The sequence below is a fragment of the Abramis brama genome (assembly GCF_963993115.1).
Source record: "Abramis brama genome assembly, chromosome: 11".
Classification (NCBI taxonomy): domain Eukaryota; kingdom Metazoa; phylum Chordata; class Actinopteri; order Cypriniformes; family Leuciscidae; genus Abramis; species Abramis brama.
The window spans coordinates 1665143-1737231 of NC_139973.1; the positions used below are offsets into that span (position 1 = coordinate 1665143).

Sequence of the window (72089 nt, forward strand, 5' to 3'; positions counted from 1 at the left end):
AGATGCATTTACTTAAGTATCAACTGTTATTCATGTCTGAAGTGTGCTTGAATCAGGTGATTTCTACTGTGAATGAAGTCAGACCTCATATATATTTGTGTGTGAGTATATATACATATATATATATATTGTTTTTGGAGAATATTTGTTCAAGTTTATTTTTCTCCCATAAAGTTAGAAAAATAAATGCAACGTCAAGATATTCTCTCAAAACAGATCTTCATATTTTAAACAATTGTGCTTCTCACGTAATGTCTTTCCTCCGTTTATCCACTCCTTTCTGCCTTCATCAGTGGTTTCTCTCTTTTTTCTTGCCATGTCTCGTCACACTCCCGCAAAACCACAGCTCTCCTCAGAGTCTTTTCCAAACCGGCCTGGCGTCTGTCTCCCCCTTATAACACCCTTCTCTCTCTCTCTATCTCTGTGTGTGTGTGTGATATCAAAATATAGACCTACAGTGGCCCCAAAAAGTATTTGGACATGACTGAAGTTTGTTGGGTTTGAAATGATAAATCAACAGATGTAGTGAAGATTATGATTCTCTTCTGTGTAAACTTGAGGAGAACTGACTTCATTCACAGTTAATCACCTGATTCAAACACACTTCAGACATGAAGAACAGCGACATTAGTGAAGGAAAAAAGCATTTGAGACAGACATAATCACATTCACAGATTTTTATTAATGACTTCAGTGTTCACATAAGAGTCAATTCAGGATGAATCCCTGGGGAAAAGTGTCCCAATACACCTGAATTCACCCCTTCATTTTGCAGCTACTGTATGTACTGTTGTGCAAATTAAGTAAAGAGCCGTACACTAAGCATAAACTATTAAATAAATTAGCGACACAGATACATCCTTATACATGTTAACAAAAAAAAGAAGAAAAAAACAGTGTAACGTTAAGGTTCTTCATCTATAACACATCAGAAAATTTTTGGACAAATGGTGAAAACTTGTTTACAAAATATTCAACAACATCTCAAATCAACAGAATCCAAATACATGTCATGTACACAGTTACTAATTGCCTTACGATTGGCTTTATATGCAAGTATAGCACCACTAAGTGGTCGAATTTTAACATTGCAAGTATATAGATAAAAGTCATAAAAAAAGTGCTAAAGTTGGTCAAATTAATCTGTTTCAAAGATACATGGACAAAAATCCCACTAACTCTGTTTTTTATATACAAAATTTGTATTTTTTAACAAATACAATGTGCTTTACAGTTCTCTTAAAACTTTACAAAAATCCTGGCATTAAAATGAATAGTTTAATACGATCAAATTATAACATAAATCAGACTAAAAATGTAAATATATTTAATACTTAAAAAATAAAAGATAATATATACTAAAGTGCCTTTCAAGATTGGTTATTTTATGATATTAATGTATAACAATAGCATAGATTAACACATCTGACGGATACAATGTTCCCTGATTTACCACGGTAATGCATAAATGAGTAGATGTACAGTAGAGTATATGAGTGCACATTACAAAAAGAAACTTCAGCTACACATCATCTTCTCGCAGTTCTCTTGGGTTTCTGAACCTGGATGTTCTGAGGATTCACTACACATCCTTTCTCCTGATAATGATCCAGAAATCTTCTCCACAAGACACTGCAGCGCAGCAAGTTCTCATTACCTGTCAAAATACCAGAATTAAGGCACTGCAATCCAGACATTATGCCTGTTGATAATTACAAACTGCATAATGAAGATAAATCAAAACGAGGTTTATTGTGTCATTAATGGTATTTGGCTTAATAACCCTTAAACTATTCACACAAACTGCACCAGATTAAGATAAATAATACCCATATTGCTTTGAAATTATTGTTAGGACTGAATAATACTCATTATGCGTAAGAGTAGGGTTGGGAATTAGGAATTGGAGACTTGTTATAAAATTAAAATGTTCATTCCTGTGAGTGTGAGCACATTTTAATGTGGTTTTAAACCATTTGAGCGCATGAAGACATGAAAGAGAACTCAATTCGGCACTCACATATAATGCATGAATAGTGAATGAGTTCTCTTTCACGTCTTCCAGCGCTTGGATGGGCAAATACACACAAAATTATGTCAAAATATCCCTGTAAACACCGTTGGTTTTGTCTTAAGTGAACGTAAACAGTTGAGAGAGAAAATGCATGTGCATTCGCTCTTAAAGTGACAGCAGCCTAATAAACCTGATGCTGTCATGAATCTTAATCAAAGAACAAGAAAAAGACTCTTGACTGAATAACTTCTGTAATTTTAGTAAGAATTAATCTGTATTTTATTTATATATATTTTTTTGTAGTGTTATTTTACAGTTCAATTTCTGAACTTTGTTCAGTTGTATTTATTTGTGCTTTAATTTGCTTATTTATATCTGTTATATAAATAAAGGTGACGACTTATTGTGTTACTGACTGTATACTTGTCTTTAATAATGTTTGTAATGAATATTAGTCTAGTTTATTAGTTATTATTAGTTGTTCTTTAGGCTGCTGATTTTTGTTCATGGTATTCAGCTGCAACAGAAAGTTTTGCAAAAAGACAGAACAAATGTTTGATATCAATGTCTGACTTTTTTTTTTTATCATATTGGAATCTTATAATAATAAGGAATTTTATAAGTAGAATCAGAATCGGAATCGCTAAATTTCAAACGATACCAGACCCCACATAAGAGACAAAAATGACTGTGATGTGTGCATTATTTTGCGTAATTCAAATAGCAGATGTAACAGATCAAAATTGTATTATATTCACACATTATTTGTTTCTTCATCAGTAAACTAACCAATGATGCACAGTCCCTCTTGTGCCCTGGTAATGCCCACGTTAACCTGGTGTGGGTCCATGATGAATCCAAGTCGTTTCATAATCCAGGATTTCGTTGGTTGTCTCTCTATGTCAGACTTTGGACAGGAGCGCACAGTTGACATGATGACATATTTCCACTCACTTCCTGTGGCCAAACAAACAAAAGAGAAAAGATCAGAAATAATATTGGCTATACAGTACCAGTCAAAAGTTTGGAAACATTACTATTTTTAATGTTTTTGAAAGAAGTCTCTTATGCTCATCAAGCCTGCAGTTAAAAAAACAAAAAACAAAAAAACCCCCCAGTAATATTATGAAATATTATTACAATTTAAAATAATGGTTCTCTTTTTTAATATATTTTAAAATGTAATTTATTTTTGTGATGCAAAGCTGAATTTTCATCAGCAAGTACTCCAGTCTTTGGTGTCTTATGATCCTTCAGAAATCATTCTAATATGATAATTTGATACTCAGTTATTATCAATGATGGAAACAGTTGTGCTGTTTAATATATTTTTTTGGATAACTTTTTTCAGGATTCATTGATGAGTAAAACGTTAACAGCATTTATTCATAAAAACAGCATTTATTCAAAATAAAAACATTTCTAACAATATAAATCGTTACCATCACCTTTTATCAATTTAACGCATCCTTGTTGAATTAAAGTACTAATTTCTTTAAAAAAAAATATTTATTGTTCCCAAACTTTTGAACGGTAGTGTATATTGTTACAAAAGATTTCTATTCTAAATAAATACAGTTCTTTTTAACTTTTTATTCATCAAATAATCCTGAAAAAAGTATCTCAGGTTATAAAAAAAATATTAAGCAGCACAACTGTTTCCAACATTGATCATAAATCATCATATTAGAATGATTTCTGAAGGATCATAAGACACCAAAGACTGGAGTACTTGCTGATGAAAATTCAGCTTTGCATCACAAAAATAAATTACATTTTAAAGTATATTAAAAAAGAGAACCATTATTTTAAATTGTAATAGTATTTCATAATATTACTGGTTTTTTTTTGTTGTTGTTTTTTTTAACTGCAGGCTTGATGAGCATAAGAGACTTCTTTCAAAAACATTAAAAATAGTAATGTTTCCAAACTTTTGACTGGTACTGTATATGCCTTAATACAGAAACAAACGATATCAAGTGTAAAAACATTTATAAACACAGCTTAGAAAGTATGAATGCCTTGCTCAATATTTACACAGTTAAAACAAGCTCTACTTAGTTGTGCCCTACACATTCATTCATTTGTGCATACATGCATATATTTATTTTAATGTTCTATCATGGGTCCAGAATGGTCCATTGATGTAAAATGGCATTTGTTAAAAAGGTTATTACCTTGACTCCTCATGATGGTGTTGACTGTGATGTCCCTTATACCATTATAGAAAAGGGATTCACTAATTTTCTTAACTTGAGCATTATATGGTGTGAGGATGGCGATGTCCTTCATCTGTATCCCAGCCTGAGTCAAAAGAATGGCGATCCGCACCTGTTGGAAAAATGATTATCAGTGTTACAGCAAAAAAAAAATTAATGAGTGAATGCACAAATAAATAAATACATTTGAATTTTAATTGGTGGAAAAAGTGGGATTTAAATTTTTGTTTTTGTTTTGTTTGTAGCAGAAATAGGAAGGGCTTAGACATTTAAATACTATTTTTTATATATCACATTATTTTACTTATCATTTCCCATGTGTCTCTTTGATATTGTAAGACGAGGTGGTCACGTGACGTCTTTTACTTTTTACAGCGCTGATCTAGATCAACAACAGATATCTGGATATACGTTTTATAAATAATTTTACAGAGATGTCTTTAGAATCAATATAGCTTTTTTAATTAAAGTTACGTTCTGTTATATAAATACATCCAATAACGTCCGTTTAGGATGAAAACGTCCTGAAATTTGAATGTGCGCGCGCTTTGAGGAGTCGTCGTCATGTCTCCTAGGAAACTTAACCGACGACAACACAGTTGCCGCCCAAAATCACGGACTGGGGAGAATCAGAAAGAAGAGTGTAAATCTAATGCTCTCTGTATCAGTTGGAGTTATTAGGTAAGTAAGTTTAATAATATAATTTTTTTTGTAAAAATAACTTAAGTACACATAATTTGTTCGTTTATTTGGAAACGGTTGTCATGTTTTGTAAGTTTTATTTTGATACATGCGTTAAAGATGGATGAAGCCGCCTGTTGATGTGTCAGCCGTCAGGTTATAATAGTGATTCTACTTTGAGACCCTTTTTTAGTCATAGTGACTATTTTGAATCGCAAGATGGCGCTAATTAACTATTCTAGCTCCTGTTATAGAAACCATGGAGTGAAATGAGAGACAATAGTAGCAACTACTATGTGAAATATCTAAATGAGTGATCATCATGAGCGGTTCTAGGATCAGTGGATATTCGAGGCTTAGCCCAGACCTTTGAATGTATATGAAACCATCTTTTGCTTAAATATCGTTATAATATGCTGTATTTTATGCTATGTAGGAGTAGCCTACTACATACAGAGGTTTTAGGTGTATGATCTTAGATAATAGTTCCTTCTTTTACTTTCTAAACAAACACACGTATTATACCTGTAGCAACCTACAAAATAAATGACCCCCCCCCCCCATATAAACTGCATCATGTGTGTAAATTAATAGGCAATAGAGTTTAGTTTGCACTATAGCCCAGATACACTATTTCAGCCTACTGCACTTCTAACTTACCACTTCTTCTGCCTCTTCCTCATTTGCCTTTGAATTTTCATTCCCCTGTTCAGTTCTGACCAGCAGACTTTTCTCCTTTCCTTCAACATGACCAAAGACTATGCATGTTTGCCTTGATTTAGCATGGAAGAGACTTGGTTTGGGTCGAGTTCCGGTTTTTAACTTTCCTGCATAGAACTCCTGAGATGGAAATGCACAGATGCCTTCTTGCTGTAAGAGACAAGATGTGTAAAATAAATTAGAATTTTAAGGTGAAACTATAACAATAGCACAGCTGATGTGTAATTGATTAGATCATTGTATCTTTAATGATCATCTTCTAGATCATTAATATCACTAGATAAAAAAATACTATTGTTAAATAAAAAACAACAGAACCGCCCTTTCTAGACACTTAAAGCAAATAAACAACAACTGAAAGAAATACCGGTATGTAGATACTATACAGTGTTAAAGCTATATTCTGATCATTTATTACCATTCTGTACTGAGTGTCAAGCATGAGTGCTTTCTCCATGTAACGTTCGAAAAGAGATTTGCTCATTCCCAATCGCTCCACCACATCACAGTGCACTACAGGTTGCAGCTGCATATGATCGCCAAGAAGAACAATCTACAACAAGAAAATAATAGTATAAGAACCCAGAAGTGGATCCAACTACAGTAATGCATGTTGTAGTCAATGCAAACATAGTGAAAATAGAATACTATCCGTTTTACCCATATTGATGTGAATGTTGATTGAGGTGAAGCCTCCAGTAACTTTTAATGTGTGTTATTCAACCAATCCATGCTGCTAATATCCAGGTTTTATTGTTTGTCTAAAAAGAACTTTGGTTTGCATTCATACCTGCTCTGGTTTATGAGCCACTAGAGGAATAAAGGCTTCAGGTTCAGTTGCCATGGCACATTCATCAATGATGATCTGTTTTAAGTCGAGGGCATCAGCTAAGGCAGAGTGTGAGGCGGCAGTGCAAGTGCACAAGATGACATCGTGCTGCAATAATTCGTGTTTTCGAGCCAATTTGAGAGTGTCTTTGTAGCTTTAAAACAAAAAAAGGTTTTGTTTTGCAACTTTAATACTTGTGTCCAAACAATTTCCAACAACAAGAAACAATAATTAGGAACCAAAAAGAGATGTTGAGCCATACATACAGTTTTTTTTCTTCAGGAGTGAGTTGATCTCCTCTTCCGATTTTCAAATCGAATGCTTGTATTTGAGTGGAATATCTGTTGCCAGCCTTTCGAATCAGGTGGTGTAATGCAATGGAACTAATAAAACAGCAACAATAAACGTGTTAATGGAAATCAAGGTTTAAACACACACACACATAAACACTGATAATTATTATATCCACCCAAATAAGTGATTGATGGACAATATTTGGGGAATACCTGAGTTCTGTGTTTGGTTTTTCCCCTCTTTTAGAATTGCGTGACAGCTTAAGATTGGAGTCTGGGTAAGGAAACTCCAACATCTCCATCTGACTACTGTAGATTCTGAGAGGTCGAACATCTGTTCTAAGTTTTAGGAGATGACCTGCAACACATTTGAATAACCAGTTAAATTTGCAGTGATCATAGGTCAGGTAATGTTCTTTAAAAGGGAATCATGTAACATCTGCCTCACTAGTGGCTTCAAATTGACCAAGGGCCAGATTTACTAACAGCTTACGCCAGCACACACCCTCTTTTGGTGTTAAAAACTACTGCCAGGATTTACTAAAGACACGCAATGAAAAATTTGCGCTGAAAAGGCGTGGACAGTGTTATTTTGGCGGCTGACCTTATTGCATATGTATTTGTAGGAGTTTTCCTCTTAGGTGCAAAATTCATGGGAGGAGAGTATTTAAATGAATTACGCAAGGTGATTTACTAAAGTTTGCTCTGGTCAATTTACCGGTGTTTGTGCCATTATTTACTGCCCAAAAAAAGCATGTCTTAAACCAGACGCTAACTGGTAGATTGCGTTGGTTATTATGGAAATGATCTGATTGCGTCTGTGTTCTTTAATTTGCGCATTGTCAGTAGATCACGCGCAGAACTTTACACTCCCATCTGCACTTTTTTGGAATTGCGATCTCACGCAAATTTGCCCTGTTTAGTAAATCTGGCCCCAAATGGAATAGCATTCTAGATATTACTATACTGCTTTTACTATTTCTGCAATATTTACAGTACATACTTGTGAATATTCAAAATTCTGAATATTTGAATGACCTACTACTTTGCCAATATGCAAAACAACCGTATTTTTTTTTTACACGATTTGTAAAATTTACCTGCTACAACATCAACAGATTTATTTGAAGGGCCACAGTACAGAATAGCTCTCTTCTTCTGTGAACTGGAGGTTGGAAGCTGTTGGATATTCTTGAGCATCCAGTACACAATATGGACACCAACAACAGTTTTTCCAGTCCCTGTGAAAATGCACAACAATAGTATAGCAGGAAAGGACTACAACTTACAATAGCCTTTGTGAAACCAAAGAAGGTCAGAAAACATCTCTCACCTGGTGGTCCTTGGATAAGAGTGAACGGGTTGGTCAGTGCTTCTCTTATAGCTTTACATTGACTGTTGTTTAGATGGGAAAACCCAGAAGGGAGATAATTGTCAATCTCAAATCTGGCTGGGTTCTGCTCCGGATTTGTACATCCTTTGAGGAGATGTATAGTGTTAAATAAAATTAAACTACATTTGAAGAGATTTTGAAAAGAAAATGGCTCGTACTGTAAGTCACTATAGTTTGAAAGTAATAAACTATTTATATTCTATGTAAGTAATATAAAATATAGATAGGCTATGCAAGATGTTACAAAGAGGCATTAAAAGAGAAACTGTAGTACCTCCAGAGTTGATTTTCCTGCCCATGGCAATCGTTTTCACAAGGTGGTTAGCTTTGGTAAGCCTGCTAATTGCATTCTCTTTACGCCTGCAAAGAAGCATAACAATTAATGAAGCTTACATATATTGTTTGAAGATGTGCTCATAATTGAAGGACACACATTAAACTATACCGTGTATAAATATACTCAAAAGAGTAGCTTTAAAATGAATCAGTCTGTATTTTTGAACATTTTAGTCAGCTATAGTATAAATGATTTGTAGTCTTACACATCTGGCAGAAGCTTTGTAATCAGCTCCAGAGTAAACCTTGTCTTCTCGCAGAATATCGCTTCTGGAATATTTGTCATGGGCATGTGGTTAATCAGAAAATCGATTCGTAAGTTCTTTGGTTCTTTGGAGTCTGTTTCTTCAACTTCTGTAATTATGCCATGGGCCACCCAAGTGATAGAAGGAACATCCATGAGAGCTTTGCACTGATTGTTTTCCAGAAAGGGACCACTCTGACTTTGGTGAATCCTAGTTCGAATGCAGAGAAAACTTTCCCTCAGGTCACATTCAATAGACCACTGAGATTTCTTGTCAAGAGGGAGGAGAAAAAAACCTTTAAGGTTTTTTTGAGGAGAGGTTTCCCATTTCAAGGCTACATCTTCAATAAGAATGCTCTCATTTTCGGCCACAGCACTGGAGGCTGACTCCATTTCACACAAAGGCTTCCATATTGCCTGATAATCCATGTACGAGTTGTATGAATTCCTTGATGAGAGTAACGCATATTTTGAAAAACAACTGATTGGATCTTTCACATGATCCAAACAAATCTCAAATTTTGGATGCACAATAAACAGCTGAATTGCTGGTGTCCATAATCCTCGAGCTGTGGCTGTACCTAGCTGCACCTCGACTGCCTCACCTTGCTTTATTCTCAGCGACAGTTCGGCATAATGCTCAGAGTGCGTGGAATCAGATTTTTCTGAACCTTTAGAGTTTCTCAGTCTTTCCGGGAATTGTCTTGTATGGATTGTTGAGCTAACATCAAGCTCCTCAATCAGGGGAAACATTATGTCCCAGTTTTCTTCTCTAACAGCAGCTGCTAGGCATTTCCAGGACTTTGTAGGGACATAGGCCATGACTGAGTTTGGATTTTGTTGTTTGACTTCTGCATGGATGTGAGGATTGGAGAATGAATATATCCTTCGCACCCATTTCAAGATCATGCATTTGTTTGTTTCATCAAATTCTGGTTGATCTGCCAGCTGAAGATCCCTGTACATAATGTCTAAGTTTTCTGATATAGAGGCCCTGTTAAGTGGGAAGGATACTCTGAAGTTTGACCCTGACTGATTTAGCTCCACAATGTACGCCACCTTCTTTTCACTTTGGGTCGACAGTTTTAATGCAAAATGTAGAGCATTGGCTTTCTTCTCATATGCTGACTGTTGATCATTTTTCCTGGAAAATTCCATGCAAGACATGTTAATGTCTTGAGCTGTGTACCTACTGTTTGTCTTGTCGATCACAGAATGAAGAAGGCGCTGCACGATAACATCTATGTATCTGCGGACTGGAGATGAAGCCCATGTATAGCTGTCAAGATCTAAATCATAGTGCCCAATTCTTGAGACATGTGTTGAGTTTGAGCGCAGAATACATGCTTTGTGAAACAGTCTCCTAAATGCAATAGCAAAAGGGAGAAGTTGGGGGTGAATGTCATCAGTTGCAACAAAGTCAATTATTTTGTACACATTTTTCTGCTCTGCTGCTGTCTTCAGGCATCTCAAAAGAGATTTTAATACAGGGAAGGTTTCAGAATCAAAAATGTCAGCCTGAGGGGTTGGCATGGCTGTGTACCGAATCAAACCTTGGTTATTCAGTTCACGAGACACTTGTTCACTCTCATGAGCTCGACTTGAGAAATGAACAGATAGTGGAATCAAGGATGCATTTTTGTCAAAGAGGTCAGTAATCTTTTCACTTTTTGGCCTGTCCTGACATCTCATTGGAGTTATGTTCCTTGTTGTTTCATCGAACAGAAGGCGTTCAGCAACTGTGTGGTTAAACATGACCATCAGCTCTTCCACCATTTGGTGAGATTGTCTTCTTCCAAGGGTTACGTCCTCATCTGGCTGTTTGTAGCACCAGCTTTCCTGTTTCCTGTATCTCCTGTGAACTTCAGCAAACTTCCATGCTTTCACAAGGCAGATTTCAAGTGGGTCAGAATGCTGAGGATTTTTTTCAAGGATGTCCTCAGCTTCATCATAGGAAAACTTCCTCTTGGAGTGAATGATAGACTTGCAAATGACTCTTCTCATTATGTGGTTTGTCTTTGTATCTACTTGTATTATCAAGGAGATTGCTCGTCTGTCATGGTTTGGGATTAAACTGAAGAAATTGGCACTCAATTCTTTAGGGAACATGTATATTGGCTCCTTCCCACGTGGATAGAAAGCAGTGCACAGCTGTCTTGCATATTTGTCCAGTTCACTGTCTTTAGCCACAAAGCTTGCAACATCAGAAATGTGAACTCCGATTTCATAGTACTCACCTAAATCCTGTACACTGATTGCATCATCAAGGTCTTGTGAATGAGCAGGATCAACAGTGAATGTTGGGAGCATGCGAAAATCTCTTCGTCCATCTTCAAATAAACTGAGACCTTGAAAGTCTTGCATCTGTTTTTTCAAAGATGAAGAAAGTGTCCTCCTCAACTGGAACTCGATTTCGAGTACATTCAATCCATCATCTATAGTTGTTATTTTTGGAAACACACTCACAACTATTCCCAAGGGAAAATTGCCTTTCTTTCTCCACTTAAGGACTTTGACAACAAAGAGGTATTTTCTACGTGCTTCCTCATTTATTTTAATGAAACTCTTTATATGGCAGTTGTCTGGATTTCGTACAGCAATGTGGTCTGGTTTGTCCTTTGAAAATGGTGTGTAGATTTTGGTTATGCATTTGTTGATAGGTGTCATCATTTGATTGTCATATCTTTCAAGGGTGCAGACAAATTCTTTGACAGTATCTGCACTTTCAAGGACGTTGATTACTTTTCCAATAGGGTGATCTGATTCCTCACTCAGGATCTCCACTGTTACTTTGTCTCCAGGGAATGCCTGTCCCATATTCTTTCTACCCTTGATAACGATTCTCAGAGTCGGCTCATCAAGTGGTACTGCATAACCACACACATGATTCTCTTTGACTAGCTCACAGTGTTTGTGGATTGTAGAGCTAGTAAACAATTGCTCTTCATCTGCTTCTGTAATCTCGTTGTTCACATTACTGACAAGATGCCCATTGGTAAAAATGGGAAATAAGCCTTCCTCTGTCAATGCAACATTGATGTCTTTGCTCTCATCAAGAAGCTCTTGAAGTATTGGGTCTTCTGTGTCTAGTATTTCAGATGTAGTTGATTCACTATCACTACTCTCTTCATCCTCACTTCTGCAGAGCTCAGATATCTCAAGGAGATCTTGTTTCAAAGAATCCAAGCTAAAGTCATGGGCACTTCCCTTGTTGATGCAGTACTCTATGTAAGATCTCCATAGTCTCCAGCACATACCGAACTGATGGCAAGAAATTGCAGCTGCATCTCCAACAACAATTATTTGGGATTGGGCTCTTGTCATAACAGTATTCAACACTCGCATGTCATTGAAAAACTCGAGACAGGTCCGGTCCGTCTCCAATAGGCTGTCCTTGGTGTGCACAGTTGAAATCACAATGACTCTGAATTGTTTTCCTACAAAATATGGGAAAAGGCAGTATGCTCTTACTGTCAATCATATCCATGAATACTAGAATGTTTGCACATAATCATGGCATAGCATTACATTTGAGTAATGCATCATCCTTACCTTGCACATTTTCGGCATTCTCCACAGTGAAACGGGGCAGTCTTAGCTGACGCAGTCTTTGCCGTATTTCCAACACCTGAAACACAAAAGAGGCAAAAGCATCTGGTAAAAACACACTGACAGGAATTAGATGAATTTGCAGCATAAATTGGTGAATGGCAATATGTTTGATACCTGTCTGCCTTGAGAAAGGACGCAGACTGATTCTGGATCTTTATCACCCCACTCCTGCGGCCATTCCTCCATTATTCCTTGCACAATGTCAACAACACTTAGAATTTGTTCCGGATTGAACCAGGACATGCTTGTTGAATCCAAAAAGCATTCTCCTCTTACATGATGGAACTGCAAGGCATGCTGGTGTGGATGAGGAGGCACATCTCCTTTAGCCCTGATCACATCGGTCTTTCCCACATAAAAATGTGTTGACACAAAATCCACAATGTCCTTTGTGGAACGGTAGTTTTCATTGAAAATGATTCGGCTTTGTTTGGCAGCACTGTTGTTTTCAGCTTGGTAGTAATAGAAGAGGCGATTGAGCAGGGTATGTTCTGAGCATTTGTCTTGTCTTACAGAGAAGAGCTTGGGTCCCATCTGCATGTGATCTCCTGCTAAAACAACACGTGTATTTTTACCAGCCAAGCCCAATGCCATAAGAGCCTCACACTCCAACATCTGAGAAGCTTCATCAATCAGAATGTGGCTGAAGTAGTTTTCAGGTAGCGTCATGTCATGGAAGAAACGAGCCAGCGCAGTTGTTGTTATGATGATTCTTGTGGAATCTAGAACAGCTTTATCAGGAAACTCAAATTGATTGCCGGCTTTGGATAAATGGCAGTACGGTAGAATGATAGGATCAGTGGATCTGATATTGCTTTCCATTGCCTTGATTCTCAAAGGTTTGGCTTCGTGATGAACAGTTGTTACATATTCATGGAAGTGACCTCTTATATAAAGATCAGCTGAACTGCATTGGGAAAAAATAGATAAATAATAGGCTGGTACAATTAAACATTTAGAACAATGCATTTGGCAGACATTTTTATGCAAAGGGCCATTGCCTTCAAGGTATTCATTTTATCAGCTTATGAATGCTCTACTGTTTGAGCTACAGGAATGCAAATGTATTTTAAACAAATGTAGGCCTGTATGACAGGTCACTTCCCTGTTGAAAAGACCAGCATATGTTGTGTTTTGGAAGCCCAGTGTCTCCACAAGGCTTTTTTAACAATGCTGGTCCACCAGCTATACCAGAACCAAACAAGCACTAACCAGCATAAATCAGCATGGAATTTAAAGTTATTCTGAGTATTCTGTGCCACAGAATTACGATGCCTTACCTGTTTGTGTGTGTGCAAATCAGGATTTTGTTCTGTGGTTGCTGCACAAGAGCCTGGGCCATCTTTGCAAGGGTTCGAGTTTTCCCTGTTCCAAAAGGTCCATAGATCAACAAAGGTGGGATACTGCTTCTGTTGTCCGTTACACCCAGGACAAAGTTCATTGCGGCTTGCTGCTTCTCATTTAACTCTTCGGGATCTGACTGGCAAGAAATACAGAAGTTGATGTTTTTCAGATCAGGCAAAACTTTGTCCAAGTCGGGGAGATCATCAATGGCCTTGTGCATCTCGCAGAACCATATACGATGTATTTGGTACTGGACTTCCATCTCACATTGCTCTCCATTCTGCAGATTTAGATCAGTGCAGCATTGTTTGGAAAGCTGTAGATGTACTTGTGTATCAGTGGTAGTGTCTTTCAGAAAGTTAGCCTCATAAATAGACCCAAGATAATTATCGTTTTTCAAGACACGAACAAGAGATCTGATAGCATGTCTTTTCACTATGAAACCTTGAGGGGCATCAGGGGTGAGAGGGTGAGACACAGGCACAGCCGCAAAAAGTTCCCCCGTATTAGCGAATTTCAATCCAAACCTGTAATCATACAGTTTATTTTCCAAATGCACAGTCCCTCGTAGATTCAGCCTGAAAATATTTTGGAACAAAGAGAGTACATTAGAGTTGTTATAAATTGCAATAGTCAAATATTGGATTTAGACCTAAACATATACTCTACCTGGCAAGCAGTTCACTTTCTTCCTTTTCCTCCTGGTACAAAAAGTTGTGCATGCTCTGTTTGTAATTCTCACGGTTAATCGAACTGATTGACTGGAGTTCCTTGATGAGTGGGTATCTGTTTAGCAGCTCTCTCTGTGCCTCATCTCTTTCAACAAAAGGAATGACTTCCAGGCTTTCCTCATTCCAGGGCTCAATATCCCTGGCAGTCTCTGGATTTTCTTGCAGAAACTGAGGTGCTTGGCTTGTTCCATTACACTCATCCTCTCCAACTCTGACCTTGAGTTTTTGCCGCAGTACGGGTCTCGTATTGAAGTCGAACACTACCCACTGCTCATACAGGCCTGGTTGGTCAGATTTGAAGGACACTGGAATTTCATACACTGCAGAAACAATTTACAGTCATTGTTATTGAATAATGAATTAATAAGTAAAGTTTCTTTCTGGGTTAAGTAAGAAACATTCAATCTTCACCTTCAGTATTCTTTTTAAACCAAGCACTAGTGGAATATGACAGTTCCTCATGGGGGTCTTTGCTGAGGCTGAATTTCGCCCCCTGTTCCCGTCTGAGTAAAGCGATCACTTCTAGAGGTTCCTGAAAGGAATTTAAATCAAATTGAGACTACAGATCAATGTCTACAGATGTGGCTATCCAACACTACTAACATTACATATTTTTACTTTACTTTAATCCTCAAAATAACCCAGGTGAAAAAGAAAAAAAATGCAAAATGTATTTGAAATACATTTATTTTATGCTAAGTATACTACAAATACATTTCCATATGTACTTAATATAAATACCCTGCTTTTCGTGTACTAAATTGGTATACTGGTCTTTACCAGTATCTGCTAATTTAGAACAACTAATTTTGTACTTAATGCACTTTAGTCCGGAAATAGTGGTGAGGTCCAACTAAAGATATACAGTACTTAAGTACATTTGATTGTGCTTAAGTGGAACTATTGCAACTATACTTTAGGCACACTTTAAATATCTTGCATTTAAAGATATTATACAGAGATCATACTATCCTTACTAAGAGTGATATTAAAACACATTTTTTTAAGTTGAAATTACTTATACATCTTAGTTGATTGTACTTATAATTTTTAGGCAGCAACTTTTTATTTTATTTTTTATTTTTTAACAGTTTTCAGTTTGGCAGATTACAGAGCTGTTTACATAATCCAAAAAAATTGGATTATGCATTATTACACATTTATCCCACCCAACATATAGACTTGGTAATAAAAACTAACAACTTTATCAAGAGCCTATTAACTTTTGCAAGAATGCCTTGAATCTTTTTCTTTTTTTTTTCATAATGATAAGGTATTTCTCAGGGTTTGTTGATCATTTAGCTGATCAATAGGCACAAAACATTGCTTTGAACCCCACAATTCCTAAAAAACCAAGAGAAAATATTGTAGTATCATTAGTTAATGCACAAACCTTAGAAATAATGGTAAAACTCCATGTACACTGTATTCCCTTTTTCCTTACATAGACACTGTCTAAATCTGGGTCGCAGGTGATAGAAACATCAGGAAGGGTGTCGCTGACCTGCAGGAATATTGATTCAATCATTGTTTATGATGTTGTAAAAAGCAAATATGTACAGTAATAATCAAGCTTTGGTTTTAAATATATGCTAAATAATTTAGCATCAGCCAATGAAATAAAATCGTTAGCATTGTGCCACTAATGACATTATACATTGTTCATAACTGTATGGCCCACTTACAATAATTTTCTTGTTGTCGCTGTGCCTGTATTCCTCCAAAAGAATGTCCTGATAGGACAGCAATCCCAGCTCGGCTGCATCCCTGGCTTTTTTCCGTGTAGCCTTGATTCTTTTTTGCCATTCATGAAGTTCCTCTCGACTGTGTGCCTTTGTGCAATTATCCCCATACTCGCATATCAGGGATCTATGGGAGGACATTTTATTGGCTTCTTTACGTATAGGCTGCAACGGAACTGACTATAATGACACTTTTTTCTTTATAGAGCTGCATTACAACTATGTTTGCACCATTGAATCATTATTTGCCTGTTGATCACTATAAACTGATGAATGTTTGCACTGTATTTTATCTCCTTTTTATTCTAAACTGAACTCAAATGGCACTGAGAATTGGGTAAGAGAGATGAAACCCTGCTGATGGCCTGGGTCTGTGGTGGAGTAGTGAGTTTGAAGTGATTAAAGGGACACTTCACCCATTTGCATTAAGCTTTGCATTGTTAGAAACCCAGTCATACTATTGAATGGTCGTGCAACACTCTCTCATTTTCCCCATATACGGGAGAAATCCGTTATTTACCTCTTACACTTCCTCCTACAATGACGCAAAAATCTTCATTTTGCGTCATTGTAGGAGGAAGTGTAAGAGGGGGGGATTTCTGTTGAGACTACAGACACGTTCCTCATCTTTCCCAGGGGGCGGGACCCGCTCACGCTACAGACCTATTACAGATCAGTGGGTGGGACTTTACTCTCTGAAACTGAAAGCAATATCCTCCATCTTGTTTGAAGCTAAGCTAACAGGCGCTGTGGAGACAGATGTACAGTTATGACAATAGCGGAGGAGAGTGCTCAATATGATATAGAGGAAGAGGATTTCGGAAGTCTGATGCTTGAATCAGGTGTTTGTGGCTACTTTTACAAGCCGCATTATAGCGAAGAGCAGCCGAGGCAGAAGACCTGTCTGCCGCGGACGAGGAGCCCGGACTGGCTCGAGTTAGGGCGGACCGGTGGCGCCGGTGATCTCACTATGCAACTACGAACCGCTACGAACACAGAGATAGAGTCCGTCTGCGGCAAAGAATTTCAACGATGACAATTTCTCCTGGACGAAATCTCTGAATCAGACGAGGACACGGACGTTTGTGTTGAGAACTATCCTAGTTTCGCACCGCATATGTTCTGACTGAACATCCAGGTACCATGCAATAATTCACCTTTTCGAAAGAAATACAAACGAGGAGTAATGCACTAATGAGTTCGCCAACTAACTAGACATTTTGTGTGAATGTGAAATTAATTTCAAGCTCTGGTGGTAGCTAGCCTTGTAGACGGAAGAGTGATTTCTCTTATAGGCAGATATGCGCTTTCTGGATTAGTGGGAGTGGCTTGCGGAGCTGTGCAATGTGGTGCATTGTGGGAGTTGTTGTCTTTCATACAAATGCGTCCTGAAGTTATTTTTTGTCTTTTCTCGGTCACAAAGGCACCAAATTCAAAATTTATTTTACATTTCGACTACATATATGACCCACTTTAAATAAAAAACAATGTTCAAATGGGTGAAATGCCCCTTTAAACCCGAGGTTCTGTGGGGTGCGGACTGGATCGACTTGGAGCTTCCGAACAAATTGGTTTTTGGGGTGCGGACTGATGAGGCAATGAACCCGAGGTTACCCTTTGAGTCAGTCCTAGAGCTCCCCCTGTCCAATTTTAGGGAAAAATTAGGTCTATTGGAGATGTCCGATAGATTTTTTGGGCGTGTTGAAAGAACACCACAGACACAGTACAATCCACATGGGATAATCTCACAGTATAGCAGCTGTGCAAAATATGATACACTGGTGTTTTGCCAGATGAGAAGTTTATTTATGTATAATCTTATTACTCTTTTAATTATTTTTATAACTGTATGTCCGACTAATTGCACTGTATTCTAAACTGAACTCAAATGGCACTGAAAATTGGGTAAGAATTACTTAATTGGGGAACTTAAGAGATGAAACCCTGCTGATGACCTGAGTCTGTGTTGGAGTAGTGAGTTTGAAGTGATTAAACCTGAGGTTCTGTGGGGTGCGGACTGGATCAACTCCATTCCTAGAGCTTCCAAACAAATTGGTTTTTGGGGTGCGGACTGATGAGGCGGTAAACCCGAGGTTACCCCATGAGTCCTAGAGCTCTGTTTTAACTGTTTTAATTTTCCTTGCTTTCATTTTTTGATTATTTAAATTTCTTTCTGTAAAGCACTTTGAATTTGAAACTTGCCTTGCCTAAACTGCTTTGAAACAATGTAAATAAAGGTGACTTGACTGCTTTGACTTGCTTCGAAACAAGCAAACATCTATTGGCATGTCATGCTTCATATAAATACCTTGCACACAATTTCAGGTCCTTGTATGTTGGTGGCGGATCACGGTACTTCCATTGCAGAGAAGTATCTTCAAAGATCAGTCTCCTGTGCTTTACCGTGAAACAGTGGTTCATGAATTCCTCGTCACCTCGGAAGTGTTCCTGACATAACATGCAGCTTCCTTTCTCTTGAGGCCTTGACTGCAGTGTCCTTTGGTTTTGTTTTATCAGATTCACAAGCTGAGGAATTGTCAGATTTAAATCCTTCATGACGTTCCACACCGATGCTTCCTCTGGGCACCTAGCAAAGGAACATCTACTTCCATGTGTTGAGCATCCACGTTCTTCAGTGTAGTGCCAGCAAGCAACATACTTATGAGGTCTGGGAAAGTCTGGCAGGGGAGCAACTGGCCTCCACACTGAATTGGGACATTTCCGCTGGACCAGTAAGATGTTTTCTGAGCACTTATGGAAGATCTGGTTAAGGGAGTATGAAATCGCACTGTGTTTTCTACAGCACTTCTTACATCTCACACACAGATTGAACGTCTCTTGTAATATTTGAAGGTTAAGATGATTTCCTACAGGAGCCATGACTCAGAAGGCATGAAATTCCTGTGAAAAGAAATCATTTGTAATTAGAATAAGATCCATTTACTATGGAAAGCGTTTTTCCGCCACAGAATAAAACATTTTAAAAGATAATTACGACTTTTTATCTCACAATTACAAGTTTATATCTCGCAATTCTGACTTTATTTCTCAGAGTTGGGAGATATAAACTTGCAATTGCGAGTTATAAAGTCCCAATTCTAAGGAAAAAAATACTTTTTTTTCACAATTCTGACTTTATAACATGCAATTGTAAAAAAAAAAAAATAATAAAATTAAGAATTGGGAGATGAAAAGTCGCAATTACCATTTATTTAAAAATTATTTTTATCCTGTGGTGGAAACAAGCCATAATTTTCACCTTTTTTTTTGTTTTAAACGCTGAAATATTACACATTCTAATTCTGATGAACTTTGACTTCCTTCTGACTACATTAACATCAGTTGTAAGGAGCATATCTTTACACACAGTAATTCACATCTATAAAAACGGTGTGGTAGTTAAAAATTATTAGCCTGCCAACACAAAGTTTATGATAAATGTAAAAACAAATACTGAATAAGTGCGGATATGACAATAATTTCTCCACAGAACAATTTCTTATTTGTATTTAAGGTTATAAGCTGCTGATTAAACTAAACACCTTATAACAGTAATTTACATTTAATCGTTTAGCAGCAGACGCTTTCAGGTCACCTTCTCTTAAAGGAACAGTTCAGTTCTGTAATGTTTTACTCACTCTCATGCTGAGTACGGCTTGCTTCCTTCCGTGTTTAGCAGAGTGAGAGACTCAGTCAGCATTCACTGTTGCTGTAAATGGTGACTGAAGCTGCCATTCGTTTGAGTGCCACAAATGATATTTTTCACAAAGCTTCATGAATTGTTTTCCACTAAATAATAGGCTAAACGGTTCACAAAAGAATCAGGTAACATGAACTAGTAATGCAAAGAATCATCTTACCTTCATATAAAGGGTTTTCTGATACGCCACAATCTTCCTGTAACACGGGTATCTTCTTGCTAGAGGCGTTTAAGCAATTTATATAGATGTTGCTGAGTGACGCTGGCTAAGCCACTCCCTTCTAGAATTACAGAATAAGTTTCCATTTCCAGGACAGTGTGTTTGTACGTAACAGTGCAAATTCAGCTCTAGCTTTCAGTTTCACTACTGATGAAAACAACAGGAAGCATTAGCTTTAGCTTAGGTTTTACAGAATCACAAACAAACAGCTCTCAATGTCAGTTGTAATGGGTATAAAATGTATGTAGATATTATAAATATGTTTTTTGCTGTTAAAAAATAATGTTTGTGTGTAATGTGCATTTTTAAACCATGAAGTAAGCACACATTAGACATGTTTTCCACATTGCACAAGCTTATTTGTTTCACAAAATATTTCCGAATGGAACTTACCTTGCAATATACTGACCATTCTTTTTCCCGTATTTAAAATGTGTCTTTTAACAGGGACCTTATGATGAAAGAAAATGAGGATTATATACACACTCTCATTAAATGAGAGCTTGTTATGTGGGGAACACTTTAAATGCAAAGCTAAATAACTGTGACATTTTCAGAACCAGTTAGTGCTGAAGTTGATAAGATCGAATTGAAATAAGGTTTCAAATGTCAAATTTAGAAAAAAAATAGATGACTGAAAAAGAAACTATCTTGGCTGATAAATTTGGTTGGAATTGAAACTAAGAACTTTGATCTGTGGTGATGTTTACCTGTGAAACATGCTTACATCTGTGAAAATTGAACAAAGTTAAACAGTTACCGACTAGAACACAAACTATTAAACAAAACAGCTGAATGAAACTGCTTCAATTGTCCCTTGAAGACTGACATCATATGCATATGGAGTGTTAATATTTATGTTTCTACCACCTGACCCTGACCACTCCCTTTTAAATGCCATATTAAATAAGGTTATGTAAATGTTTCCACAAACAAAACAGGTTAATGTGCTACGTGTCTGAATAACCCACTATTCTGCCTCTGATTAAGGGCCCAGGAATGTCATAATTGTGTTTACTTTTAAAAGTGCTTTCAGATCCACCTACCTCACAAGAAACCAGGAGACACAGAGACACACACACACACACACACACGCACACACACACACACACACACACACACACACACACACACACACACACACACACACACACACACGTTTACTTAGCTATCTAAATTGGGACATTCCATAATAGTTTTTATACTGTATAAACTGTATATTATCTCCCCTTACACTAACCCTACCCCTAAACCTACCCATCACACACACACACACACACACACACTAACCCTAATCCTAATCCTAAACCTACCCATCACAAAATTTTCTGCATTTTTACATAAAAAAAACAACAACCTTTAATTACTTTATTTTTATACCAGATTTACAAATGAGGTCGTCCCTAAATTGAGGTTTTTGGAGATTTTGGTCACTTCTGGGTAAATATAGTTAAGTAGGTACACACACAGTAATATATCTTCTAGGCCTGCTGCAGTGTGCACTAATATTAGCAAAAAAAGGAAGTATCTAAGCAAACAAAACAGCTTCAGTTTCAGTAATTTGCATCACACTTTGACCAGTGTTTGTCATAGATACTTGATGACGCGTATGCAAACACACCATTCTTTTACTGAGCTTTGATTATTGCTTCAGCAGCATTTACGAGCATATAATAAGTCTTATCAGCTGCTATATAAGTCCTTATGATTTAGAAACTACTGCGTCAGAAATTTCCATGTACAAAACCTGATCATAAACTTGTCATAGACTACTATAAAAAACACTAGAGAAACTTCACTGATACACAGGAGACACTAAATTGCTAACCATTTGTAAAAGATAATAACAGCAAATGCATGCTTGTATTATGTAAATGTAAAATGCAGGTCACAGGATGTCAGAAATAAATGACACTTTTACCCGAAAGTGATAAACATCAACAAAATAAGGTTAATCTCGGAAAGCTTGATGAGTTGCCATCATAGATAATCTGTTGTGTGCGTTTTTAGTTTCCTTGCGTTGCAAAAATGACAAAGACTTCTCATTACGAACATGTTATGCTTTAATCTTATTTTAAATGGTTTTCATTAATCAGTTAGCAGCATATAGCTTAGACATTTCTCTTTCAGATCAACAAATCAGTGACCCTTGAAATGCACCTAAACTACCAACGTGAATGAATCATATCCTATAAAGTGCAGTGTAAATGTGGACACAGAGTCATGTTTTTTGGTTTTGTGAGATTCAGCCCTGCTAAATTACAGTTTAGACCAGAATAAATGACCAGATCATACCGTTTGCTGGTGACATAAGGTATGTTTGAACACTTTCATGCTGGTTTAAGCTCATCTACTGGTCTACAATAAGCTTACACACCACTAATGGCAATCGAAAACAAGTTAATCTTGGAATTTAAGCTGGTCTAAGTTGTTTTTTTCCCAGCAGGCAGATGAACTTCATGGCCAAAAGTATGTGGGCACCCCTTTCTAATAAATGTGTTTGGCTAGTCTAATAATTTTAAATCTTAAACATTCTGGAAATGTTCAATAGTTTTGGAGGATGCTTGTCAATTGTTTTGCCAAGTAGCGCATGTTCCTGGATCAAGATCAGCCAATCAGATTTTAGGAATAGGTCAAATGATTTGTTTAGGGTTTGGCTCAACAACATTCTCATCAGCTTATAATTTCTATTTTGAGACATAATTTTTTAGTAAAGTTTGAGTTTAGGGATAGAGATATGACAGGATATGTTGGTACAGGTACACGTCTTAGTTCGAAAAATACACAAGGATCATCAAAAAATGTGGAAAAACTTGAATATCTTAGAACTGAAAACAATGATGGAAAGACAAACTTCATATTAATGCCCAGGGTTCTGAAATTAAACATTCAACAAGCACGTATATGTATGCAGTTTGGGTGCTCACATACTTGTGTCCATGTGGTGTATGTGGGATGTTGTTATATGCTCAGACATTTATTGATAAGGAAAACTGATAAGGTGAGTCTGATTTGACCTCATGTGGCCAAAGAAAGACATTTCCTCCAAATGCCGTCATGACTGGATGTCTCGTGGCTCTGGCGTCAAAGATTGTCCTTAGCCAGAGAGTTCAGTGTGAAGTTCCTTATTCTTACGGACTTCTGCAGCATGAATCTCCTGACGAGAGAGAGAGAGAGAGAGAGCGTGATCAATGCTCTATAAATAAGAACTGTTTTGCAGTAACCAGGGAGGAAACTTATTTATTGACAGTACATTTGTAAGCCTGTTACTCCAGAAAAACAACATGCAATAGGAAGTGTGGTAAAATTCAAGCCCATAGTTCATTTAGTTCATTATTTCCTAAAAGTCAAGATAAAATTGTATTCCCAGCCCATTTTTTCTAGACTTTATTTTTCTGTTGGATCCAGCGGTTGATATTAAAGGGGTCATCGGATGCCCATTTTCCACAAGTTGGGATGATTCTTTAGGGTGTTCATGTAAAGTTTGTAATATACTTTGGTTAAAATACTTCAATGGTTGTGTAAAACAACACCCTTTACCTCCTCAAAAACAGCTCTGTTCACAGCGACCCGTTTCGGTGCATGTCTCTTTAAATGATAATGAGCAACTGCTCACCCCACCCCTCTCTTCCATGGGGGGTGTCGAATGGCTGAGGGCAGAAATATGCTAAAACAGGAAATATGCTAATACGGGGTGCGTCAGTGGTTGTGGGTGGAGCATGAGCAATATGACATCATAGTGCTCAGAAAATCCAAACGGCTTGATTATTGAGAGTGTTTAGACTTTTTGAGGATTAAATAAAAGGAGTGAATGTATTTTTTTTCATTGTATGGTGGTTGTGTCCACACACTGCAAAGACACATTTATATGCAAACACCATATAAAAGTGAATTTTGCATCCGATGACCCCTTTAACTGTTTTTGCTCACCAGCCACCATGACTAGTGGTTTTCTAACGTTACTAGCCACTCAGGATTTTCACTGGCCACAATTTTGACATCGATGCCATAGGGAAAAACTGCCATATAGATATTTTGGTAACACTTTATTTTACAATGTCCTTGTTACACGTTACATGTACTTATAGTAATAACAGTAAATTATGCATAATTACATGCAACTAACCCTCAACCAAACCTAATCCTACCCTAACCCTATAGTAAGTACATGCAGTTGCTTAATATTACTCAGTACTTAAATATATAATTACACTGTAACAATGACACCTTTAAAATAAAGTGTAACCGATATTTTTAATATTATCTCATAATTTGGCAGCTGGTATATTAGGCTGCCATCGTTTTTTTCCCACGAACCCATTATACTGTTTAATATAGCCAATATACTTCTCTTTATGTGCTGCATTTTGAGTGTGAGCACAAAATCTGCAGAATTGAGTAAATTATGCTCAATACGCGCAATCCTTGCCGAAATTCAAGCCCTGTAACACCAACAATATTCATTCGGAGCAAATTAATCGAGTGAGTAAAGGGATGCGCAGCTGGTATTGTGGATCCTGCGAAAGAGTTTCAGATATTTTGATCTGTATCAAAAAATCATTATTTTTGACAACACTAGATGCCTTTTTAAAAGACTACAATTGAAAAATGTATATTATATAAAATTCAACCCGCCAAAGTGGCTAGTAGGAGTGACTGTGTTACACACCACTGCTCAAATTAATGTTAAGCCCTGGTTGCATCATAAAAAGGTTTGTTTTTCAAATAAATGCCATTCCGGTAGATCAAACTATAGAGCATGGCGCTAGCAACGCCAAGAATTGGTTCGATTCTCAGGGAATGCATGAGCTAACAAGATGTATACCTTGAATGCAATGTAAGTAACTTTGGATAAAAGTGTCTGCCAAATGTGTAAATGTAAAATAGATTGAGTTTGCATTGGATTTTATGGATCTACTCCCATCAGAAAACACAGGACCTCCAGAGCATCTACACACATTTTTTTTTATAGAACAACAAACAGTAAGACCAGAAATATGGATTAAGACAGAAAGACTAGTTCATGTCTCACCTTCTCTCTCAGACGCTGCTTGAGGGCGTTGAGACGGGCCATGCGGTTTTCTTTGATCAGCTCCATTTTGTGGTTGAGTTTCTCCTCGGTTATCTTGCTGTAGTTGTTGTTGACCTCCTGGGCCTTGTTGAGCACCTCCTTCTCACGCTCCCGCTTCTCCGCCAACTGCTTCAGGACCTGCTTCTCTTGGGACTACACAAAGAGGTGTAGAAAGAGTAGATGACACGGCTAATGTGAGACAGTGAGGAGAAGCTTCTCTGACATTTAAAAAGAGGCCAAATGTGGGACAAAGTCATGAAAACATCTCAGCGGCGATGGAGACGTACAAAAGAGGACTGTGTTGGTTTTCAGATGGCAATACAAGGATACTAACTGTTTTCCATTTTCATATCTATTCACTATAGAGGGTTTCCATGGATGTTAAGGCCAGGATAAAAAAATCTGTTCTAAGAACGTGTAGGTAATGTTCTCATTAAAGCCCTTTGGTGAAAATCCATCTTTTAATGTTGTTTATGTGTCTATGTGGTGTTTTTAATATGCTTTAAAGGAGCTGTATGTAAGAAATGTATTTCAATTAATCATAAAATGGCCCTGATATGTCACTAGACATTAAGAAATCATGTTCATTTCAAATACTTATATCACTGACAACAGTAGTACGGCCAGGATATTGTCATTTAAAAAGTGGACTTGCAGCCCTCAACTGATGTTGATGTTGTCATCTTGTGTTTTGGCCTGAAGCTCCACCCTCCACCTATCTACCAATCACGAAGCCAGTAGTGTTTCGGCAGCCGGGTTGCCAGCTCTGCTCTAGTTACCGTTACTCTGCAGCTACAAACGTTCGTGCTGGATTCTGCAGCATATCTGGCAACCTCGAGTCAGGGGGAGGGGGAGGGGATACACCGCTCTACAGTAATTTGAAAGTGATTGCAGTACCAGTTTTGGCCACAATCTTACATACGGCTCCTTTAAGACAAAGCATGTGTAAATTCATAAGTCGACTCCATTGCTGAGTATTTCCTCCTTAAAACTGCAGTGAACCAAAGACAGTCTCAAAAACACGCTTTGAAATCGCTGGTGTTTCTGACGTCACAAACTACCTTGTAACCAATCAGATCAACGTGTGATCGTCAACCAGTGGATCTCTGAGCTGAGTGAGTGAGTGGAGGCGGGGCTCATTTGCATATTCATAGAACCACGTATACTAAATGAGGCAAGGGTGTCGAGTTACATTCAACATATTTTAAGGCATGAATAAATGTTTTTCCAAGGAAAAAACGTTTAAACTAGGGCTGTCAAAAGATTAATCGCGATTAATCGCATCCAAAATAAAATTTTGTGTTTAAATAATATATGTGTGTGTACTGTGTATAATTATTTTGTATATATAAATACACACACATGCATGTATATATTTAAGAAATATTTGCATACATATACTGTATATATTTATATATAATTTATATTATATATAAATATAATTTTTTATATATAAATAACACATTTTTCTTAAATATATACATGCATGTGTGTGTATTTCTAGATACAAATTTAATTATACACAGTACACACACATATATTATTTAAACACAAACTTTTATTTTGGATGCGATTAATCGCGATTAATCTTTTGACAGCCCTAGTTTAAATATGTAATTTCGGTGATCAAAGATGAGTTTTAAGGGATAAAATGATTGACTACAGGGGGACTTTAAGTAAATGTTCTCTGAATGTTCTGTAGAGCGCTCCCTGATAGCTGGGATGTTTATCATTCAGTCATAGATGCCAATAAAGAACCTTTATTTTTAGGCTATGTCTTCATTAATCCGGATAGATTTTTGCTTCAAAACGCTCACTGAGATGATACAGACAGATCAAGACATGATCCGGTTATCACGCAATTCTTCTGGCAGGATCATTTTATTTAGCAAAATATCTCAGCATTCACTGATCGTCCAGATCGCTCTCACTCACCATTATATGTCTGGTCTAAATGCAATTGCTCTCATGTTTTACCGCAGGACAGCAAATGTGAGTAAATTCTGTCATCTTTGCAGGACTGTGATATGAAGAGTGTGCAAAGTAACATATTTTAGCAACAGTGTGAAAGTGAAAGCACATAACAGGCACAATACTGGTATAAACATGAATATCTATGGGTTCAATATGCGTCACATGACTAAACTTACATCATAGTTTTTAAATACCTTCGTTTTCACAGTCCATATACAACGCGAAAACGGCGTTTTCAAATGTATCCACTTTATAGAGCGTTTTCAAAAAGCTTAGTTTTCGTTGCTCAAAACGTTGGACAAAAGGTCAAAACGGAGAGAAAAATATGCATTTTCAAACGAAAACGTATTAGTGTGGACAGAGCCGGACAGTAACGGAGTACATTTACTTGAGTACAGTACTTAAGTACAATTTTGAGGGATCTGTACTTTACTCGAGTATCATTTTTGGGGAGTACTCATGACTTTACTCAAGTACATTTGAGAGGCAAATATTGTACTCTTTACTCCACTACATTTCTATCCATAACTGTGAGTACCCGTTACTTCTTCTAAAAAAAAAAAAAAAAAAGGAAAAAAGAAACATCTCGGAAACCCTCAATTTGTTGTTTCCCTCTCAAATGTGATTGGATTGTGCAGGTGCCACTGATTGGGACAGCCTATCAGCAATCACCTTCAGCTTTCCGCCAAAGTCAACTCCATGGTCAGATTTAGATAAGAGACGAAACCATGGACTAAACAATGGATGAAGACGCAGCAGGTCCATCCCGGGAGCGATATTTTTTTTTTTTTCAAGATGGTAGGGGAAGACTGATGAATATTCATTAGGGAAGTCATCCCTGATTGGTCTTAACCCCAGTGACGGGTAGGTTTAGGGGCGGGGTTAGGGAGGTCATAAGACCCCCAGTGACGGGTAGGTTTAGGGGTAGGTCATCAGACCAATCAGGGATGACTTCCCTAATGAATATTCATGAGTCTTCCCCTACCATCCTGGGAAAAAAAATATCACATCCCGGGAATGTGCCAACCCGTGCCCACCTCGCCAGACTATTTCAATTTTCTGAACAAGTTAATGATATTTTTCACTTTAAGTGTTTGCTGTGTTAGCACTGTGGCAGTAGTAATGCAATATTTAGAAAATGTACTCTTGTACTCTTGATACTCAAGTACTTTTAAAAACAAGTACTTTAGTACTTTTACTTAAGTAGACATCTGACTAGTACTTTTACTTGTACTTGAGTAAAATTTAGCAAGGGGTATCTGTACTTTTACTCAGGTAATGTAGCTGTGTACTCTGTCCGCCTCTGAGTGTGGATGAGGCCTGAGAGTGTGAAGATTCTCAGTTACGCATGTGCTCGTGCTTTTCATGAACGTGTCTCAATGGAAAAATGCATCTGCTAAATAATTCAGTGTCATTCTAACCAGCTGGATGTGTTACTCACGAAACATCCTGTTGATTAACTCTACTAGAACAAGTAAGTGTCCAAAAAACATGGTTCAATCTTGGTAGTTTAAACTTGCTGCGTCCCGATTCGCTTTCTATCCATTTAGAATAGTATTCGAAATCAGAATTAGTGCGTCCCAAATCGTAGTATGTTGAAATGAGCATTCCAGAGATACCCGGATGGTCTACTTTTTCCGGTTAGAATCCGAAGTGCAGATCCGTGCTAATGGCTAATATTGCCCACAACCCATTGCGCTGTGGACGAGGATTCGATTAGAACTACAAACACGAATAAAAAGTTGAAAAAACTACAAACATGGCGGATGTGTGTGACCGATGGTTAAGCAGAGCGGTTAAGATAAAGGGGAATGAGTGTTTAATAATCAGTAGCCTATCTAATCTGACAAAAATATATTTATTAAATGTTATCCACATTATATTTAATCTAAAACAGCATTGTGAACTTTTATAACGATGCGTTTGGTCATTAACTTTTATTAAATGCATCATTATGCAAACATGAGGAGAGTTCTCCGAATTAAAGACCCATGACTGGCAGATTAACGTGTGATTTCTCTCACATTTTTCTCTGAAACGGTAGGAAATTAAATTTTGTTGAATGTGGAGGATTTTAACTGTGACATGATGATTGACAGGGCAGTTTAAACTGTGACAGGATGCAAGTTACGAAGCGACAGAGCGCCCGTTAAAGACGCTGTTATGACGATGCATACTCTTCTGCTTCACACTCAAAAGTATGTACTTTTCTTCTCAAAAACAGTGCGTACTTTTAGGGCGTAGTATATGTAGACGAATTGGGACGCAGCATTTGTTTATGTGCAGTGTTCCACGGAAAACTGATGCAAGATCTTACCCTGCGTCTCTCCTCGGCCGCCTCCAGCCTCCTCTGCAGCTCCCCCAGCGAAGGCTCCTTCTTCTGGGCCGGCACCGCCAGGGTGTGGGGTCTCTCTGGAGGAGACGGGTCAGTCGGACTCTTCAGGATGACCTCAAACGCCTGGCCAGATGCTCGCTTATTCAGGGACTTCACCTCCATGTCTTTGGAGGGAAGATGAGGACAATGAATGTGTGATCATTGGTGCTCTTCGGGAAAACATTTTTTTTTTACTTCATCGGAATGGTACGAAACTTGGTAAAGGTTTTGGCACTTGCTATGTGGACACACAAAAAAATCATGGACATTATTCGAAAAGGTTAAATGGTCCTGTAAAATATAGTCACACTTGAGCTCCTCGCGGTCAGAAATGAGTGGGAGACGAATTTCCTCTAGTGGAAGCGTTTGGTACTGCAGCCGAACTAAATCTTACTAAAAGCTCATTGTTTGAGATATCAAGCTCAAATTTGGAACACAACTTGTTAAGATTAATGGCTTTGATTTTCTTGCAGTTTTAGAGTAAAACAGGGTTTTTGAAAATATAGATTTCATATCAAAATTGAAAATAGTATTTCTTTTGTTTTCATAACAATAAACATAAAATTCTGAAACTTTTTTTAAGTTCACTTTTTAAAACTTTTTTCAGTTCATCAATAATTTGCCAAGCGTCGTCTTTAAAAAGAGATCAAACTTAAGTCTGAGCTTTAAAGCATTCAAGATTTATGACAGTTTAAGTTGGAAATGTAATTTTCAGGTCTATGCTCAAAACATGAATAAATGGATTATAAATACAGCGTAAATATAATGTAGTACCATAAAATCCCCTAAAAGTACAAAATATTAAATAAAAAACATCAAAACAAAATATAGTACATTCCTTTCATTGAAAAAAACAACAACAGATCGGTCATTTTTGACCGACACGCGAAGATATTCAATATTCTTGTATTGAGGCCTCCAGTCATTGACTGTTGAAGCTCCCACCTTCAAACTGGCCGAAGGTGTTGGGATGAGGCTGGGAATACAAGCAGGAGCAGATGAGAGACAACACCGACATCTCTCTCAGCTTCTCAGAGTAGGCTGCGAAAGAAAGAAAGAAAACGGTGATATATATATGCATGTGGTGGGGAAAGAAAAGACATCTTTGCTACTACATACTACGATCCGGCACTAATTCTAACCTTGAATAGAATTTAGGACAGATAGTTACCGCTGTATAGACATAATCCATTTCTTTACATAAGAAATATTAACACTTCAATAAGGTTAAAGTCCCTCTGTGGTTGAAAATCCAGCTTTTAATGTTGTTTATATGTCTATGTGGTGTTTTTAATACGCTTTAAGACAAACCATGTGTGAATTCATAAGTCGACTCCATTGCTGAGTATTTCCTCCTTAAAACTGCAGTGAACCAAAGACAGTCTCAAAAACACGCTTTGAAATCGCTGGTGTTTCTGACGTCACAAACTACCTTGTAACCAATCAGATCAACGTGTGATCGTCAACCAGTGGATCTCTGAGCTGAGTGAGTGAGTGGAGGCGGGGCTCATTTGCATATTCATAGAACCGCGCATACTAAATGATGCAAGGGTGTCGAGTTACATTCAACATATTTTAAGGCAAGAAATAAACGCTTAGATAAATAATTTTGGTGATCAAAGATGAGCTTTAAGGGATAAAATGATTGACTACAGGGGGACTTAAACTACATTAGTTAACATGAATTAAGAATGAACACACAGCCTGCACCCTCAACCTGATTCATGCGTTATTGATTTGTTCACCACAGCACATGTCAGCAAAATAATTCACTGTGTGAGCTTGTGTGAAGGTGAACTGTGTGTCAGGATGGTCATGTGTGACACAGATCCGATTTGATTCATGCATGCAAAAGGGGCAGAACCTAAATAAGTAATACATTTTATTTGTAATGCACATTTCTCAAACTCAAAGCGGTACAGCATGTGCAGAACAAAATAAATCAAACAAGGAGCAAAAAAAAACAGTATAAAAAAAATACAGTCATAAATTAAAAGCTTGACTAAAAAGATGCGTTTTAAGAAGTTTTTTAAAAACAATCCACAGAAGCAGTATTTCTAATAGATGCAGACTTAATGTTAGTGTTTATGACTATAGCGAGTTCTTCAGGCGTGTGCATCCAAGCCGAGCGTGTGTGTGTGTGTGTGTGTTTATCACACATGAGCTCAAAAGAGAGGTGACTTTGTAAGAGAGCTGAGATAGCAAAGATGCTGCATCCGCCGGACATTAGAACGAGTCACATGATATACCGCGCTGTTATTTATATAACTATTTCACATCCAAAAACACAACCACTGGGGTTGCACTGGCTTCTTTACAAGGTCTCATCAAAGACAACACAAGATGATCAGACTATCTGTGACCCTGGATCACAAGTCTCGAGTCGCACGGGTTTATCTGTGGCAATAGCCAACAATACATAGTATGGGTCAAAATTATTGATTTCTCTTTTATGCCAAAAATCATTAGGATATTAAGTAAAGATATTTTGCAAATTTCCTTCCGTTAATATATATAAAATATATTTTTGTGAGTGGATGCAGCACAATCTCGGACTTAATTTGGACAAATTTAAAAGCGTTTTCTCAATATTTAGATTTTTTTAAGCCTCTGATTCCAGATTTTCAAATAGTTGTATCTCGGCCTATCCATCCTTATTCAGCTTTCAGATGATATATACAGTACATCTCAATTAAATTGACCCTTATGACTGGTTTTGTGGTCCAGGGTCACATATAGTGGATGAATGATTCCCGTGTGTGTCTGAATGTGATCTCGTCTTCAACATTGCGACACATTTTGCTGCACTGCTGCTACCCTCCAAATGAACCCGCTTTTTATTGCGCAACATCTGCAGCGTTGAGCATCAGCACATAATAAGTCTTGTTTAAACAGAAATGATCCATCTATTAATGATCTCTTAGATACTACAGACTCCAATAGCATCATGCTTGGCAAAGGACATGTTCACTAATACCAATGTCATGCAAAACATCACTGGCAAAAAAACAGATGAGTCGATTCTATGGTGGCTCATGCAATCTCATGCAAAACTCTCTTTATAGTGTCTTTTCTGGGTTCTGGCTCTTACCTGAAACTGTGCTGTCCATTGTGCTGCCGGATGGATGCTGAGCCGAGAGATGGAGGGAATGAAGCACTGAAGGAGTGACGCACAGCGATGGTCTGTATTATCAGGGGAGGAATGATGGATGAGAGGAGGAGGAGGAGGAGGAGAGGACAAGAGATGAAGAGAGGAATAAAGAGACGGGAGAGAGAAATGGCGAAATGATGTCGCAGACGAAGCTGGAATATTATCAGATCCAGAGATAAACTGAGAGAAAAAAAGACAATAATAAAGTGATGTAGAGCTGTTGTCTTGGAAACAAGAGCTATTTTTAGTCATTTTGGTTGAGAAAAGTTCTTGCAACATTTGATATGGTCTTAATATTTGATATGCATCTAACATTTTATAATCTACAGCGCAAAAAAAATAAATATATTTTTTAAATCAAGACACATTTACTGGAGAAGCAATGACTTGTTTTCTGACAAATGCATCAAAATTAAATGAGTTTGTGTTTAAAAGAAGAAAATGAGCCAATGATTCAGACAAAGTAAAAGATCACTTTCTGACACCACTGTTTTAAGCATACATTTGCATAATTATGATACTTTATATCTTCAGTCATTTTGCTCCTCCAGTAAATGTATCTTGATTTAAGAATGTTTAGATATTTGCACTGGAAAACTAGACAGAAATACAGTGTAAAATACAGTGTAATGCTGTATCTGGTAAATATTTCAAGATACTGTTGTCTTTTTAAACGGACTACTGTTGGTCCAATCGATGAGGCACTAACAAAATCAATAACTCACCGACAAGACAGAAGATGGATTGGGTTCAGTCGCGCGACAAACACTCAAGACGACATTTTATCCTTTCCAATCAGAGATTGATCTGAAACCGACACGTACGTGCATCAGACGGCTGCTTATTAATGTACAGGACCAAGCTTGTCATTTAAGATGGGAATAATAATAGAAGCACTGTTTCTTTTCGACAGGGTTATTAAGATAAAGCCCTAATAGCATTTTTTGTTATTACTGTGCTTTTACATTTTTCACATGTTCCTATGCAAGTTATTACTAGTTCAAATTAAGCACTGTTCAGTGTAAGTCTGGGATTTTCTATTTTATCTGGCAAACATTTTGTATAGAAATAGAAAATAGAAAAAGCTATTTGCTAAAAATGTTAATCCAAGATAAATTCTCTTAAATCAAGTCTGGGCTTTGCTAAAACTCTTGTATCATGTTGCAGGTCAATTTGACAAAACTACAATACAAAATTGAGTTGTTGGAAGAACTGAAATTGAAATTGTGGAATGAGTGCACAAGATTTCTTACGATTTTGATGTTCGCAGGTCAATTTGACCCGCAATTTCATGGTTAACCAAAATAAAAATAAAAATGATGCAATTTTTTGTCAGTTTCTAAACTACTACTCTGACGGTATTTAAATGTAAATGTATGCATTTGATAGACGCTCTTATCCAAAGAAATGCACACTGTGTTGAAGGCACACATTGTTTTCAGTTCAAGAATGTTCATTTCACTGGGAATCAAACACATGATTTTATTGTTGCATGATCTACTGTTCGAGCTTCAGACAAGCACACACAAATAAAACATTTAAAAAAAGTAAAAAAAAAGAAAAAGTTTATTATTTTCCTATTTTATTTTAAAACAATTTTTTTTGTAATGTGTGAGAAGTATTATTATTATTATTTTTTTTTTCATTTTCGTGAATTGTATTGAATCCAGTTAGGGTCAATTTGACTCCCAACATATTATCGTACCCAGAATTCGAACATAATACAAGGTTTTCCAGCAAAATATTAATATTTAAAACTCTTTTTTTTTTTGCAGCGTAACCAAAAGTGCCAGCTGTATTATTCAAGATCCCTTCCAGATTCCCGGATGCGCTGTTACAGAAGTCTTCATACACAATTCATGTCCGAACCCTCAGCTGAAGGCTTGCGTGCGAAGCCCGGCTCGATTTAGCCAGCTGTCCTGAAACGACCGCACACGGGAACAGCCGGATTCAAGGCACTTCAGATCCTCGTTCTCAAGCACTCGTACGCACTCAATGAACTTTAAGACTAAGTGTGAGATTTCTGAACAACTACATATGAACATTAGCACTTACGATGCTTACATCACTGATTAATCATATAACATCTGGGAATGTTGACAGATCAGGGGCTTTTAGAGCATGTTAAACATCATACTGACTCTTTCACACACACATATAGAGAGAGGTCACAGATGTGATGCGCACCGCTGTAATAACATTCATAGCATGAGCGGTGCTTATTGATTCACTGGTGCCTTCATGCAAAATACATTCAGCTTAGACAAGAGAAAAATCAATAAACTCAGTCCTGACAGAACAAGGCTTCTCCCGGATTTGTAAGGGTTGGGAAAACATCTGTTGTGCAAATTAAACCGAGACACAAGTGCTTTGTTTTCCATCTCTGCTGTTTATTATAGAATTGGTTAGTAATTAGAACTAAGGTTTGGAGTCTTAAAAACAACGCCTCTTGAAATTCTGTACTAGGAATGTCTTCATTATTTTACTAACTATTGATTAAAAAAAAAAAAAATTGAGCTTAAAACAGAAATCAAGACTGAAGGTGTCAGTTCAGCATATAAATATCTACAATGTCACAGCATAGATATCAAACTTAAGTCTGCAAGAGCATCCGCCAAATATAATATCATAACTTACATGTCCTCAGAACAACTGCATCCTCTATGCATTTACAGAAATCCCTACACACACGCACACACACACACGACACAGAGATGATGTTCTATGTGATGTCTTTTTGTCTGGGAGGGCGGTGAATGTTCCGGATCACACATTTGACCATCCATTCAATGCCGTCATTCACTCCCTGCCTGAAAAACACAACGGCACAGAAAACACACACGGTTTAAACATCCAGCAAAACCAGTCGAGCGCAAGCTTAGAGCAAAATGATCAACAATGATCTTTATCTATCTTTAACACAACAACAAAGCATTTACTAAGTTGCAACAGATGCAAAACTGGCTCGACCTCAAGGAAACATAGCGATGTCATTACAATCACTGCAACAGGGTTTAATGTGTATTTATATATACAAAATAATTATACACAGTACACATACATTTATTATGTAAACACAAACTTTTATTTCGGATGTGATTAATCATTGCACAGCACTTTTAGTAATCTGATTATGTAACTCAAGTTCCTTGTAATGCGTTTCCCCCAAAACTGCTTATTAGGGGTGGAACGGTACATGTATTCGTATTGAACCGAAGCGGTACGGGTGTCACGGTTCGGTGCATGAATTTACACGGAGAATACACGGATAAAGAATATGTAATGCGGAACTACTGTTAGATCTGTAAATGATCTTAGCTCTGAAGCAGGCTGCGATGTAAAGATTGCAATGCTGGAATATGTTGTGTGTGTGTGTGTGTGTGTGTGTGTGTGTGTGTGTGTGTGTGTGTGTGTGTGTGTGTGTGTGTGTGTGTGTGTGTGAGAGAGAGAGAGAGAGAGAGAGAGAGAGAGAGAGAGAGAGAGAGAGAGAGAGAGAGAGAGAGTGAGTGAGTGAGTGAGTGAGTGAGTGAGTGAGAGAGAGAGAGAGAGAGAGAGATGGTTCAATAAACACGCCAGTCACCAGAACACATCTTATTCTTCTATTTGGTTTAGAAACGTTCTCGTTGCCGAAATGGGGAGAGAGAGAGAGAGAGAGAGAGAGAGAGAGAGTGAGTGAGAGAGAGAGAGAGAGAAAGAGAGAGAGAGAGAGAGAGAGAGAGAGAGAGAGAAAGAGAGAGAGAAAGAGAGAGAGTAAGAGAGAGAGGGGCGCGATCGAAAAGTCGCAAAGTGTTATATTTGTGTGTGTGTGTGTGTGTGTGTGTGTGAGAGAGTGTGTGTGTGTGTGTGTGTGTGTGTGTGTGGCGCGGGCGCGATCGAACAGTGGAAACATAAAAACATACTCCGTCATTTTGTTTATGCAGGACATCATTCAAACTGCAGTGTTTAAGTTACTGTTAATTAAAATTTTAAGGAAAACAAATATATTAATCTGAAATGTAGCAAATTCATTTTCAATTCATTCAGGAACAATTACCAAACATATCTCAAGGTCTTTTTGTCTTTTTATTAAAAAATACAAGGCTTAAGTCATTTATTTTCATTCGGTGGTTCAGCCTGAGACGTGCACGAGCCTTCTGCATTTCTGTTTTGCTTTTCCCTCCATTGTACCGAACTCGTACCAAACTCGTACCGAACCGTGATGTCTGAACCGAACCGTGACTTCTGTGTACCGTTCCACCCCTACTGCTTATAGGTCATAAACAACACAGATTTTGATGTCTCCTCAGTTTTTTGGGTCTCCACTAAGTGCACTTGCACACAGCAGGGTTTCCACACACAACACTGAATAATAAACGAGACGTACCCTGATAACGCACAGCAGGGCTGCACCAGACAGTCTCTCTTCCCGATTTTGGGAGCGCAGTCACTGAAAGCCGTCTTTATGTCGGGGACAGACATACAGTTCTGAGGAACACAAGACAAATGAAATGAAGGAGCACAGCGCCACCTAGAGACGTGACCGTTCACACACATTTCTATCAGACGCAGAGCTCATACCTCGACGTCTTGCTTGTTTGCCAGAACGAGGAGAGGAACTCCTTCCAGAACTTCACTGCTGATCATTTTCTCTGGTCGACGGGAACATGAAGTCAGTTCACATTAGACAATGGTATAAACTTCCCTAAGTTCCACCCGATTAGAAAGTCAAGTGACCCTTATTTCTATAGGGCTTTATACAATAGAGAAACACAGAAATAAACAGGAAAATAACAGAATCAATGAGGCAAACCATCAAATATTAGGGCTGGGTAAAAAATATTGATTTCTTGATTTTAATCGATTCTCATTTTTACGAACCGATATCGATTCTTAAATCCCAAGAATTAATTAGTCATCCTGTTTTCAGTTGATGAATGAATGGAACATTGTAGCGCGCATCCCATCCAATAAATCACAATAATCTTTGTGCTTTGTTACTATTGATATCAAACAAAGTCTCAGATTTCAAATTACGTCCATTTTCTTACGAAATTCAAAAACATAAATGCCGTTTTGTTGCTGTGGCGTGAGATCGCTCTGGCTCAGCTCTAGAGAAGCACATGATCTTCTCTTCCGCATTAATAACACCAGTTACAGCGCGAGATAAACATGAATGAGCGTCTGAAAGTGTGTTAAAAGATGGAGAACAACTTATCGAAGTCCGTATCATGTCACATGGAATCGCTCAATCAGTGTTTCAACCGTGGAAAGACGTCAGTAAATCAGCTTGTAAACAATGTCATGTAACGTCACATTTACCTCAGAAAACCATATCCAGTGACCATAAACTCGTTAGTCAGCGAGAAGAATTAACTCTAGAGGAGCATTCTGCTAAATATATGCACCATATTACATATTCATTATAATTTGTAATGTTCTTCAATTTTTAATGCTTGTTTGAATAAATCTGGCAGGTTTTTATGACAGCCATTTCATATAACTTTATTATTATAAAAATAAATAAAAGTGTAATTTAAGTGTTTGTATACAAATCAGTTAGGTCTATATGATTTACTTTAATGTTATGTAAAAATGTCTAATATTTATTTATTTATAATATTATTGGTGACCCTTTACAATAAGGTTCCATTATTTAACATGAACTAATAATGAAAAATACAAATTAGTTAATGTTTATTTCAACACTTACTAATATATTATTAATATCAAAAGTTGTATCTGTTAATATTATTTAACGAACCTTGAATGAACAATGAACAGCTGGATTTTTATTATATAATGTTAACAATGATTAATAAATACTGTAGGAATACATTTGTTACAGTATTTATTAATCATTGTTAACATTATATAACAAAAAAATCCAACCATTCATTTTTCATTCAAGGTCCATTAAATAATTTTAACAGATACAACTTACTAATGATAACTAATTGGACTTTATTGTGAAGTGTAACCGGCATATATAATATAATATAACATAATATAAGTAAACCCACAAGCTTTCATGTCATATGAAGGACGACCTTTGAATATCTTTGAGTGCTTCATAACCATGTTTATATTCTTTATTCTTTACTCTCTGCCAGATTATGACTCTCCCTGTTTCTCTCCAACACACCCAAAAATTAAATAAAAATGCAATATCATGCATTTGATGGCATTTCTTCAAGCACTTAAAATTTCCTTTATTTTGGATGGAAAAATATGACTGAAATTTAAATAACTGTGATTTGACCAGATAACCACGATCAAACGATTAATCCACAATAATGACAGGCCTAAATCTGCGTCTGACGGCAGTTTCTGTGTTTACGTCAGAGTTTCCGCTAGAAAAAAATGGTGCCGGTCAAAGTAAGGTTTCGTTTTCCGGACATTTTGATGATATGCCGGTCAAATATCGCCTCTTAATTAGTCAAGTTGAGGAAAACTGGAGGCAGGCTATGTAACTTAAAAAATGACATAATCAGGCCGAATGCAACATGTTTATTAGCCTAACTTTCAAATAGACGGAAAAAAACATTTTCTACTATGGTTTTGTACGTTTCTTCATTCGGATCTATTTGCGATCCATTCCATTCTAAACAAACAACACAGCTTAGGCTACATGCTTTGTCCTTGTTACATTATTCATTAAGATAATAATTAATAAATGCGCGCATAATTATCAGTGAACTTGATAAATGTTGCAGATATGTTTTGCTATGCATGCACAAACAAATGCCTTTCAACTTATGTGTGCAAAATTCAGAATAAAATGAATGTGCAGCAATTTGTACAAATAGAGAGTCTAGGTCTACTATACGTGTTGTAGCCATTAAATAAGCTCACTTAGTTTAATATTTGTTAAAATATTATAATGTTATTTTTTAATTTATGTTGATTATGAAAAGTGACTGCACGAGTATGCGCAATATCGAGAGACATGGAGCGGGTCAGACATGATTTTGACCACTTAATTAAGTTTTGTTTTGTAGAAAGACTTTTTTGAAGTGAATTTCGTTTTGTATAAATTGTATCTTAATTTTAATATTTTTTTTTTATCAACCAATTGCCTGGATTTAGCAGACGATAGGCCTAATCATGCAGGCGCCCGCGCGGTCACTTGCATTGCTCGTGAACAGGAGCGCATCTCATCCTAATTTAACAAAACTCAGCGTAGGCCTCACAGACATGAAATATATCTTAAGAAAGCTTGAAATGTATTTTTAACAATTTAAAACGAAAAGAAATAGGCTACTCTCTGATTATGTAATCCATGATGTGCATTTCTCTCTATAGGCGCGTTCACTACTACGGAGATGGCGATCGTCAACTTCATCTTTACAGCTGTTGTTGCTGTTAATAAACTAAATAGGCCTATAATTTTATTAAACAATAAATTAAATGAAATTGTAATTGTATTAAAAAAGCAAAAAAAAAAAATCCTGTTTAAGGTTTTTTTTATTTTATTTTTTACCTATGCTAATTACGCATTCAATTCAGGTAGGCTACTGAGTCGCTGTCCTCAGTGCCCAGAAAAGCGCTGAAACGGAGATGAAGGGGAACCCGTTTTTATTTTATTTTTTGGCTTATTTTAACTGGCCCATCCAGTTTTCTGGAGGCCGACCTACAATCAAAATCCTGGCTCCGCTAGTGCTCCGCAGCATCTGATATCAAGAAATAACAGACCGCATTCCACATTGGAATTCAACCAAGCCATGTAATAATGTTTAATAACTTTCAAACGGTAGAGCCTGTTCCTTTATAACATAGCCAAAGGTCGGTGTATTTTTGCTTTATACATTTTAGGATTATTCTCAAATTCAGATTGTGTTAGGGGGGCGGGATTATTAGGCAATTTTAATCGGACAATTTGACCGGAGAGATTTAATTTTGTCTGACATTTCATTTTTTTTTCGGCCAATGTCCGGTAATTACCGGACAACGGAAACCCTGGTTTACGTACAATGAAACTATCTGAGCATCTCTTCTGCTGAAGTGAAACAGGTTTTGTGTGACGGTGATATGAAAAATGCTGATGACTGTTCATGTTCTGATTGATTCCTCATTTGAGTAAAACTCACCGAAAGCCTCCTTCGACTCGCCCAAGCGCTCCTCATCGGTGGAGTCAATGACGTAGATCACGCCGTGAGATTCTGCATAGTACTAAAACAAGGTAAATTTGACATTACAAACAGATTAGTTGCGCTCCTGTCTACTGTAGTGGATTTATATAATGCACTCAATATAAAATCTTCAACGACAGCATCAGGACACATTTAGTGAACGTGTGTCACCTTGTCCCACAAAGACTGTAGTTCTTCTTGTCCTCCAAGATCCCAAAACATCAGGCGAGCTTTTCCCACATCAATGGTGCCGACTGAAACAGACAGGAAAAACGAGTAAAACCACAGCTATGTTTGTATTAGTTTTGCATTACTCTCTCATGCATTACTCACTGTTGAGGCCGACTGTAGTTGTGATCTTCGAGAGGTTCATGCCCTTGTAGTTTTTACTGAATTTTGTTTTTGTTTGTTCCAGAAAGGTCTACAATATTCAAGAAAAGAACACAGATTTGTCTCAAAACTAATGAGCTGCCAACCTAAACTGCACTTTTGAGCATCATATTTATTCTAGGAACTAAATAAGCTGCATACTAATATAGAAACAGTGTCAAAACCTAGTGTGCAACCTAACTAGTGAGAATATTTACTGCAGTCTCAAATTCTGCATTATGGGGTATTGTAGTCTTAAAATTTGATGAGCACCCTACCTAGACACCACTTTCCAAGTTGCCTACCTGGGCAAGGTTATTGTACATCATAAGCCCAAAATGTTACTAAAGCATAACTGATTTTGTGGAACTGTTTTAGGCGTGAACTATATACTACTAGTCTTACCGTTTTCCCTGCATTGTCCAGACCGAGGATCAGGACGCAGTACTCGTCCTTTTGGAACACATATTTGTACAGACCAGATAATAAAGTGTACATCCTCAATAACAGACTTTACCAGCTCACATCACAAACACAGCTAGCTTAGCTTAGCTGCGGCGCTAAGTAAACAACGTAAACAGCCACGAGCTCTAGTGAAGATTACGATAGAGAACACGGTGTTTTTCTTCATATAAATGCAAATATGGATTCAGTGAATCAGATGTAATTCGTGAGACTCTGGTTTGCTGTTTATGTCCATGTTGGCAGCGGTCAGTAATAAACGCTTCCTGGGAAGTTGTTGGCGAATTTTAGTGCATTGTGGGAAATGTAGTTCATCATCTGTTCGGTGGCAAAGACTGAAAGATCGTTTAACTACACTTTTTATTTCACCATAGTAATTATACTACACCAATATATATATATATATTGTATATATATATATCCATGACACCCAAAAATAGCTTGCTGCACTGTAACACCTTCAGTTAAATCTCATGAATCGTGACCCTGGACCACAAAACCAGTCAGATGGGTCATTTTTTTTTTAATTGAGATTTATACATCATCTGAAAGCTGAATAAATAAGCTTTCCATTGATGTAGGCAATGGTTTGTTAGGATATGTAAATATTTGATCCGATATATTTGAAAATCTGGAATCTGAGGGTGCAAAAAATCGAAACATTGAGAAAATCACCTTTAAAGTTGTGCATTTATGTTCACGATTGTGTTGCATTCACTCACAAAAATAAATGTTTTATATATTTACGGTAGGAAATTTACAAAATATCTTCATGGAACATGATCTTTACTTAATATCCTAATGATTTTTGGCATTAAAGAAAAATCGATACAATACTTGTAATGTATTGTTGGCTATTCCCACAAATACCCGTGCTGCTTGTGACTGGTTTTGTGATCCATGGGGTCACAATTATAGTTTTCAGGTGTTTCATTTTATACAGAATATAATAAATCAATCATAAAATATGATTATGATTATGATACACTTTTAAACATATTAATAAAAGAAAAAGCCTAAACCTAAAATCACACACAGGAAGACATAAGACACAAGTGATGGTGTGACGCCCCCTTATGGAGTTTGATTGTCACTGCACAGCCTGTGAATCCAAGTGGTTCCAGGTGACATGATCCAGCTCGTCGTGGGCAGACCTTGACCTTCAGCTCCAGCTCTGTGGATCTGTTACATCAGGGTTAAACATTCTAGATCCCATTATACCTAAATTACATCCAGAGAGGAGGAGCAGGACTTCTCCACACATGGCTGTGCTTTCTCTCCAAGAATCATGTGTGGTTTCTTTCATCACCAACCCAGACAGCAACATAGTGTCTGCCCAAAGTGTTCTGTTCACTTACTTAAAAACATTGAGTTAACCCGTTGCCTTAAAATTATTAAGTAAATAAACTTAATGCTTAATTGAAAAAGATTAAGCATTAAGTTTATTTACTTAATAATTTTAAAGCACAGGTTTCCTCAATTTTAAGTTTTAAGTTAAGTCAAATGATCACTTTTTACAGTGTATAGCATAACGCTATAAAATCAGAAACAACAGTATAATATGTAATAGATAGATATAGAAGAATAGATAAATCTAATTTTAGAACAATTCATTTAGATTTTTTGCACATTTCTTAGAAACTAAGGCTAATTTTATAGGCCTATATGAAAATATGAATATGAAAACTCTAAGAAAAGCCTATATGAAGGGATTTTCTGTATTCATTTTTCACAAGTACTTTACCTATATTTTTTAATTACCCATTTTGCTGTGTTTATTGTTGTTTATTGGAAATGTTGTGAATTGAGTTGCATATATAAACATATATAATTTCCTTTTATTCTTTTGGATTTTGTTGTGAAATAAGACCCAGATATCATTATAAAGCATATGAGTTTTTATTTTATTTTATTCCCCCACATCTGGGCCGTGTGGAATCCACATTTAAGACAAAAACACGGTTTGGAAGATGGATACAAGATGGACTCGTTCATTGTATAAAATGTGTAATGAAAATTCACTGTGTAAAATGTCAGAGGAGCTTCACACTCTCCTCGATCTGTTTTGCACTGAAAACTTCCAAAAGCACTTTCTTTTCAGCTCAGCTTCTCCCTCGACACGTCAATCCATTAAAACCACGTCCATGAAGAAAGAAGCGTTTCTTCATAGTGAAGATCATGCATGATTCTCACCAGCTTTCATTTTGCTTTATCAGTTGCATTGCAAGAAATAGACATTTCTGTGGCAGAATCATCTCTTTCATTTGAGTTCAAACCTCTCGACTCTGAGTTCAAGCACACATTAAACATCATTCCCTGGAGAAAAGGGACTGGCTCTCTCTGAGACACTCAGCATCCATTCAGTGCATCTGTGGCTTGACCTCCAGAACCTTCCGGCAATATCCCACATCAGGAGTCTTTATCAATGCCACACTCACACACACACGCACGCGCACGCGCACACGCACACGCACACGCACACACACACACACACACACACACACACACACACACACACACTCACACACACACACTCAGACACACACTCAGACACACACACAGAGACACAGACACACACACACACACACAGACACACACACACACACACACACACACACACACACACAGAGAGACACACACACACACACACACACACACACACACACACACACACACACACACACACACACACACACACAGACAGACAGACAGACAGACACACACACACACACACTCACTCACACTCACTCTATCTCTCTCTCTCTCTCTCTCTCTCACACACACACACACACACACACACACACACACACACACAGACAGACACACACACACACACACACACACTAACACTCACTCACACTCACTCTCTCTCTCTCTCTCTCTCTCTCACACACACACACTCATTCACTTATTCACAAACACTTACACTCACTCACTCACTCACTCACTCACTCACACTCTCTCTCTCTCTCTCTCTCTCTCTCACACACACACACACACACACACACACACACACACACACACACTGTGTAAGTGCATGTGTGTGCAATATTTATGATGCATATTTTAAGAGGCTGCTAATGGAACAACTACATCAGGCCAACATACATTACACGTTTCCTCTTCCATTATATTCATGCAATAATAGCATGAAACTCACAAAAACATGTTCAGGTCAGAAAAATCAAACCCGGTTTCACGACACCCAAACACCATCTGAGTCCAATAACACTCGAACAAGCAGCAAATTTAAAAAAGGACAGGGTGAAATTATATAACCAGGTTTATCACAAAAAGTATATATCAAATCAAGAGAAACCAAAAAACAACATCCATCCAGACTGATCCAGAATCAGGCCAATGCATAACCAACCAAACTATTAAGCCTATATTCTGTTTGCAAGATACTATTCTTTTAAAGGGGTGGTTGATTATGATTTGACTTTTCTAACTTTAGTTAGTGTGTAATGTTGCTGTTTGAGCAGAAACAACATCTGCAAAGTTACGACACTCAAAGTTCAAAGCAAAGGGAGATATTTACTTTTAAAGAAATTGTTGTTTAAGAACTACAACAAACGGCTGGTAGAGACTACACGAGCTTCCTCCCGGGTTAGTGACATCACCAACCCTAAAATTTACATAAACCCCGCCCCCTTAACACGATTTATTGATTATCATGACAGAATATGCTAATCAATGACTAGAAGATAACTACACATCAGCTACATAAATTCATCAACTAACCATTCAGAAATGTCCTGTTGCTTCTACATGTTGTCACTTCTTCTTGAGGCTCTCCATCATTGTCTGCAGGCACGTGCACACATAGACATCAGAGGGGGCTTGAGCACCTGCCCTTTTTATTCCTGGAGAGAAAGTGCCCTTTTTTCTGGGGTGCTTTTTTTAATTTTATTTTTTTAAATAATATATATTTCTGTTTGCGCACAGCTTCCCTGTCAAACAAATATATTTATTGAAGAATAGTATATATAAATATCAGGTCAGGAGTTCTGAAGCGCTCCCTCTCCCCCGATTGTTAAACCGATTGTGTTGCTTCCGCTAAAGAAAATAGTACGCTCCGTCTCTACGGTTAGAATCCTGTGAGTCCATAGCAACGCTCTGTTTTTCATGGCAACGGTTTGTTATACTCCGCACAGCGGTCTGTTATCAAGAAATAACAGACCACATTCTACATTGGAATTCAACCAAGCCATGTAATAAAATAAGTTAGTAATAAAATAAGCATATATCACCACCAGGTGATATGCTTTAGTTATTTTGTTTATCCTATTTACCTGCATTGCCCTGTCAATTAGATGCAAATGTGCGCATTTTAACTAGTTGAATGACGCCTAATTTGCATACAGAACGTCCCCAGTTAATGACTTACATCAAGAGTCTTTCCCCCTAACTTTTTATTTATGAGTAATTTAACTTTTTTTATTTCCTCTAAACCTTTATAAAATAGTATTCCATACAACCACAAATACATACATGACATTGGCTTTTATTGAATTTTTACTCAATTATTTTGGTAAGTTTAATTTTAAAGTGTTATGTATTCTGATAACACCAAAATAATTAAAACGATGTAGTGCCTTGTGCAAAAAATAAACAAATTATTAGCAAAACACGCCCCTCTGCTTGATGCAGTTATTTAGGTTATTCTAAATATATACTTGAAACTAGTAGCATAGAAAATGTTTTCAAAACATGCACATTGTGGAATGGTTTGCTTTGCTGCTCTATAAACCTAGTGAATACTAAGGAGACCATGGTTTCTGTGTGAACTGATTATTTTGTAGACATCTTTTGAAAATGAAACAATTGTGTGAGTTTGAGGAAGATAAAATTAATTTACTTTTTTAATAATTTTTTTTAAAAAGGAAGTCAGAGTTGCGTTAATACTTTTTTGTAAAAAAAAAAAAAAAAAAAAACGTAATTATGAGAAGTGCCCTTTATTTCACTTGAGCCCCTGACCCTCAAAATGTCTGTGCACGTCCCTGATTGTCTGACTCCGGTTTGAACATAAAAGTTGTTGAAATTTTCAGTGCATGTGTGTGTGAGGTAAAAGGACACAAGCTCTTGAAGCTCCGCCCCCTGTGCCGGGAGCAGCAGCTCATTTGCATTTAAAGGGACAGACACAAAAATGGTGCGTTTTTGCTCATCCTCAAAAAGTGACAATTTTAACATGCTATATAAAAATATCTGTGGGGTATTTTGAGCTAGAACTTCACACACACACTCCGGGGACATCAGAGACTTATTTTACATCTTGTGAAAAGGGCATTATACCACCCCTTTAAAATAAAGCTGTTTTGGGATGATTTATATTGTGAATCGCTCAATATAAACGCAAGCATTCGTGATGTAAGACGTGAACATGAATGACAGCAGAACATTCTGATATACAAAGTTTATTGTACATTTGCCCATGAGCTCATGGATTTGAGTGACTACACGACGACAGATATGCTACATAATAATCAAAAGCTATATATATTTAGTATGGCATTTAGCGGTTCAGAACATGCCGGCAAGCATTTGCTTCTCTTGAGAAGAAAAATAAACGACAACAGCAGCGTTCATCGTTTGTGGAAAACAGCAATCATGGATTTGATCCGAGAACATACAGTATAGGCGTGGTGGCAGACGATTAAATGACATTAGCTAAAGCCAAAAAAACACCATTTCTGTCAATGTGAATCACATGAGTGTCACTTTCCACACAAAGACGAGAAACTTAAGGCTTGCAGGATATGTGACATGCGCGGGCCTTTCCTTCTGCTGGATTCATGCGCTCTGTCTTCTTCAAACAAATGTGTAAGATTCAAAAAGCAAAACTTTTGGTCCATAATGATCATATCGAACACTTAAAACAGTAAAATAATAACTTAGCCAGCATTACTTGCATGTATCCTCAGACAAGTGTGTGTGCTGGTTAGTGCTGGTCTAGCTTTTCACGGTCGTTCTGGTGAAGCTAGTCGAGTTTTGCTGGTTAAATGAGTTAAAAAAAATCCTGGTGGTGAAGAATCACAAACACCACAGTTATATTAATGACGCTTTTTAAAATTACCCAGCAAACATAAATATGCTCTAAGAATTCTCATTAAGTTATGAAAACATTTAATGTTCAAAATTTCGTTTTTAAACATGTTTATGCGAACGTTAAAGGGGCTCTATGTAGAATTCAGAAAGCCTTGTTATTAGCGACACCGGTGGACATTAAGTGAACTGCGGCCAGAAACGTATTGCTCACGTAACGTACGAGTCTGAACATGATTCAATATATATTCAATACACTCACGGCGAAGATCTTTTCCATTCTTTGCTTAGAAGTAAAAAGTGAACATCCCGATGCAACGTTTAGATGAAAATGTAAATATGTGCTGCACGCTTTCCTTTCAATAATAAACACAACAAAAATGACAGCGGTGTGAAAACAGCAGTTCAGAAAGCATCTGATCATAGAGATGTGGATGTTTGCAGCAGTTTCACTGAGATCATGACGACAAATGAGGTCATTAAAATTACACTGTTATTGATAGTTTGATTAAAAGTATATTTGAGACTATAGATCTGGCTATATGAGACTAGTTTGAATTAATCTCTTTTCTTTGCTTGACACTTTGACATTACAGTACAGAACGGCTCTTAAGGCTATTTTATCCTGAACATTGTATAAGCATTTGTTTCATGTGTCAGTGAATGAAAGAGAGGATCTTGGGAGCGTAAACGTCACATACTTTTTGATTTTCCCTGCAAATCCGGCCTTCGCATAAAAATCAGGCTCTCATAGACAACCTCGGGGAAGGTCTCATTTTTAACGTTTCGTTACAAGCTGTTCACACATTGGCAATAAAAAAAGCAATTAATACATGAAAATTCCTACATAAAGCCCCTTAAAGTGAACATTCCATTGTATCATTCTTCAAAGTTTATGAGAATGTTACTTTTGAATATTCTGTGAACATTCCGAAACAAGTAACATTTAAAAATGTTAGACAAACGTCCAACTGAAACATTCCATGAGCGATGTATAAATGTTTTTGAGAACATTATTAAAGACCATGAAAACTTTGAATGAACGTTCTATTAACGTTGAAATTAACATGAACTAAGATTAATAAATGCTTTAGAAGTATTTATCATTGTAAGTTCATGTTAACATATGAAACCTTATTGTAAAGTGTGTTACCAGATTTACTTGAGTCTCGTGGAAGTTCGTTCATATCTCAAACCTCTCTGAGTTTCTCGTGGTTGTGTTTGTGCAGATCTAACATGTCTGTCGTGAAGGTTGTGAGTCTGTACAGTGAAAACAAAACAACAGCGTTAAGAAATACATTCACAAGCATTTCAGAACCAAACTGAGCTCAAGTAAACATTTACACACAACTGGAAAAAAACTGACAGTGTTATAAAAGATACCAAAGGCAATGTAGCAAAATACACAATATTCTTTGGAAAACAAATTGAAACCAAGCAAGGCAACTGTGACGATATTCAACTCAAATCACTATTACAGATTCACCGATTGAATGTGCAGAACTCAACTCTCTCTTACAAACAAGTACCGTGGTGTGCAAATGAGATTACTATGGTACTTCTCATCCGATGGCATATTCATGTAAGAGATTGTCAGCTTCAGATCTGTCACATGACCCAACTCAAATGAATCAATGACTTGTCTTACTCAATATGTGTCTGTTAGGCTGTAAGATGTTGCAGCCATGTTTACCACAGTATTCTGACTTCACATCACATATATATTGATTGTTGTTTGAATCCAGGAAGTAATTCTGCTGCTTTTACTTAATTTTAAGCATTTTGCATTCAGTTCAGGGAGACCAGGGCAAGTTGTCACATGGCAAAGATGCGTTGAGTCAAAAGTGCAAATACACCATTGTTTGTTTTGTTCATTTTATATTGATAAAATTACATATTTCACTGTCAGCTGTTTTTTTGTAACTTATAACTTATGTTACTTAATGTTAACTAACGAACCTTATTGTAAAGTATGGAAGCTTGTTTCCGCCACAGAATAAAACATTTTAAAAGATAATTGCGACTTTTTATCTCACAATTGCGAGTTTACATCTCACAATTCTGACTTTATTTCTCAGAATTGCGAGATATAAAGTCAGAATTGTGTGAAATAAAGTAGCAATTGTGTATTATAAAGTCAGAATTGCGAGATGTAAACTCGCAATTGTGAGATAAAAAGTCAGAAGTATATTTCTCCCAATTGCGAGTTTATATCTCATAATCTGACTTTATAACACGCAATTGCGACTTTATATCACGGAATTCTGAGATAAAAAGTCAGAATTGTGAGATTAAAAAGTCGCAATTACCTTTTTTATTTTTCACTCTGTGGCGGAAACAAGCTTCCATAGGTAAAGTGTTACCCTTATATAATACAGTGTGACAACATGCCCCACTATAGATACAGTAGGGCAACACCAAGGTCCTGGGTTTGATTCCCAGGGAATGCATGAACTGATCAAATGTAAACATTGCATGCAATGTAAGTCTGTAAGCATCTGCCAAATGCTTAAATGTAAATGAACTATTTTTCCTGGGCAACAGCTTTTTTCATGGTGACTCAACACACCATGAGAAATATTCACTGGTTTGGAAAGTGTGACAACTTGCCCCGGTTTGTCCAGCACAAGCAACAGATGAACAGCATTAAAGGGAGAGACTGTCGGATATCTGAACACAGGAGATATGGAAGACGGGATGATGTAAACTAACTAGCTATCCTCTTTGGAGATGTTCAGTCTGACTTCTACGGGAAACGAACTTTATATCCGGCCGACTGTCCGGTCTTCATACAGACATTTTTGTTCAATATGGTTTCAAGCAATAAAACAAACAATAAAAGGCAACAGAACATCAATTACATCAGAACAAGGCAAAATGATACAGTGCTTTTCTCACGTAAAATTAGTGCATTCAAAATAGTAGTTTTCCCTGTTTCATGAGTGATTCAACTAATTAACAAGAGTTCGTTTATGTTCAACTTCATACAACATCTGGCCCTCATGTTTTCAGACGACATGTATTAGGAAATGAAATGTTTATATATATATATATATATATATATATAATGTTGAATGATTGTGAAGCAGACACATTACGTTATTAAACGTTACAGAAATTGTTTATGTACAATATTTTTAGAAATTGCTTTGGAAGGTTTAGTGTCTTTAGGAAAAGATTTTTTTGTTGTTGCAGAAAATAGGCTTTTTTACCATTTAAAGAATTAACTTTAAATATACATTCTTTCTAAATATTCCTAATTTATCAACATGCAAGTTATTAATCCAGGGTGTATTAAAAAATTGTAAACTTGAGAGAAAGTGATATTTTATATTTCTTATGTACTTGAAGTAAATTAATTTAGGGAATATTGTGACGGACATTAAGTGACCTGGTTTAAAGACATTTTGAAATTCACAAGCTGTCGTGAAATACATTCACAATGAACACGGACGACACTTTTCAAAGGGATCCTTCATCCGAAATCTCTCATTATTTACTCCTCGCCCCCATGTTTATCAGCAACTAACAACTTACATTTCAATATTCCTTCATATAACTTCAGAAGGCTTGGAAAACGAGTCAAATAAACGACAAATAATTCCTGTAGCTCAAACAGTTTGATTCAGTTTGGTTCATATGAACGTATACATCTTCTACCAAAAACTTCTGTAAAGCATCTGCCAAATGCATCCATGTAAATACGCTTATGTGTAGTTTTGGCCTTTTTGGAGCTTGACAGATGCTTGTATTTTTCGTTGCACAGAAGCAAACAACTCATACAGTTTGGAGCGACACAAGAGTGAGTAAACGATGACAGAACGTTTGGGTTATTTTTCGGTGAACGATCCCTTTAAAGGAGTAGTTCACTTCAGAATTAAAATTTCCTGATAATTTACTCTCCCCCACGTCATCCAAGATGTTCATGTCTTTCTTTCTTCAGTGGAAAAGAAATGAAGGTTTTTGAGGAAAACATTCCAGATGTTTCTCCATATAGTGTCTTCAATGGGGTCCAACGGGTTGAAGGTCCAGATGTGAGTTTCAGTGCAGCTTCAAAGTCTCGACACGATCCAGCCGAGGAATAAGAGTCTCATCTAGACAAACCAGCGGACATTTTATAACAAAATAAACATTTATATACTTTTAAACCACAAATGCTCGTCTTGCACTAGCTGTGATCTCACATTCGGACCTTCAACCCGTTGGACCCCATTGAAGTCACTATATGGAGAAAAATCCTCGAATGTTTTCCTTAAAAAACCTTAATTTCTTTTCGACTGAAGAAAGAAAGACATGAACACCTTGGATGACACGAGGGTGAGTAAATTAACAGGAAATTTTAACTCTGAAGTGAACTAATCATTTAACTAGTGAGATGCAAATCCAGAAAATGTCCTTAAAGATGAAAATGCACCACATGTGAAACGATAAACGTGTCTCTCATCCATCCTGGCGTCAACCTGATGGATAAAGCTCCCAGAAGTCGTTTCCAACGTTTGCCGTCTCCTTGTGGAGCCGTGCTCGTAAGTGAAACTCTGCTTCTTAAACACGCAGGTGCTCACAAATACAGTCTAGCCAACACAATCTCATGAAAGTGTGCATCTATAGCACAAATTTTATTTCTCGTGCCATTTATACGCCAAAAATAGTTTTTGCGTGCAAATGATACGCACTGTAAACCCCTCGGGTAGGATTAGGGGTGTGGAGTGAGTCGCTGAGTCCATTAAGTGAGGATCATATGCACATTTTTGGCGTATAAATGGCACGAGAAATAAAATTTGTACTATAGATACGCATCTTCATGAGATCGGGCTGGTCTAGCGCTGGTCGTAACGACGTCACGTGTGGTTTCAATGTTCTTAAAGATGAAAACGCACCACATGTGAAACGATAAACACGTGTCTCTCATCCATCCTGACGTTAACCTGATGGGTAAAGCTCCCAGAAGTCGTTTCCAGCTCTCAAACTTTTGCCGTCTCCACCTTAAAGATGAAAATACACCACATGTGAAACGATAAAGACTGTTCTGGTCATCCATCTTTACGTCAACCTGATGGATAAGGCTCCCAGAAGTCATTTTCACTTCTCTTCCGCTCGTGGAGTTGTGCTTGTAAGTGAAACTCTGCTTTTTAAACACGCAGGTTCCCACAAATGCAGTCTAACGCTGGTTTGTAAAGACTGGTTTCACTTGGGTCCGGTCCAGCCTCGGTCCCCGTAAGCGCCGTCTCCGGTGGCTGAATGAGGCGACGGGACACACAGATCGGAGTCCGTGTCCGACTCGCCCTCTGCGATGTACGGCCTCACTTTAGCGCAGCGCGGCACGCCGCTAAAATAAGCGTTGTTCAGAAAGTCCAGGTTTTCTTTGGACTGCGAGATGCTGAATCCACTGAAGGAGCGTTCGAGTTCCTCGTGATCCACCGAAGGGATTGATACGGACGTGTCGCTCTCGGCTCCGGCTTGGGAAAGCCGCCCGTCTTCGCGGGAATGATGTGCACGAGATCCTCCATTGTGTCCGGTGGACGAGCGCTCGTGTGCCGGAGGCGGAGGGATACGCACTAGCGAACCGGGATCGGGGATCGGACCGGGATCAGGGATGGTTTGTGGATGCCGGGACGTGGATGGAGGACAGTGGTGATTGACGCAGGTCGAGGTTGGCGGGTCGAAGTTCTTCTGTCCTGCGGAGCTGTTGGACCGGATGATTTTGGTGATGGATCCGCTCTTCTCCATGTGCTCCACCGGACTGTGGTACGGAGGCGCCGGGTCGGGCTCCTTAGAGGCGAAGTAGGCGTCCGTCTCGGACTGCGGGATTCCCATGCGCTGGATGTAGATGTTCACCAGGAAATCCAGCTTTCTCTCCATTGACATCACCTGCAGAAGAGGAAGATCTCATTGTCTTATTATGACATAATCTTAATAAAACAAACAATAAATCTCAGAGTGTCAGGGTCTCAGAGACTTAGGTTAGGGAAATAATCCTAAAAAATTACAACCACTTAATAAGAATCACAAGCTGAAGTGTAGTAAAATACACAAAGAGTTTTTTATAGACAGATTGAGAGTGACTTTTTTTTGTTTTAACATTTTTTTGGGGTGATTTTGCCTTTATTGTGATAGGATAGTATAGAGTGGAGAGGAAGTGAGGTGGGAGAGAGACGGGGGTTCAGGATCGGGAAATGTCCATGAGCCGGGATTCAAACTCGGGTCACCTGAAGCGCAACAGCACTATATGTTGGCACGCTGCCCATGAGGCTATCGGTGCCGACAGATTGAGAGTGACTCTTGAAGGACCAGCACCACATCCTCTTCTGTCTGTTTGAAGAATTCATCTTCCAGAATCTGGCAGTACGTTTTGGGAGTTAATTTTTAGTTTCAGGGTAGGAGATGGACTAAAAATGAACTCCCAAAACATACTGCCAGATTCTGGAAGATTAATTCTTTAAACAGTGGGACATGTGTCTATAAAGCTTCATGTATTTTACTACACTTCAGCTTGTGATTCTTATTAAGTGGGCGTAATTTTTTAGGATTCTGTACCTGACCTAAGTCTCTGAGATCCTGATATCTTGCCCTTCTGGAGACTTCAGGTAGGTTGCAGTTCTGGAAATGGTGGTGCTGGAGACTAAAGGGTTCCTGATCATTTCACTCTTAATTCTTCACCTTAATTCTTAATTCTTTTGCAGTTAACGTGTCTTTTCTTCTCCACCTGTTTTTGTCTGACCCTGCTGACCCAATGAGCATTTCACTGTCCAATGGTCATGCCTTAACTGCACTTTCTAGTATTGCATTAGTATTACATCCTTCTCATGGGCATTTTTGACTTTTCAGTCTGAGTTAAATCTCTTTTTTGGCTTATTTTATCTGTAAAATAAAATATGCCTAATAATTATGCACACCTGAATATAAGGCGTTTTTCATTTCCAACCTTCATGAACAATTATATATCACTTATAAATGATTAAATACAAAATGAATAGTAGTTATTAAGATTAATGTGGTTTGGAATTGGTAAAATGTGCCTGGAAAAAAAATATGATCAGAAAATGCCTAATAATTCTGCACGCAGTGTATATTGTTGCTGAGAAGCTGAAACAAAAGCGGATATGTATTGACATGACACCTCTCTTCAAACACTGGCTGAAACTGACGCTAAAAAGAACACAATTTTAGCAATAAATAAAAAATTTTTGCACAAATATTTCTTAGTGTGACTGTTAAAGTGTTAAAGACAATTTGGAGTTTTGTGTCCTTTAGTTCATGTCTATATGCTACGCAAAGATGGACCAAAATATTGCTGATCATATTGAATATTCGCAGGAGAATATGCAAATTTTTGTCCAATCAAATGCCCACTAGAATGTCATTCTTTGATTTTATATTACTATAATTCATTTATTTCATGATAATATAAATCCTACATAGTAGCCTGGTGAACAACCTCTCAATGTTTTAACACGCTTTTATAATTAAGCTTCTCTTATGAGTCATTATGAATAACCATTTTAAGGGCCCTATTTTAACGATCTGAAACGCAAGTATCAAGCGCGAAACGCAAGTAACTTTGTGGGCGGATCTCGGGCGCTGTTGCTATTATACCGGCGGGATAAATGACTCTTTTGCCCGACGCAAATCTAAAATGTGTTGCTCTGAAGGAGCTTCATTACTCATAGGTGTGGTTTGGGCGAAACGTGAAATAAACCAATCAGAGCGACATCTCACATTCCCTTTAAGAGCAGGCGCGCTTGTTCCATGGCGGATTGCTATTATAACGGCATAACTCGTCAGGGCCGTAGAACACAGAGAAGTGACATTGGGGATGGAGAAACCCACTCAAATTAGCTTCGGTTAAACAGGCGTATAATAATTTGGGTAAATGTGTAATCTAGATTTATGCCTATTTTTTTCACATCTTCATGGACACCACAATGATTTCCCTCATGTGGAATATTTTTCCTTGTAATTATGTATGGTTTTCTAAAAATGGGAACTGCTGTGTCTGCGTAGATGAGAGAATCAAAGTGTATGTGTGTTGTGCACTCACTACATTATGGCCAAGCATGCTCCCTTATAATAGCATATGAATAACATGCGCAACGCGCCGCTGACTTTAGACTAGATTTTTCCTGGTCTGTGGCGGAATTGTTTTCGAAACTGCAAAATAGCACCAGGGAACGTTTGCGCCGGAACACGCCTCCTCTTTTTAGATAGAAAAAGCAATACATTATAACACATTATAGAAAATATACTGTAGGTTGACTCGAAACCCTGATTAGTTCAGTGTAAATGATTTATTGTGATGAACCTGTTTCTCCACTTTCCCGAGTCGTCCCATCATGCTGGGATCCTCCGGCAGTTCTCCGTCTGTGGTTCCTTTAGGACGATCCTTGTCTGTTATCGGAGCGCCTCGACCAACAATCTGATCCACTCTAACAATCAATTAAAGAGAGGAAACATCTTGATAATTCATGAGTTTTTCCTGCAGACATCTGTTATAGGGGAAATATGTGAACCAGTGATTGAATATATATAAATTGAATTTGATATAATCACCAATTGGTACGTAAACTAGATTTGTTGAACTAATTTGATTTATTGAGTTTTGAGTTTATCTATTTCCATTACATGTTAATTGTTAGTAACCCAAAGTTTTATAACAACAATATTCACATCAAAGAAACAATAAACCATGTATTCTATCTTGAAGCACAAAGCATTGTGGGATGTAAATGAATGCATGCAGAGGGAGGGATATGATAATGAGTGGGCGTGTCCACACACAGATGGACAGAGATGATTGGACAGAAAGAGTCAGGCCCTCCAGACAGACGTTTTCTGTTGATATTTGCCATTTTTGAACAATGTGTCAACGTGAAATCACATCTTTAGCTGCGTATTACATGTAGAATGCGAATGTAAGCATCAGTTTGACACATTATCCAAAGTTTCAGATGATGTACTACACTAGCAGGGGTGCGTCTGATCTGAGACACTAGATACGGTTTTCACCAAAGCATCAGAAATATTATATCACTTACAATTTGCTCCAAATAGTCCTTTAATAAGCACTGCATGTGCTCAGCAGAACGCTGGGAATCAAGCAAGCCCTGCTGAGACCGTATGAAGAAAATTGCACTTGCGAAAGAATAAAAATAGTGCATGCCTGAAACAACGCCATGCCGACATGCGTTAGCAACAACAGCGATGCTAAATGAAATGAACACCATTTTTGGACGTGTGCATCTCCATTTGCTGCTTCTTACTGCCGTAACGCTTCATTTCCAAACAGCGGTGCAGGCAAACTAGCTTAACCAGTTTTAGTTCAGCTACATGACTAGTAACTCACCGAAAACGTGACATTTGGTTCCCCTGCTTTTCTCTCAACGAAGCGTCTCTTGTGATTAGTTCAGTCACAACAAACAAAGGTCATGAAGTCAATTAAGAGTTGATCATCAGGAGCTGCCTGGAGCGTTTGGGCCGTTTCAACACTAATAGACTGGATTATTTAGAATAAGAGCCACTCTTAGAAGAAAAGGTTCTATTTAGAACATTAAAGTTTCCGTCTGGCGCTTCGTATACAGTGCGGAATCTTTTAGGGGTTCCGTAATGGGATCATTTTTGGGAATTAGTTTTAATTAATTAATTTTTTATGAATTAAGCAGCTTGTACAGAAGTGGCCCAAAGTGATGTCCGATCTTCACCCTTTATTCAAATATTATAAAAAAAATTGTTCAATATTTTGTAAGCATATTGCATAGCTTTACTTAGAGTCGAATGTTTTATTTGAGATAACGCAATGAAACATGCCAAAGTTTTGGTCAGGTTGTCATACAAAGAAATTATAAGCAAATGCTAAAACAAGAGAGAACCAACAAAATATTAGGTATGATTTTTTCTGTTAGCTTATTGTTTTTCTATGCATTTTTTTTTTTTTTTTTTTGCATAGTAAAATAAAAATTGTAGCTGTAGTTTGCCTTTATTTTGTGCTAAATAATTGTCAGATAAATACCTTATATTTGCTTATAATTTTCATGTATTAATTGCTTTTTTATTGCCAATGTGTGAACAGCTTGTAACGAAACGTTAAAAATGAGACCTTCCCCGACTTCATAGGTTGTCTATGAGGAGTTACCCCTCGGGTGTGCATTATTTTTGTAATAATTCAACGCCCTGGAGTCGATTATTCCGCCTATACTACGGTTACAACACCTCAAAGGATTGTTCAGATGATGTATTTCAAGACATGATGTATTTTAAGACATTCGTCAGGTTTTTGTCCTTAAACGCTCTTGTGTGTAGGACGACTTTCTTACGCATCTAATCCCACACCTCCGTTGCTAATTCCAAAACATACTTTTAGAGCTATTGATAGATAGCAGACTAATGCAGTTATTAATGCAGTTATTAGAGAGAGAGAGAGATTAAGCTTGTGTGAATAACCCGAGTCTGTGTGTCCTTCATCAGTGTTCAGAAGCGTCTCTATACTAATAGTGAAACTGTAAGTTGATCTGCTTCAAGAACAGCGCTGTTATTCCCTCGCTAGTGAGAAATGTCATGAAGCTTTTAAGTCGCTAATCTATTTTACTGAAAAATCATCAGAGCAGCGCTGAGTGTGTGTCTGTACTGTATGTGTGTGTGTTTGAGTGGGAGAAAGAGAGTTGTGCGTTCGGTACAAAATAAAACGTAATTTAGTGGCAAAAAACATGGCAAAAAAATTGTAGTTTTTATCCTATTGTTTACTATATTTCTTTGCTCGCTCAGTGTCGTTGTGGTTTTGGTTATTTTGCTGTTGTTGGCTTTAAAGACCTTTGAAGTAACTCAAATAATTTTGCGAAAGAGATATCAAACTGTAATGCGGTCAAAACCTGCCTGGAACTACTTTATCCGTGCGTTCCCCTGAAAATAATTGCAGTGTTCACAATAGTTTTCACAAATATTTTGAATTAGTTTTCATTTTTATATTTTCTGTTTTCGTTTAATTTAGTTGAATGAATGAGGCATATGTACTACTGTCCACCCAAAGCGCTTTACAATTATATCAGGGGATAGAGTTAGTTTGAATAATTTTGCCATTTTTATTAATATTTGTTTTAAATATATTTATATATATATTTTTTAAAACTATTAGTTCACCTTAGAATTTTCATCAACCAATCCGATTCAAGCATTCAACAGCACTGTAGTGTAATATAATATTCTGTTGTATCTGCGAGCTGCAGTTCACTTAACGGCCACCGGTGTCACTAATAACAAGGCTTTCTGAATTATACATATAGCCCCTTTAACCAAGTTTAGTGTTTTGACCTGCCCTCATACTTAAAAAAAAAAATCAAATATATTCCTTAAATTTGATAGTTTAATCAAAACAAATATCCCCTCCAATAATGGAAGAATAATTTAAGACATTTCTGCTTTTTTGATCTTTAGAGGCTTAAATAGAGCCTTTTTCCTCTAAGAGTGGAGTTTGTGGTCCCTGATCACTCAAGCTCAGTCTCTACTAGCCATGTAGTCTGAAACAGAAGCAGGTTTCTTCATTTGTCTCTGGATAGAGATCTGGCGATGCAGTCTGGGGCGTCCTAACCTAGAAGACAACTGGGGCGACTCTTTGGTTCCTTTGGTTGAACACTTCTTTTGGCGAGGGGTGCTGGGACCCGGAGGACCCGAAGGACCCGGAGGACCCAATATCATATCTAACCTGGCAAAGCAAATAGAGTAGAGGACAGCACAATGCAGAGTGACGTGACACGGACCAGCGCAAACGTCAGGACCCTCGACGGGACACAAACCAACAACAACAAGCCCAGAGATTCCCAGAAAACATATTCCAGACATACTTATGATTACGATGAAAAGCTCCCTGATCGATGCATTGATGTCAGAGATCAACGTGTGGTGAAAGTATGCCGTTAATGTTTTCAAAATGTTAAAGCACGAATATATTTACATGTGACTGAAGTACTTGAATATGTTTAAATGCACTGAGAAGTGCAAAAAGAAAGAATGAACTAAGTATATTTTGCTTTCTAGGACTCTACACAGAGTTTTCACTAATATTTTGAATTCGTTTTCATTTTTATATTTTCTGTTTTTATTTTAATTTAGTTAGTTTTAATAATTTTGTTGTGTGTTTTGCCATTTTTATTAATATTTTCAAAAATATATATTTATATATATTTTTATTATTAATAATAAATAAATGAATAGATATTGTTTTTTATTATTATTTTTTATTTCAGTTTAAGTTTTAGTTATTTTAGTTCAAATAAAAATGGGAAATGTTGCATTGGTTTTCAATATTATAGTTTTTGTTCATATTTTGAATTATGGTAGTTTTTATTTTTATATTTCCTGTTTTCATTTTCATTTTAATTAAAGTTTTAATAATTCGTTTTTTTGTGTGTGTGTGTGTGTGTTTTGCCTTTATTTAAGTTTTTGTTTTAGTTACTTTAGTTCAAGATAAACTAAATAAAAAAAGCTTGGCTTGGTTTTCAATATTATAGTTTTCACTGATATTCTGAATTAGTTTTCACTTTTTTCAACCAAACTTTCATTTAATGACTGAAATTTTTTTGAAAAAATCTTACATATTTATATATTTTCTCTAATAAAATATGAAAACAATATATGTTCCCTAAATCATGAATGTAGGTAGAATTATTTTTTTATTTTTTTACAAATATCATGAATTTCTGAATCATGAATATCACATTTTCTCTGAGTTTAATGATTTGAAAATCACAACTAAACTCGCCACGTCATAAAAACTGTTCAATTATCTTATACTTTTGAAACATGCAGTCGACAAAATGTTATTTTTTGTAAATAAAGAAAACAAGAAAATACTATTTCAATCTTTCTACTTCAAAATGTCATGTTTAATTCAATGCGTCACTTGTTCTTTGTAAATATTTGTGAAATTTATTTAGCAATTTCTGTGAAATCCTACACCATTTTCTTTCAAAGTATGAACATGCATTTTCAATTATTTTTGAATAAATTAATAGATTTGGACATAAAAAATCATTACTGACCCACACATGCTGCTCTGAACTGCTAAACTATCATGATATTATATCTCAATAAATGAAAATGTAGATAATGTTCGTCAAACACACACATTATGCAGCTGAAGTGAAGTGTTTGGGTGTTGTATATGTACATATTCTGACAGATATGAAAACAGTGAGAGACATTTAGGAAACTAAGCCATGCAGAACACAGGAAGAACAACACTGTACGGTGTGTGTGTGTGTGTGTGTGTGTGTGTGAGTGGGGCGGTCACTGTGAAGAGCTGAGGTGTTTCTGCTCTTGCCTGGACTGCAGATTTTTAATCCTCGCCAACATGTCGAGATGTCCGGCTGAATATTGCTCTATGACATCCATCACGTCATACGGCCGAAGACTCTCTTTAAACTTGCGCTTGGACACCATGAACCTCATGATGCTGCGGGGACAAATAATTCACACACATTATCACTGTTAAAACACTCTGAACACAAAGACATGTGTGAATCTCAGAGAGCCGGTGCAGAGCCTGTCCAGGGTCATATTTCACAACAAAAACAAAGAAATAACTAAATATATTTTGCTTTCTAGGACGCAGTGTTATTTGTTGTATTAGTTTTCACTAGTTTTTGGCCATATTTTCTGTTTTTATTTTTATTTTAGTTAGTTGAAAAAAAATGTTCCACTTCAAATTTCAGTTAAAATAAACATTTTCAATGTTATAGTTTTTGTTAATATTCTGAATTTGTTTTTATTTTTATATTTCCTGTTTTCATTTTCATTTTAGTTAAAGTTTTAATACTTTTAGTTAAAGTTTTAATAATTTTATTGTGTGTTTTTAAAACATGTCTATATATTTATTTTATTCATATTTCAGTTTTCATTTTAGTTATTTTAGTTCATCAAGAAATAAAAATTAGTTTAGCTTGGTTTTCCATATTATAGTTTTCACTAAAACTTATAATTAGTTTTGATTTTTATACTTCCTGATGTTTTCATTAACATTTTTAGCTTAAGTTTTAATTCTTTTGTTGTTTGTTTTGTCCTTTTTATTAGTTTTTATTATTTATTTTAAACATGTCTATAATTTCAATCATTTTTATTTCAGTTTTAGTAATTTTAGTTTGGGTTTAATAAAAAACAGAGAAATTACCTTAGTTTTCATTTTTTCACTATAGTTTTTGTTAATATTTTGAATTAGATTTATTTAATTTTTAAATCACAATAATTTTGTTGTGTTTGTTATTTTTTATTAGTTTTAACAAAAATGTCTATAGTTTTTAATAAGTTTATTTATTATTTTATTAAACTAAATAAAATTAGAAATTTTGCCTCGGTTTTCAATATTATAGTTTTCACTAATATTCTCAAATATTTTTATTTATTTATATTTCTTGTTTTCATTTTCATTTTAGTTACTTTTAGTAAGTTTTAATACTTTTGTTGTGTGTTTTGTCATTTTAATTTTACTAATATTGTTTTTTAATATGTCTTGCCTATATCGTGATATTTTTATTTTAGTTTCAGTTTAAGTTATTTTAGTTCAAGTCAAACTAAATAAAAATGAGAAATGTTGCCTTGGCAACTATCTGAAATAAAATAAGTTTATTTCAAGTAAATGTTATTTTATGGTTTTAGACCATATGATTTTTACTATTGATTTTGCAGTAAAATATGACCTGAACATCTGGTTTTCGTGAGATTTAGTCCTGAACCGAGTCGAAGACACTGCTATATATTTTTCCGTTCGATACTGACCTTCAATATTCAAAATATCTCATGCATAAGCGTCGCTGGCATGATCTGAGCAATGAAACTGTGAATGTAACGAAGGATTCAAAAGACTGAATGTAACAAGTTTTGTAACTTACATTCAGGAAAGACTGAGTTAATGAGGTAATATTATGTGATGCAGACTTCTCTAGTATTATCAATAATATTACACGTCTGATGGAGCATTAAAGTCCCTTCTGAGTGATGCTGCCTGTCTCATCTTTGCTTACCACACGGCCCTGATGGTAACTTTTAGTCCCGGCGTTAAATCCTGAGGGACAAACTCACAATGGCAGCTCTTATTGTCATCAACAATGTCTTCTCCGGGGAGGCTGGCTTCTAAAAGACACAACACGGACAGGAGGACTCTAGAGTTAGTGCACAAACCCCCTAACCCTGCATTCAACTCTACTGAACCTTATCTCGGTCACTCGCTCAGCCCGACACCAGAGAGGTCAGGGCCATGCCATTTATCAGGTGCGAGACGAGCATCATGGGGAATCTGAGACAACCGTGGCCCAAAATACACCAAAGCCATCCAGTCAGTGACCCCAAAACACATCTGGACGAAGTTCAACTGGATGAACATCAATGCATCAGATAATAAAACATCAAATCAAGTGCTTTTCATTTTCATAGAGATGGTTTTACACTAGCTGATTTTTTTTAGTTTTTTTAAGGAAGTCTCTTCTGCTCAGAATATACAGTAAAGTGTCATTTATTCCTGTGATCAAAGCTGAATTTTCAGCATCATTACTCCAGTCTTCAGTGTCACATGATCCTTCAGAAATCACTCTAATATGATGATTTGATGCTCAACAAACATTTATGATTATTATCAGTGTTGAAAACAGTTCATATTTTTGTGGAAACCGTGATACATTACCATTCAATTTAAAAAAATAAAACTTTTATATAACAAGAACGCATAAATTGATCATAAGTGACAGTAAAGACATAATGTTACAAAATATTCTAACTTTCTATTCATCAAAAAATCCTGAAAAATAATTCATATCACTTAAATATCACTAGCCAGCCCTGTTTCTTGTTTCCATGCAAAACGCTGATTTCATCTGTGATTTTGGGCCACAGTGTCTTTCTCCTGTGTTCCCATTCATTAGCACAGACCATCTGGAAGCGGGCAGGAGCGTAAGAATAAATCTACCTGTGCTTATTATGCCAGATAAACCACAGAGTCTCAAAACAACTGTTTCTATTCAACAAAGAATCCTGAAAAAAATCAGTATCCAAAAAAAAAAAAAAACATCAAAAACTGTTTTCAACATTAAAGGTGGGGTTTGTGATTCTCTTTTTTGTCCATTTTTTCAAAATCACTTGAAATCCTATTCCTAACCCACTTACAGCCACTGAGTCAGAAGCACTGAAATGAAAATGAAGCAATTTAATCATCTGTGGAACGGGCAGGACTCGAAAAACTCCAGCCAATCATTTCCAAGACCACCTAGAATCATTGGACAGTAAGTTTGTCAATCAAACGGTCGAACCATACCCCCCTCCCCCACCACCCACCCCCCACCCCCCTCGCGTGCGTGACAGCGAGAGACAGAGAGAGAGAGAGTAATGGGTGGAGTCAGGGCCAGCCTTGGAGGAAAGAAGGTAGGACCATTTGAGTTGTGTATTTTCAAAATCTGCCGGCCGTTTTGCAAATCCCATACCCTACCTTTAATAATGATACGAACCATTATTAATAACTGAGCAACAATAGTAGCTTATAATAATTGCAAATCATCATATTAGAGTGATTTCTGAAGGATCATGTGACACTGAAGACTGGAGTAATGATGCTGAAAATTCAGCTTTGATCACAGGAATAAATTACACTTTACTATATATTCACATAGAAAACAGCTGATTTACATTGTAATAATATTTCACAATTTTTACTGTATTTTTGATCAAATAAATGCAGCCTTGGTGAGCAGAAGAGACTTCTTTCAAAAACATAAAAAAATCTTAATTATTCCAAATAGATGGACAACCAAAATATTTGTTTTTGTAAGTGAAACCTGTTCATATTCATAGTTAATGTGATGAACTACAGCTCCTACATTATTGAGCACAAATGATGAAGTTGGTTCTGATAAAAAAACACTCAGAATCAGAGACTTGATTTGATATTTTGTGTCAAATGCAGTGACATTCAAACATTTTTAAGCGTGACTTAAAGTCCAAACACATTGTTGAGGTGGCTGTACAAGCAAACAGCAGTAAACTATTTCATTTAACTCATATTTTTCAGCAGACTCAGTTTGGAATCAGTGAAAATCCATTTAGCAAAGCAAGTCAGTCAAAAGACATTATTTAACAAACTGTTTGACTTTGAGTGAGTTAATAAAGCGCTGTTAATGGCCACAAAGAAACCATTTCATCAATAGCATTGACTATTTTCAATAATATATAGATTAAACTCGAATGTAAAGTATATATCTCAGCGCTGGACTTCATAACTACATTGAGTTTTCTACAGCAGTTCTCAACTGGTTTTATGGTGCAAGTTGCAACCCAACACAATACCAAACCTGTAACCAGTATTAAATGTAATACGGATCATTTTCTTTTACAAAAAACATTTTTAGGTCAAGACCCACCAGTTGAGAACAACTGATCTAGAGTCATTATCACTTAAATAACACTAGCCAGCCCTGTTTCTTGTTTCCATGCAAAACGCTGATTTCATCTGTGATTTTGGGCCACAGTGTCTTTCTCCTGTGTTCCCATTCATTAGCACAGACCATCTGGAAGCGGGCAGGAGCGTAAGAATAAATCTACCTGTGCTTATTATGCCAGATAAACCACAGAGCCTCGAAACAACTGTCCCTCGAGTGAATAATGATGCTCTGAAATGGGTTTATTGAGGTTGATAGTTGTTCCTCAGCTCTGTGGTGTTTCATTGCATTCAAGTTTCCTCCTCGGGACTAACTAGTTTTCCTCACATGCAGGTATAAGAGCAAAGTTGGCAGCCATCAACTAGCACTAGTTCTAGGGTTGGTAAAAACGGGTCCAGCCGATTGTGATAATCTCTTACTGATTAACCCTTCAATTGCTGCGATAGTTTGGGGAGGAGAGATGGTAATAAAGGCTGGTTACAAAAACAACCACAAAACAAACCTGCTTTAAATCTAGAAACGTCAAGGAACAATGCTCATAATAATGGAAAAAAAATGCATTTTGATTTTTTTAAACTAGTAAATTCTCTGAAGGTGAACCAGATTTTAGTTCTAACGTTATTCTTTTGTTGTGCAGTTAATCAAAGCCTCAATGCTTCAAATAAATCATTCACCATCAGAGAAATTACACACTCTTTCTCGTATGATGTGAAATGTTCAAGTTCTCAAAGAGTGTCAGTGTTTAAATACAATGAAATGACATTCAAGTGAAGGTCCAGTTTGAATTCTGCACAAGACATCAGGACATTCTCACAATCACATGGATTTCATTTACTTTTTGATATATGTGTGAACAACATCAAGTATGAACGCTATTCTAAATATTGCTATACATTAAAATATATGCTAACCATCTGATCAATGTATAGATGACAGCAAGACCTTTACAGCAGCATTACTAGCACAGCATGACTAGCTGCAATTGCTAGAAGCTTCTAAAAACAACTAAAATAAGAAAATATAATGTTACTATTAAAGAAACTCATCACTGATAAAAGAACATTAATGAAGCACTTATAAAATATATTTGAACATGAAATACAGAAGTTGTTTAGTTGCATCACAGAATATCTTGGAGCTCAGTGTAAAAAACATGTGCAATGTGAACTGTAGTGTTTCTGTAATCTACCATTTGCTTTCATTGGATTTAAATGTAACTTGCCTTCAATTTTAATTATTGCTTTAAATCTGTTACTGTTAATATGGCAAAATTGTAGCCAGAACCCAATAATCTTGCATATTTTCACGTTTTAGGACACTGAATATATTTCACAAGCTATGGGACTTTAGTAACAGAATTATTGACCATTAGTGGCACCTTTTCATTTATATATATAAAAATGGCAAAATAATTAACAAACTAATAAAAAAGATTTGATCTTATAGAGAGCAAAAACAATAAAAAAAACCCATCATGCTAATTCTTTTCAAAGCAAAGTGACCATGCAAACATTTCAACATTAATAACACATCAGATTCCCAATGAATACTTTTGGAAAATATAGTTCAAAATCAAAGAGAAAGCTCAATGGACAGTCCAGTATTTAAAGCAGGTAAGATTTCACAGACTGGCATATCCTCAGACCGCTGTGATGAACTCAATACACAAGTGCCAATGATCTGGATCCAATCACATTTTAATCAGTTTCCTCTATTAAACGAGCTGTGGATATATGAAGCTCACTATTGTAGCGCCCTCTAGGGGTATTTTCATGAAATTTGGTGCATGTCTTCAGATTGTCCTGGTGTTCTTGCGCACCAAAATTTGTTAAGTTTGCACACTGAGTTTACGTGAAACAGGCTTATTAGTCAATGTGGACTGCGCATGAAAATTCAATTGAAAATTTAATCTGCAAAACAAAAGATAATTAAAAATTCCCTGAATAACTTTTTGGTAAGAAATGTATAATGTGAATCAGAACAAATATCTACTGTATGTTGAGGTTGAAAAATTAGGTCTTTTTTCAATCAAAAATGTCACATAACCCCATATGGTCACATATGGCTGAGTTATATATTTGCTTATTACAGCAACACGTAGTGGCTGAGTTGCACTGAATTTGGTACAGTGCCTCTTAAAGAAGAATATGCACATATGTCAGAACTTCATGAAGATCAGACAATCATATTTGAGATAACTGGCCGCTGAATTTTTTGGTGGCCATTTTAGCAGATTTGTCCAAATGACGGCTAAATCCTTAAATGCAGGTATATTTAAAGGGTTCGTTTTATTCTGTCATCATTTACTCACCCTCAAGTTGTTCCAAACCTAAACAAAAAAGAAGATATTTTGAAGAAAATGGGTAACTAAACAGTTGAGGGACCCCACTGACTTCCATAGTATGAGGGAAAAAATACTGGGTCCCATCAACTGTAGTTCACCCAAAACCACAGGGTGAGTAATGATGACAGAATTTGAAATAGTTTCAACAATATTATTCATGATGTGGATGCTGTAAAACAGCACTATATACAGAGTATCTGAAGTTCACATTTGAGTCTCTTTAAATTCATCCCAGCGGTCCTGAGAGATATGCAGTCAAATAAGAATGGACAATTTTATATAATGTAGCTTTAAATAGGTTAAAAAAAGCATATAACATGCTGTATCAAAGTGAGCTCACGTTTGAACCCCAATTAAAGCACATAAGGAATTAAACTGGACTAGTGAAATCACAAGTTAATATTCAGAACAACAGCATGATTGTGTAATACTGCTTAACTAATGTCAAATAATTCAATACAGTTATATTTTTTAACGCCCAAACCAAATTGAAAGCATATTTGCAGACTGGTAGTTGTAGCTGGTTAGTTTGATTGAATATAGGAGCTCGACCCATCTGGATCGCCTGACCTGGAGAGTTCCTGTGTCTCAAATCTTCCTCTTGCATCTCAATGAGCACTTTAGCATCAGCATCCAACATAGAAACGGAAAGGACAGCATCAGGATCCACATTCATCAGAAAAAATGAGGGGAAAATCATAAACGCACACAAGGATTACAAAGGTCGTTCTTTCCACAAGTTGCTGCTGTCCATGTGATCCTCTCACGTGTTTTTATCAGGTTTCAGAGCTGACGACTAATAATTAATCATCTGAAACTGTACATTCTTAAATGAAATGTCCACTTGAAACGAATTATTGAATTTGCACTTTGTGGAAAGTGTAACCAAAGCACAGACTTTTTCATAAATTATATTTCAGTATTCCAACAAACACAGTCTAATGATTCAAGCCAAATGTTATGATTGGTATGTAAAATAATATATATTTATGCCATAATTTATGTCATGAAATCCTATACTGTATTCATACCAATCATAAAACTAGTTATCTTGAATATTAATAAATTATTACACATATTGGCTAATAAAATAATTAGCACAAGAATATTCGTTTCACAGTTTCTCCACAAAAAACATTGGCAGCAAATGCAACACTCGATTATATATAAGATAAACTTGCACAAATAACACAGACAGAAAGAAGTACACTGATCACGATACTGAAATCACATGCAATGGCACAACAGAAAGACAGAATAAGAATCCTGATGTGTGGAACTAGTTAAGTCTAGTTAATCTAGTTTCTGTCTTCACACTTTCTCAGCTGAGGATTCTTCTAAAAATCTCAATGCAACTTATTCAAGCATAATAAAGTCCCTTTTGTATTTTGGGCATCCAAGACCATATCCAATCTACTTGAATGGGGGAATCTGCTCCTCACACTCACGTTTAACCCGTTCCCCACCAGCATTTTTGATCATTTTCACTAAAATTTCATGGCCCCCAGAATATTTTGTTGCATGAATATCTGAATATATCAAAAGAAAGAGCAGAGCCTCTGATTTTTTATTTCATTCTAGCTTCATGCATTCTTGAAAACACTTGAAAGTGGGAAAGTTTCAGACAAAAAGAAACATTCTGAGCAAAATGCTGAGAAAATATAATTATTTTTTAAAGACTACTTTTTTCGTTTCTTTTTTCGCCTGTGTTTTTGATCAAGGAGATTCAGTCCTCTTTCAGAAGATGTGTAATAGCGCCCCCTACTGTAAAACAGTGAAAACACGTAAAGCCACAAAATTCCGTCAATGGCGGGGAAAGAGTTAAATTACATATTTCAAATCAGCAAAAAATACTGACATGAACCGGCCCATAAATGTTGTTACACTCGAATAGCCTTAAAAAAGCATATATTTCATGGCAGCCGGAGCTTCTAACGACAGCTGCAGTGACACGATGACTTTACCAAATGCCGATTGGTTCTTTTATTTAGAAGGCGGGACTAATTCCGCCATATTGTGCACTGCACTTTCTCCCATTCATAAGTAATGTGTTTGTATATCTAAAGTCTTTGATGCCTAACCAGTTTTACATGATCTCAAAAACAAGACCAGGCACTAGTTTTTAATCCTCTGACATTTTATCCAATGCAACTTCAAGTACACAAACTACAGTGATGTTGCGCTTCACAACACTGTAAAAAATGTTCAGTTCACTTACTTAAAAAAACTGAGTAAACCCGTTGCCTTAAAATTATCAAGTAAATAAATGTAATGCTTAATTGAAAAAAATAAGTTATGTGAACTTGACACCATATTTTTGATTAAGCATGAAGTTTATTTACTTAATAATTTTAAAGCACAGGTTTCCTCAATTTTAAGTTTTTAAGTCAACTGATCACTTTTTACAGTGCACTTGCGCTGTATGAGTCTACAACTGTGATGACTGTCAAATGAATCGGAATACACCTATACAAACATATATATGAGTTCTTCTTCACTGATCAACACCTACAACAACCAAACCATGACCAAAGCGTACAGATGCAGAAGGCAACAGTGGTGCACAGGAGCGGGGCGTTTGCCTCACCTTCTGAGTTCTGGCGGGACGCGGCCCCTTTAAAGCGGAAGGCTTGTCTGGCCCGACTGGACTGGCCGAAGCTGAGGCTCTTGGGTACTTTGGACGGGCTGTCCTCGATGCTGTTTGCACTGGGCGAGCGTCGGAGCGGCTGCTGGCCCTGAGGAGAGTTCTTCCCTTTACTCGCAGAGTTCCTCGGGCTAGAGAACACGCGCTCCTTCAGACTCACTTTCTGACTGTCAACGGGTATCAGGGTTTAAAAGTTAGAGACTTAAAACTTAAAAGACAATTTGCATTCAAAAATAATGGCAAGGATCTCTCAAAGTTATGAACAAACATTCTTCCTGTGACATTAATAGAACGTTCGTTGAAATGTATGTGGTCTTCAGTAATGTGCTGAAAATGTTAAACGTTGTTTTCTACATCATTCGTGGAACGGTTTTCTGAAACATTTTAGTTGGACGTTAGTCTAATGTTTTTTAAACGTTACTACAGACTTTTTTCAGATAGTTCAGAGTACATTCCAAAGTAACGTTCCCATAACACTTGCAAAATGAGAAAGTAGTGCAAACATTTCTTTAATGTTTTCTCCAACGTTCGTATGATGTTCGTTTTTAGAGCATTTAAAAAACTGGTCTTTTTGAACATTCAGAAATAACTTGTTCTGTTCATAACTTAATAGGGTACGTTAGCAAATATTCTTGGAACATATGTTTGTTAGATGGGTTTCCACTTACACATTCTGATGTTGATTGATATTTTTATGATTGTAGGGCTATGTTTATGTGATCAAATGTCCTGAATATATCTGAAAAAGGTCTTAAAACACGTATAATTGTCTAATTGTGCATTACATCACCACTTTGAGTGTGCATTACATTTTTATCAATTCAACAGCATGTCTTTTGCTCACATACTAAAAATGCATATATTTACACTCAGAAAATATTTAGGCCTAAATTTGAGATTTATTCATTTGAAATGCATATAAAATTCCCATCCGTTTAGACTGCAGAGTTTTAACATAAACAAACTAATAAACTTTATGCATATTCAGGTCAGATTTCTGCACTTAAAAATCATTGCACATTTTATTATTAACTATTTGCATATATTTGATTTTGTTTAAATAATACAATTTTCAAACTCATTTATTCAGATAGATTAGAATCAGCATAAATGTGTTCAGTTAAAAAGTATGAAGATGTATAAGTTCAACATGTATCTGAATGATCTGCATTACATAATGTTTGTTAACGAAGGTTATTATGAAGTGTTTCCCTGGAGGGAAGGAGCAGGAGATTCTGTGTTTCGTTGAAATGTGGGCGGATATATTGATGTGCATTTGGCTTATTAAACGCTACACATCTGTCTGCACATAAACAAGGTCACACTAATACACAGATACACATGCACACAATGTGTTCATTGATGTGGACGTGCATCGCTGGACTGGTAAAATATTTGCACACAAACAACATCTCTAAAACACATCCTGTGCTGACAGAACTGATGACACTGAAACTGACATGATGCATGCAAAAGAAAGCATTACATATGACATTTAACATTAGAAGAAACTGTTTTGTGGCGTCTGAGAAATATGATTTTTACTCACCCCGGAGAGGCTTCGGCTTCCTTCCTGTGTTGGAACACAAAATCATACTTTTGTCCTTTAACAAACTGAACACAGGTTACCTTTTTGAACTATACACTGTAAAAAATGATTGTGATATTAATGGTCAAAGACTATAAAAATGCTACAGTGAAAAACTGTTAATTGTTTAACAGAAAGTTCTTCATAGTTTTCTTAGTTTTTTTCTAATCAGTTATGACATTAGGGTTTTATGTTACATGTAATGTTGTTAAATTAATGTTTATTGCATTTTTTAAATTTCATGTGCGTTACCGTGATGGTGTTTAGTGTTTGTGTGAATGACACTGCAGCTTCTGTAAATTAGTATTAACTTTCTTGTGAAAGAGCTGCTTGTGATTTTCATCCATACTGTGATTGGTGGTTGTCAGTGTATAACTATGGTACAAAAAAGATATTAATACTTCAATAGGTCAGTAAATTAACATTATATCAAGATAATTAAATATGGTTTATTACTGTAAATTTAAATAAAGTCTGTA

At 36.7% G+C, this 72089-nt stretch overlaps 4 protein-coding genes across 5 annotated transcripts in view; all 4 read right to left on the reverse strand.

Annotated features, from left to right (window-relative positions):
- Positions 1-662: 662 nt before the first annotated feature.
- Positions 663-20121, reverse strand: helz2a (helicase with zinc finger 2a). Its single transcript, XM_084129090.1, has 21 exons — positions 20019-20121; positions 18467-19059; positions 16102-16285; positions 15810-15920; positions 14828-14948; positions 14355-14736; positions 13622-14263; positions 12456-13248; positions 12282-12357; positions 8692-12166; positions 8424-8509; positions 8090-8233; positions 7857-7997; positions 6970-7114; positions 6730-6846; positions 6425-6617; positions 6053-6187; positions 5575-5784; positions 4192-4345; positions 2804-2971; positions 663-1657 (listed from the first exon to the last, which is right to left on the reverse strand). The coding sequence occupies exons 2-21, from the start codon at positions 19036-19038 to the stop codon at positions 1530-1532; spliced, it is 7977 nt and encodes a 2658-aa protein (XP_083985216.1). The 5' UTR covers positions 19039-19059; positions 20019-20121; the 3' UTR covers positions 663-1529.
- A 2002-nt stretch (positions 20122-22123) lies between these two features.
- Positions 22124-33514, reverse strand: stmn3 (stathmin-like 3). Its single transcript, XM_084129437.1, has 6 exons — positions 33374-33514; positions 32589-32828; positions 30443-30538; positions 29441-29622; positions 25111-25302; positions 22124-23235 (listed from the first exon to the last, which is right to left on the reverse strand). Exons 2-6 carry the CDS (start codon positions 32605-32607, stop codon positions 23176-23178), a joined length of 549 nt encoding a protein of 182 aa, XP_083985563.1. The 5' UTR covers positions 32608-32828; positions 33374-33514; the 3' UTR covers positions 22124-23175.
- Positions 33515-35017: 1503 nt separating this feature from the next.
- On the reverse strand, positions 35018-41881 carry arfrp1 (ADP-ribosylation factor related protein 1). Its single transcript, XM_084129436.1, has 7 exons — positions 41531-41881; positions 41090-41177; positions 40928-41010; positions 40715-40796; positions 37206-37276; positions 37012-37112; positions 35018-35458 (listed from the first exon to the last, which is right to left on the reverse strand). Exons 1-7 carry the CDS (start codon positions 41621-41623, stop codon positions 35371-35373), a joined length of 606 nt encoding a protein of 201 aa, XP_083985562.1. The 5' UTR covers positions 41624-41881; the 3' UTR covers positions 35018-35370.
- Positions 41882-51972: 10091 nt separating this feature from the next.
- The window catches only part of kcnq2b (potassium voltage-gated channel, KQT-like subfamily, member 2b), a 51239-nt gene continuing 31122 nt past the window's right edge, over positions 51973-72089 (reverse strand). Inside the window, exons 10-16 of one of the 2 annotated variants that reach the window (XM_084128677.1) lie at positions 71572-71595; positions 69966-70189; positions 67949-67996; positions 62635-62743; positions 60939-61070; positions 55932-56055; positions 51973-53500 (exon numbers count right to left, since the gene is read on the reverse strand). In XM_084128677.1, the coding sequence (XP_083984803.1) occupies positions 52817-53500; positions 55932-56055; positions 60939-61070; positions 62635-62743; positions 67949-67996; positions 69966-70189; positions 71572-71595 (1345 nt within the window). In that variant the 3' untranslated portion in view covers positions 51973-52816. The remainder of the gene's footprint in view (positions 53501-55931; positions 56056-60938; positions 61071-62634; positions 62744-67948; positions 67997-69965; positions 70190-71571; positions 71596-72089) is intronic. The other variant, XM_084128678.1, reaches the window with a different exon arrangement.

Bases quoted from the DNA above. Each gene is read 5' to 3' on its own strand.
- stmn3 (XM_084129437.1), bottom strand. The intron at 29,623-30,442 runs GTGGGAGCTTCA...TTCCCTCCAAAG, and splicing joins CACCTTCGGCCAGTTTGAAG to ACATGGAGGTGAAGTCCCTG. The intron at 25,303-29,440 runs GTAAGATCTTGC...CTCTTTGTGTAG, and splicing joins CGGCCGAGGAGAGACGCAGG to TCCCAAGAGAAGCAGGTCCT.
- arfrp1 (XM_084129436.1), bottom strand. From the start codon at position 41,623: ATGTACACTTTATTATCTGGTCTGTACAAATATGTGTTCCAAAAGGAC. The intron at 41,178-41,530 runs GTAAGACTAGTA...TGAATATTGTAG, and splicing joins TGGACAATGCAGGGAAAACG to ACCTTTCTGGAACAAACAAA. The intron at 40,797-40,927 runs GTGACACACGTT...ACCTTGTTTTAG, and splicing joins TACAGTCTTTGTGGGACAAG to TACTATGCAGAATCTCACGG.
- helz2a (XM_084129090.1), bottom strand. From the start codon at position 19,038: ATGGCTCCTGTAGGAAATCATCTTAACCTTCAAATATTACAAGAGACG. The intron at 16,286-18,466 runs GTATTTATATGA...GTCCTCCCATAG, and splicing joins GACCTGAAATTGTGTGCAAG to ATCCCTGATATGCGAGTATG. The intron at 14,737-14,827 runs GTGAAGATTGAA...TTGTTTCTGCAG, and splicing joins GTTTAAAAAGAATACTGAAG to TGTATGAAATTCCAGTGTCC.